Source organism: Triticum urartu, chromosome 1A, assembly GCF_056163025.1.
Source record: "Triticum urartu cultivar PI428250 chromosome 1A, HENAU_Tu73, whole genome shotgun sequence".
Classification (NCBI taxonomy): Eukaryota; Viridiplantae; Streptophyta; class Magnoliopsida; order Poales; family Poaceae; genus Triticum; species Triticum urartu.
The window spans coordinates 80,079,657-80,151,745 of NC_141873.1; positions in this window are offsets into that span (position 1 = coordinate 80,079,657).

Genomic DNA, 72,089 nt, shown 5'->3' on the forward strand with positions numbered 1-72,089 from the left:
ATGCCTCAGCCATAGGGTCTATCATGTATGCCAAGCTGTGTACCAGACCTGATGTAAACCTTGCCGTGAGTTTGGTAGGAAGGTACCAAAGTAATCCCAGCATGGAGCACTGGACAGCGGTCAAGAACATCCTAAAGTACCTGAAAAGGACTAAGGATATGTTTCTCGTATATGGAGGTGACGAGGAGCTCGTCGTAAAGGGTTACGTCGACGCTATCTTCGACACAGATCTGGATGACTCTAAGTCACAAACCGGATACGTGTATATTTTGAATGGTGGGGCAGTAAGCTGGTGCAGTTGCAAGCAGAGCGTCGTCGTGGGATCTACATGTGAAGCGGAGTACATGGCAGCCTCGGAGGCAGTGCATGAAGCAATCTGGATGAAGGAGTTCATCACCGACCTAGGAGTCATACCCAATGCGTCGGGGCCGATCACTCTCTTCTGTCACAACACTGGAGCTATTGCCCTTGCCAAGGAGCTCAGGTTTCACAAGAAGACCAGGCACGTCAAGCGTCGCTTCAACTCCATTCGTGAAAATGTTCAAGATGGAGACATAGATATTTGCAAAGTACATACGGATCTGAATGTCGCAGATCCGTTGACTAAACCTCTTCCACGAGCAAAACATGATCAACACCAGAACTCTATGGGTGTTCGATTCATCACAATGTAACTAGATTATTGACTCTAGTGCAAGTGGGAGACTGTTGGAAATATGCCCTAGAGGCAATAATAAAATGATTATTATTATATTTCCTCGTTCATGATAATTGTCTATTATTCATGCTATAATTGTGTTATCCGGAAATCATAATACATGTGTGAATACATAGACCATAACATGTCCCTAGTGAGCCTCTAGTTAACTAGCTCGTTGATCAATAGATAGTCATGGTTTCCTGACTATGGACATTGGATGTCATTGATAATGGGATCACATCATTAGGAGAATGATGTGATGGACAAGACCCAATCCTAAGCATAGCACAAGATCGTGTAGTTCGTTTGCTAGAGATTTTCCAATGTCAAGTATCATTTCCTTAGACCATGAGATCGTGTAACTCCCGAATGCCGTCGAAGTGCTTTGGGTGTACCAAACGTCACAACATAACTGGGTGACTATAAAGGTATACTACAGGTATCCCCCAAAGTATCTGTTGGGTTGACATGGATCGAGACTGGAATTTGTCACTCCGTATGACAGAGAGGTATCTCTGGGCCCACTCGGTAATGCATCATCACAATGAGCTCAATGTGACCAAGTGTTTGGTCACGGGATCATGCATTATGGTACAAGTAAAGTGACTTGCCAGTAACGAGATTGAACAAGGTATTGGGATACCGACGATCGAATCTCAGGCAAGTAACGTACCGATTGACAAAGGGAATTGAATACGGGATTGATTGAATCCTCGACATCGTGGTTCATCCGATGAGATCATCGTGGAACATGTGGGAGCCAACATGGGTATCCAGATCCTACTATTGGTTACTGACCAGAGAGTCGTCTTGGTCATGTCTGCGTGTCTCCCGAACCCGTAGGGTCTACACACTTAAGGTTCGGTGACGCTAGGGTTGTAGAGATATTAGTATGCGGTAACCCGAAAGTTGTTCGGAGCCCCGGATGAGATCCCGGACGTCACGAGGAGTTCTGGAATGGTCCGGAGGTGAAGATTTATATATAGAAAGTCCAATTTCGGCCACCGGGAAAGTTTCAGGGGTAATCGGTATTGTACCGGGACCACCGGAAGGGTCTCGGGGTCCACCGGGTGGGGCCACCTATCCCAGAGGACCCCATGGGCTGAAGTGGGAGGGGAACCAGCCCCTGGTGGGCTGGTGCGCCCCCCATGGGTCTCCCCCTGCACCTAGGGCTGGAAACCTTAGGGGTGGGGGCGCCCCACCTGACTTGGGGGGCAAGTCCCCCCCTTAGTCGTCGCCCCCTTGGAGATTGGATCTCCTAGGGCCCGCGCCCCCCTAGGGTCCCTATATATAGTGGGGGGAGGGAGGGAAGCCGCACCCAAGTCCCTGGCGCCTCCCTCTCCCCTCGTAACACCTATCCCTCTCATTGGAGCTTGGCGAAGCCCTGCTGAGATCACCGCTGCTTCCACCACCACGCCGTCGTGCTGCTGGATCTCCATCAACCTCTCCTTCCCCTTGCTGGATCAAGAAGGAGGAGACGTCTTCCCCAACCGTACGTGTGTTGAACACGGAGGTGCCGTCCGTTCGGCGCTCGGTCATCGGTGATTTGGATCATGACGAGTACGACTCCATCAACCCCGTTCTCTTGAACGCTTCCGCTCGCGATCTACAAGGGTATGTAGATGCACTCCCCTCTCCCTCGTTGCTAGATGACTCCATAGATTGATCTTGGTGGTGCGTAGAAAATTTTAAAATTCTGCTACGTTCCCCAACAGCTGGCGGGTGTCAGTTTCTCCAACTTTAGTTGAACCGAGTGTGGCTACGCCCGGTCCTTTCGAAGGTTAAAATAGAACCAACTTGAGAAACTATCTTTGTGGTTTTGATGCGTAGGTAATAACGGTTCTTGCTCAGCCCGTAGCAGCCACGTAAAACTTGCAACAACAAAGTAGAGGACGTCTAACTTGTTTTTGCAGGGCATGTTGTGATGTGATATGGTCAAGACGTGATGAGATATAAGTTGTTGTATGAGATGATCAAGTTTTGTTGAAGTTATCGGCAACTGGAATACGCCTTATGGTTGTCTCTCTATTGCATAAGATGCAAGCGCCAAATAATTGCTTTACTTTATCGCTATGCGATAGCAATAGTTGCAAGAGCAATAGTTGGCGAGACAACCATGTGACGACATAGTGATATAGATCAAGATGATGGAGATCATGGTGTCATGCCGGTGACAATGGAGAGCATGCCGATGCTTTGGAGATAGGGATCAAAGGCACAAGATGATGATGGCCATATCATGTCACATATTTTGATTGCATGAGATGTTTATCTTTTATACATCTTACTTTGCTTAGTTATGACGGTAGCATTATAAGATGATCTCTCACTAAATTTCAAGATAAAAGTGTTCTCCCTGAGTATGCACCGTTGCCAAAGTTCGTCGTGTCCAGACACCACGTGATGATCGGGTGTGATAAGCTCTGCGTCCATCTACAACGGGTGCAAGCCAGTTTTGCACACGCAGAATACTCAGGTTAAGCTTGACGAGCCTAGCATATGCAGATATGGCCTCGGAACACTGAGACCAAAAGGTCGAGCGTGAATCATATAGTAGATATGATCAACATAGTGATGTTCACCATTGAAAACTACTCCATTTCACGTGATGATCGGTTATGGTTTAGTTGATTTGGATCACGTGATCACTTAGAAGATTAGAGGGATGTCTTTCTAAGTGGGAGTTCTTAAGTAATATGATTAATTGAACTTAAATTTATCATGAACTTAGTCCTGGTAGTATTAGCATATCTATGTTGTAGATCAATAGCTCGCGTTTACCTCCCCTCTTTTATTTTTGATATGTTCCTAGAGAAAACTAAGTTGAAAGATGTTTGTAGCAATGATGCGGATTGGATCCGTGATCTGAGGTTTATCCTCATTGCTGCACAGAAGAATTATGTCCTTGACACCGCTAGGTGACAAACCTATTGCAGGAGCAGATGCAGATGTTATGAACGTTTGGCTAGCTCAATATGATGACTACTTGATAGTTTAGTGCACCATGCTTAACAACTTAGAATCAGGACTTCAAAGACGTTTTGAATTTCATGGATCATATGGATGTTCCAGGAGTTGAAGTTAATATTTCAAGGAAATACCCGAGTTGAGAGATATGAAGGCTCCAACAAGTTCTATAGCTAAAAGATGGAGGAGAATAGCTCAAACAGTGAGCATGTGTTCAGATTGTCTGGGTACTACAATCGCTTGAATCAAGTGGGAGTTAATCTTCCAAATAAAATAGTGATTGACATAATTCTCTAGTCACCATCACCAAGTTAGTAGAACTTCGTGATGAACTATAGTATGCAAGGGATGATGAAAACGATTCCTGAGCTTTTCATGATGATGAAATCGATGAAGGTAGAAATCAAGAAAGAGCATCAAGTGTTGATGATTAACAAGACCACTAGTTTCAAGAAAAGGGCAAAGGGAAAGAAAGGGAACTTCAAGAAGAACGGCAAGCAAGTTGCTGCTCAAGTGAAGAAGCCCAAGTCTGGTCCTAAGCCTGAGACTAAGTTCTTCTACTGCAAAGGGGCTGGTCACTGGAAGCGGAACTGCTCCAAGTATTTGGCGGATAAGAAGGATGGCAAAGTGAACAAAGGTATTTTTGATATACAGATTATTGATGTGTATTTTACTAGTGTTCGTAGCAACCCCTCGGTATTTGATACTGGTTCAGTTGCTAAGAGTAGTAACTCGAAATGGGAGTTGCAGAATGAACAGAGACTAGTTAAGGGTGAAGTGACGATGTGTGTTGGAAGTGGTTCCAAGATTGATATGATCATCATCGCACACTCACTATACTTTCGGGATTAGTGTTGAACCTAAATAAGTGTTATTTGGTGTTTGCGTTGAGCATGAATATGATTTGATCATGTTTATTGCAATACGGTTATTCATTTAAGTAAGAGAATAAATTGTTGTTCTGTTTACATGAATAAAACCTTCTATGGTCATACACCCAATGAAAATGGTTTGTTGGATCTCGATCGTGGTGATACACATTCTCATAATATTGAATCCAAAAGATGCAAAGTTAATCATGATAGTGCAACTTATTTGTGGCACTGCCGTTTAAGTCATATTGGTGTAAAGCGCATGAAGAAAATCCATGCTAATGGGCTTTTGGAATCACTTGATTATGAATCAGTTGATGCTTGCGAACCATGCCTCATGGGCAAGATGACTAAGACTCCGTTCTCCGGAACAATGGAGCGAACAACAGATTTGTTGGAAATCATACATACTGATGTATGTGGTCCGATGAATATTGAGGCTCGTGGCAGGTATCATTATTTTCTGACCTTCACAGATGATTTGAGCAGGTATGAGTATATCTACTTAATGAAACACAAGTCTGAAACATTTGAAAAGTTCAAAGAATTTCAGAGTGAAGTGGAGAATCATCGTAACAAATATAAAAGTTTCTACGATATGATCGTAGAAGTATAATATTTGAGTTACGAGTTTGGCCTTCAGTTAAAACAATGTGAAATAGTTTCACTACTCACGCCACCTGGAACACCACAGTGTAATGGTGTGTCCGAACGTCATAACCATACTTTATTAGATATGGTGCGATCTATGATGTCTCTTACCGATCTACCACTATCGTTTTGGGGTTATGCATTAGAGACAACTGTATTCACGTTAAATAGGGCACCATCTAAATCTGTTGAGATGACACCGTATGAACTATGGTTTGGCAAGAAACCTAGGCTGTCGTTTCTTAAAGTTTGAGGTTGCAATGCTTATGTGAAAAGGTTTCAACCTGATAAGCTCAAACCCAAATCGGAGAAGTGCGTCTTCATAGGATACCCAAAAGAAAATGTTGGGTACACCTTCTATCACAGATCCGAAGGCAAGATATTCATTGCTGAGAATGGATCCTTTCTAGAGAAGGAGTTTCTCTCGAAAGAAGTGAGTGGGAGGAAAGTAGAACTTGATGAGGTAACTGTACCTGCTCCCTTATTGGAAAGTAGTTCATCACAGAAATCTGTTCCTGTGACTACTACACCAATTAGTGAGGAAGCTAATGATGATGATCATGTAACTTCAGATCAAGTTACTACCAAACCTCGTAGGTAAACCAGAGTGAGATTCGCACCAGAGTGGTACGGTAATCCTGTTCTGGAGGTCATGTTACTTGACCATGATGAGCCTACGGACTATGAGGAAGCGATGATGAGCCCAGATTCCGCGAAATGGCTTGAGGCCATAAAATCTGAGATGAGATCCATGTATGAGGACAAAGTATGGACTTTGATTGACTTGCCCAATGATCGGCGAGCCATTGAGATTAAATGGATCTTCAAGAGGAAGATGGACGCTGATAGTAGTGTTACTATCTATAAAGCTAGAATTGTCACAAAAAGGTTTCCGACAAGTTCAAGGTGTTGACTACGATGAGAGTTTCTCACTCGTATCTATGCTTAAGTCTGTCCGAATCATGTTAGCAATTGCCGCATTTTATGAAATCTGGCAAATGGATAAACAAAACTACATTCTTTAATGGATTTATTAAAGAAGAGTTGTATATGATGCAACCAGAAGGTTTTGTCAATACTAAAGGTACTAACATAATATGCAAGCTCTAGCGATCCATCTATGGACTGGTGCAAGCATCTCGGAGTTGGAATATACGCTTTGATAAGTTGATCAAAGCATATAGTTTTATACAGACTTGCGGTGAAGCCTGTATTTACAAGAAAGTGAGTGGGAGCACTACATCATTTCTGATCAGTATATGTGAATGACATATTGTTGATCGGAGATAATGTAGAATTATTCTGCAAAGCATAAAGGAATGTTTGAAAGGAGTTTTTTCAAAGAAAGACCTCAGTGAAGCTGCTTACATATTGAGCATCAAGATCTATAGAGACAGATCAAGACGCTTGATAAGTTTTTCAATGAGTACATACCTTGACAAGATTTTGAAGTAGTTCAAAATGGAATAGTCAAAGAAAGAGTTCTTGCCTGTGTTACAAGGTGTGAAACTCAGTAAGACTCAAAACTCGACCACGACAGAAGATAGAGAGAGAATGAAAGTCATTCCCTATGCCTCAGCCATAGGTTCTATAAAGTATGCCATGCTGTGTACCATACCTATTGTATACCCAGCCCTGTGTTTGGCAAGGGAGTACAATAGTGATCTAGGAGTAGATCACTGGACATTGGTCAAAATTATCCTTAGTGGAATAAGGATATGTTTCTCGATTATGGAGGTGACAAAAGGTTCGTCGTAAAGGGTTACGTCGATGCAAGTTTTGACACTGATCTAGATGACTCAAAGTCTCAATCTAGATACATATTGAAAGTGGGAGCAATTAGCTAGAGTAGCTCCGTGCTGAGCATTGTTGACATAGAAATTTGCAAAATACATACGGATCTGAATGTGGCAGACCTGTTGACTAAACTTCCCTCACAAGCAAAACATGATCACACCTTAGTACTCTTTGGGTATTAATCACATAGGGATGTGAACTAGATTATTGACTCTAGTAAACCCTTTGGGTGTTGGTCACATGACGATGTGAACTATGAGTGTTAATCACATGGTGATGTGAACTATTGATGTTAAATCACATGGGAATGTGAACTAGATTATTGACTCTAGTGCAAGTGTGAGACTGAAGGAAATATGCCCTAGAGGCAATAATAAAGTTATTATTTATTTCCTTATATCATGATAAATGTTTATTATTCATGCTAGAATTGTATTAACCGGAAACATAATACATGTGTGAATACATAGACAAACAGTATGTCACTAGTATGCCTCTACTTGACTAGCTCGTTGAATCAAAGATGGTTAAGTTTCCTAGCCATAGACATGAGTTGTCATTTGATTAACGGAATCACATCATTAGAGAATGATGTGATTGCCTTGACCCATTCCGTTAGCATAGCACTTGATCGTTTAGTTTGTTGATATTGCTTTCTTCATGACTTATACATGTTCCTATGACTATGAGATTATGCAACTCCCGTTTACCGGAGGAACACTTTGTGTGCTACCAAACGTCACAACGTAACTGGGTGATTATAAAGGTGCTCTACAGGTGTCTCCGAAGGTACTTGTTGGGTTGGCATATTTTGAGATTAGGATTTGTCACTCCGATTGTCGGAGAGGTATCTCTGGGCCCACTTGGTAATGCACATCACTATAAGCCTTGCAAGCATTGCAACTAATGAGTTAGTTGCGGGATGATGTGTTACGGAACGAGTAAAGAGACTTGCCGGTAACGAGATTGAACTAGGTATTGAGATACCGACGGTCGAATCTCGAGCAAGTAACATACCGATGACAAAGGGAACAACGTATGTTGTTATGCGGTTTGACTGATAAAGATCTTCGTAGAATATGTAGGAGCCAATATGAGCATCCAGGTTCCGCTATTGGTTATTGACCGGAGACATGTCTCGGTCGTGTCTACATAGTTCTCGAACCCGTAGGGTCCGCACGCTTAAAGTTCGATGACGGTTATATTATGAGTTTATGTGTTTTGATGTACCGAAGGAGTTCGGAGTCCCGGATGAGATCAGGGACATGACGAGGAGTCTCGAAATGGTTGAGACGTAAAGATCGATATATTGGACAACTATATTCTGACATCGGAAAGGTTCCGAGTGATTTGGGTATTTTCGGGAGTACCGGGGAGTTACGGGAATTCGTATTGAGCCTTAATGGGCCATACGGGAAAGGAGAGAAAGGCCTCAAAGGGTGGCCGCACCCCTCCCCATGGGCTAGTCCTAATTGGACTAGGGAGGGGGGGCGCCCCCTTCCTTCCTTCTCCTTTTCCCTTCCCTTTCCTTCCCTCCTACTCCTACTACTTGGAAGGGCTCCTAGTTCTACTAGGAAAGGGGGAATCCTACACCCGGTGGGAGTAGGACTCCCCTAGGGTGCGCCATAGAGAGGGCCGGCCATCCTCCTCCTCCACTCCTTTATATATGGGGGCAGGGGGCACCCCAAAGACACAACAATTGATCTCTTGATCTCTTAGCCGTGTGCGGTGCCCCCTTCCACCATAATCCACCTCGATCATATCGTAGCGGTGCTTAGGCGAAGCCCTGCGACGGTAGAACATCATCATCGTCACCACAGCGTCGTGCTGACGGAACTCTCCCGTGAAACTCTACTGGATTGGAGTTCGGGGGACGTCATCGAGCTGAACGTGTGCTGAACTCGGAGGTGCCGTGCGTTCGGTACTTCGATCGGTCGGATCGTGAAGACGTACGACTACATCAACCGCGTTGTGCTAACGCTTCCGCTTTCGGTCTACGAGGGTACGTAGACAACACTCTCCCCTCTCGTTGTTATGCATCAACATGATCTTGCGTGTGCGTAGGAATTTTTTTGAAATTACTACGTTCCCCAACAAGATATGATGAGCTTGTGTATATATGAATCTTTTGAGTTGCTGATTGTGAATGTTGGCTATGGATATGAACGTGTCCTGTGAACCTGTGTTTGATATGAATGTTTACCTTTTCTTTTGTATTTGTGTGTGAACTTGTTAGTATGCCTATTGTGGGGTATAAAACACAGGTCTCTTATAAAAGTAATGCTCTGTCCAATTTATGTTTTCCCTTCTAACCACATTATATATATTTATATTATTACTATTATCATATATTTAATAGAGACTTATATATACATTATATAAACATCCCAACTTATAAAAGTAAATGTTTAATGGAAGTTGGCAAGGAAAATCCTGGTTGTTTTTGACTCACAGGCAAGGAAAATCCTGGTGATTGCGTACAAAAGCTTGCGAAGATTTTAAGGACCAATTTAATAATAATGCGCTCATTTTTATTTTGAGCAATAACTCACTGATTTATTAATTATATATATATATAATGTGCCTCTCCGGTTTATTCTTTGATATTAATTGCTCCTTCTAACATAACATTATACTCCCTCTGTCCGAAAATACTTGTCATAAAAATGGACAAAACGGGATGTATCTAAAACTAAAATACATCTAGATACATCCCTTTTATCCATTTTGATGACAAGTATTTCCGGACGGAGGGAGTATATATAATGAGTCCATCTAATACGTGTATTTCAAGGAAGTGCAAATGGGCTGGGATTTCTTAGAAAATATAAATGGGCCTGATTGACGCGAAATTATTTGTTCACCCAGCCCAGCAAATGGACTGTACATTCTAGAAAACATGGGTTAAATATATGCCACATTTTTGCAGGCTAACATGTGGTCCAATAGGTCTAAACCTACGCAGGGCATTGTCAACTTGGTTAACAAATGATTGTGTCATCCACAGCCATTGGATTTATATCCAACGGCCGGCATGCACCTTCAATCTATCGTCTTCTTCCTCCAGCATCGCCGGGACCGCCTAGTCCGGCCTCCGGCGGCTAGCGGCTCTGCTTAGCACGCATGGCTGCGAAGCGGTACCCCACCGCCGGCCAGGCTATCCCTCCACCCCTCGACACCTCCTGTTATTCTCCACAGACTATAGCCCCACGCCGCAACAGAACCAGCTATAACCCTTCTCCTCCTCTCAATCTGCGACTCCACTGCCTCGTTTTCCCATCACCGAGTAGTTCCCGTCCGGGGCCTCGCCGTCGTCCACCGCCTCGCTGCGTTCGGTGCAACGTGGTCAACAAACGAGAGAGATCGGAAGAGGACTTTATGTGAAGAGCCTGACGGCTCGGACCCACGAGGTCCATGGTCGCACGCAAGGAAAGTTCCTCCTTATTAAGCTGAAAAAAATGTTTCCTCCACCTAACAGCTGGGACCCACCGGCTGTATCTTCGCACGGAAGGAAGTGCCTCCTTGTTTTGCGAAAAAAATTATTCATCCCGTTGACAGCTGGGACCCGTCAGATATGGTGACTGACTTGTGGGCCTACTAAGCGGACATGTACGCACGACTTTGTCAACTTAATCAACAAATGATTCTAGCAGCTGGACCGTTGGATGTTAATCCAATAGCCGTGCTCCTTCTTCAACCTCTGTTCTTGCTCCTGTCTCCCGTGGGCGGCACCGCGGCTATGCTGTCGCGCACCCGAACCAGTGAAGTTTCCCACTCCTCTCCATCTGCGACTCCACTGAAGCTTAATAAACAGTAACATCTTCGGTTTTAGCCTAGTTTTATGTAGATTAACCGGGCAATTCTCTTCTTCTTAATTAATCGACGAGGCAATTCTTTTGCCTCCGTTTCGAACAAAATAAATAGTAACGTCTAACTGAGCCAGTTAGTTAGATGCGTACACTTGGTGTAGTAGGATCTTTATTTAGTTTGATGCATACACTTGTTCTTTTTTGGTAGCCCTTTTGTAATGATGGTTGATGTTTCGTTTGGAAGAGAGAGCTGCGTCTTCACTCTTCTGGCCTGCTTACTGCTTCTGTTGCACCCCCAGCCCAGGTTGCTGTTGCTATTTTCAATGTACAATCAGTAGTATATTTTTTCTGTTGGTTGAATAAATGTGTTGTTAGAACGACAAACACAATGTTTTGGAAGTCGTTTCACGGTTCGATCCTTTAGTGCCCCGTACCGTACGTAGCGCATACTATTTATCGTACGGAACACATTTTTTCTGAAACTCGGAACACATTTTCCACTTGTTGATAACATGCAGCCCACTGATGAAGGCCCAATAGAGAAGCCCATAATTAACTGGAAGGGAGGCTCTCACATGAATTCGGCCCAGGTACATGCTCATGGTCCCCTAAACATAAATAAGTAAATAAATAAATAAATAAAGCTAAATGCTCATGCACCAGTTCTTTGGGAAAATAGGTAGCCCAGTATTTCTTTTCAAAGAATACCCAAGCTAGGCCTATTTGTTTTCTCCGAATTACTGGGCTGCAAATCTTTCAAGACGAGGAGGGATGCATTCCGGCCTGGCTTAAGAGTATGGTCAATGTCTGTTAAAAGTAATATCAAAAGGGGTTGAAAATTCCAAAAAAATTATAGCAAATGGGATATAAGTTTCTTTTTTTGTTTTTGTTCTTCACTGATATCTTATACGTATTTCGTTGGATTTAACATGACATAGTACTAATTTATTTTTAAATTTGTTTTAGTATGGATATTAATTTTTGGATTAAGAATATTTCGTTCCCTAGCAAAAATTTGTGAATTTTCAAAATTTCCCACATATTTAGTTAATTTTTTGACCCTGGTACTGACCAGAAAATGGCCAGCAATTCTAAAAATGGAAAACGGGCTGCAATAAATTCCATATGAATTATAAAATGAGTAAAAATTATAAAAATAATAGCAAATGGGATGTACATGCCACAGATTTCGAGGCTGACTTGTTTACGCAAGGCTTTGTCAGTGAACACACGATTCTAGCAGCAGTTAGTGTTGGATGTCCATCCAACGGCCGACGTGCTTCTTCAATCTTTGATCTTCCTGCTCCAGCCGCCTAAACTAGCGCCGGCGGGACTGCCTGCTCTCTCCTCTTGTGACCCACTGTGATGCCGCGCAGGCTTCCCCGACCCACCCTACTCCCTCCGCTGGCCTGGCCGCACGCAATCAACTGTCTCCTTATTACCCGAAAAAAATGATTCCTCCCACTGACATCTAGGGCGCACCGTTTGGGAGGCTGACCCGTGGGCCTACTAAGTTGACGCATACGCAGGGCTTGTCAACTTAGTCAACAAACGATTCTAGCAGCAGTAACCATTGGATTTGAATCGAACGGTCCTGCTGCTTCTTCAATCGCTGCTCTTCTTGCACCAGCCGCCCAAACCAGCGCCGGGAGACCGCCTGCTCCTGCCTCTAGTGGTCGGCTGTGCTGCCGATGAGGCCTCATCGCCCCCTACTACTCCCACACCGCTAGCCAGGTCCTACGGCGACGGCAGCCTCACACCACAGCCGAACCAGTGAACCCTCGTACTCCTCTCCGTGTGGGCATCCACTACCGCGTCTTCCCCGGCTTCGCGGCGTCCCCTTCCTAGGCCTCGCCGTCGTCCACCGCCTTGGTGCTCTCGGCACGGCGTGGTCAACGTGGTCAACGATATTCCATCGGAAGAGTACTGTACGTGGAGAGGCTGACAGCTGGATCCACGGCCACAGCCCAGTTTTTTTTGTGATTTGTCAAGTAAGTCGCTTTGTCAGGCCTATTGGGCTGCAAATCTTTCAAGACGAGGAGAGCTTTCATTCGGCTGGCCGAGAAAATGGCCCATCAGTAATGAGAAATGGGATGTACATTTTTAAAACACATCAAATCGGCAATTAGTTTCAAATATCTTTTTTTCATTTCCAGATTTGAAATTACGTTAATTTTTATGCATGGAGAATTAGTTGGATTTTATATTGATATATATTTATTTTTAAAATCAGTTTGAATGTGAGTCAAAATTTCGGGATTAAAAACAGTTCGAACCGCACCGAAATATGCAAAATTTCGTATAATTTTTTAACCATGGCCACAATATGGGCTGTAATGCTAACAAAAAGAATATGGGCTCCAAAAAACCCTTAATAATTAGAAATAATGGCAGATGGGCTGTATGCTGTTTTCTACAGATTTGAGGCTTTCCTATAAAAAAGGTTGACGCACAAGCAGTGACTGTTGGATGGCCATCCAACAGCCGCCGTGCTTCTTCAATCTCTGCTCTTCCTGCTCCAGCCGCTCAAACAGGCGCCAGCGGGACTACCTGCTCCCTCCTCCCCGCGGCCGGCTCTGCTGCCGCACAGGCCTCACCGCCCCATCGTACTCCCATCGCTGGCCTAGCCATCCCTCTACTCACCCACACCTGCTGTTATTCTCCGGCGACGGCAGACGAACCAGTAAACCCTCGTACAGTCGTACTCCCCTCCGCATGGGAAACAACTGCCGAGTCTTCCCTGCCTCCGTGTCGTTCCCTTCCTAGGCCTCATCGTCGTCCACCGCCCTGGTGCTCTCGGCGCGGCTTGGTCAACATGGTCAACGACCGACATACATCTGAAGTGGACTTTACGTGGAGAGGCCGACAACTGGGTCCACGGCCGCACGCTGGGAAATGCCTCCTTATTACGCGCAAAATAATGATTCCTCCACCTGACATCAGGGACCCACCGAAAGGGCCTCTGTATTTCGCGAATAAAACGTTACCGCCACTGACAGCTCGGACCCACCAGCTATATCTTCGCACGCAAGGAAGTGCCTCCTTATTACGCACAAAAAAATGAATACTCCCCCTGTTAGCTGGGACCCAGTATAGTGGCAGGCTAACTTGTGGGCCTACTAAGTTGACGAGGACGGAGGGCTTTGTCAACTTAATCAATATGCACGATTCTAGCTCCAGTGACCGTACGATGTCCATCGAACGGCCGTAGTGCTTCTGCAACCTCTGGTCTTCTTGCTCTAGCCGCCCAAACCAGTGCTGGTTGTGCCTTGTGCTCCTGCCTCCCGTGGCCGATTGCGATGCGGCAGAGGCCTCACCGCCGGCTAATACTCCCACCGCTAGCCAGGCCATCCCTCTACTCACCCACACCCCCTGTTATTCTGCGGCGACGGCAGCCTCACACCGCAGCGAACCAGTGAACCCTCATACTCCTCTACGCGTGGGCATCCACTGCAGCGTCTTCCCCGGCTCCGTGTCATCCCCTTCCTAGGCCTCGCCGTCGTCCACCGCCCTGGTGCTCTCGGCGCGGCGTGGTCAACGTGGTCAAGAAACGGCTTCCATCGGATGTGGACTGTACGTGGAGAGGCTGACAGCTGGGTCCACGGCCGCAGCAAGGAAGTGCCTCCTTATTACGTGCAAAATAATTATTCCTCCACCTGACAGTGGGGACCCACCGGACGGGCCACCGTATTTCGCCCCCCTGACTGATGGGACCCACCTGCTACATCTTCGCACGCAAGGAAGTGCCTGACAGTCGGGACCGACCTGGTCGAAGCGTACGTAGCGTTGTCATTCTGGTCGCGAACGTGTCCGTACATATCTACTGGTGGATGTAGACGCGTGCACGTGTTGTAGTAGAGGCGGCCAGTGTGCAAGAAAGAAAATACGGCCACGTATGTGTACATACGGGCGGGGTCTCGAACGCCTACTCGCGCATACGTACGGCCAGCGCTCGTGTACATGGCTGGGTCGGAACGGAGAAACAACGTCGTCGTCGTGTTCATAGGGAGGCAACGGAATGTGTCGTGTTCATGGGGAGGCAAAGGAATGCGTCGTGTTCATGGGGAGGCAACAGAATGCGTCGTGTTCATCGGGAGGGCTTGGACGGAACAGGCGATGGAAACGAGGCCTGGCGTACCGCAGAACGGAGGAAACGGCCTTGTGTTCAACCGGCCACGTTTGAAATGGGATCCTGTTCATCGGGAGGGGTCTGGCGTACCGCAAAACCGAGGAAACAGACCTCCTACGGTTGAAACGGGGGTCCTGTTGATCGGGAGGGGTGTGGCGTACCGCAAAACGGACGAAACGGACTTATGTTGGAGTGCTACGGTCGAAACGGGGGTCCTATTCATCGAGAGGGGTGTGGCGTACCGCAAAACGGGACTCCACGGGATACTGTTCATCTCCACCGTCGACCCCCTCCAGCCTCCACGAGCTACTTTTCATCCACCGTCAACCTCCTCCAGCCTCCACCTGCGAGTGTTCATCCACGGGCTCGTGTTCATCCAGTCTCCACCGTGCGCTACTCCACTGGATACTGTTCAACCAGCCCTCTCCATGGGCTCCTATTCAACCACCCCTCCACGGGCTACTGTTCATCTTGCCCTCCACCGTCTACTGTTCATCCTCCCTCCACGGGGTGGTCCTGTTCATCCAGCCCTCCACGGGGTCCTGTTCATCCAGCCCCAACCGACTCGACCGATCAGGGTCCTATTCATCCAGAGGCAACACCACGGGGTCCTGTTCATCCACCCACATCAGGAACTGTTCATCCAAACCCCCGCGCAACACTCACTGTTCATCCAGAGGCAGGATCGATCGGCTTCAGTTAGCAGCAGTAGCGAAGGAATCGCTCGATCGGGTTCAGTTAATAGCCATCAATCAATCGCTCTGGTTCAGTAACGCGTAGCCTGCAGTGCAATCGCTCGGGTTCAGTTAGAGCCAACGCCTCGCACACACACGCGTACGTGTATGGGAGAAGCGCGCATCGCTCGACCCTCGATCTCCCACCGTAACCAGGAACTCCCCGAAATTTTCCTCGCCCTCACTTCTACCACGGTTTTTTCCATCATGGACGGCCCAAAGAATGTCATGCAGCTGCGTCTCCGGCCCGCCCAGGACGAAAAGCCCATTTTCTGTCATGATTTTTTGTCATAGAAGTAGGAGCCCACCACATCTATGATGATACCGGGTTTTGTCACAATTATCGTCATAGAAGTGTCATATGTATGACAGAAGAAAAAAATTCGTTCGGCCCAAAATGTCACGGATGTGTCTTTTTTTGTAGTGTCATGAATTTTGCAAATTGCGTATGGACGAAAATCGGTCTATCAGACACCCATACTCTATTGAATTCTAGCATGTGCATGTGTTTATTTCATATTATCGATCCATAGAGTGAGAGCGGTTTGAAATACAGGCAATGGATGCTTTTGCAATTCATATATAAACATTAATTAGTGCACTCCATTTTGTTCGTGTGAAGCACTTTATACATCTGTCACTTGCATGGATACATTCCAAATTGCTAGCTACGAAATAGAACATGTCGAATTCAACATAAAGGGGGTTTCGAAGATTCGAATTCATAGGAAGTGCATTCATCTATTTGAACCCGAGATAATGGCATTTGTAAATCAGATGTAAAAGGGAGCATCAATCTTTGTTGTGCGTTTGAACATGCTATATATATTCATACGCATGTCTAACTTTTTTTTGTAACCAAGGAGATTATATCTGGAACCATGCATGAACTGAGGTAAGTTGCATATTTTTCAATATATACTCGTGTACAATGTGTACTCAAATGTACCCCCTCCATTCCAAAATAATCGTAGCTTTAGGATTTTCAAGAGTAAATATTTGTGAAGTTTGACAAATCCTAAAAGTTCAATTCAATAGAACCGAAAACAATAATGCTTCTGCTCCCAAATATTGAACGAAGCGCCAAATAGGCCTCTGGTCACCCGAAACCGCGCGAGACTAATGTTTGGTGGTAGGAAATTATTGTCCTAACTCTGGCCCGTGTAGCCTATGGGCCCGATGTCCAAAGGTCTAAACCGGGGTAGGTTTGTAACTTCACCATGACACCAGTCTCAACCGCCTCCGAGAAGCATTCATATGCCGTGGGCACCTAAACACCCATGCGCTCGGCTGAAATCTATCCCACCCACAATTGGGTCACCTGAGATTACTGTCCTACCCCCAACCCGCAATATGTCCGAAATTTTAGATGGGGGCAAAGTTTGTAACTTTTCCCCAAATTTCAAACAAGCACGGCCGAAACCGAAACATTGTCCCCCCTTAGTTCCCCGCCTCCCTCAGTTTCCCCATTCATACTCCGTGGGCGCCAAAATGCCCTCTCCACCAGCCGCGAAACCCCAGCCTCCTCCGTCCTCCACCCCATAGTGCCCAATCCATCACCGCCCTCCTCCATCACGCCGGAGCCGGTACCCCAACATCGTCGTCCAATGCAACCGCAACACCCTCAAGGACTTAGCAGCTGAAGCCGAGGTAGAGTTGCCTCCACGACACCGACGCCGACGTGCGCTATACCAGAACCACACCGACCACGCCGTCCTGCACCTCACTATTGCCGCTCCACTGTTGCAACCGTCCACCACACCGGAGCTGTTCCTGCTACACCATCATTCGCCACCTGGGATCTGGTTCCCCGCAGCCGACAGATGGCCACCGCACCACACTCAACAACTTGGCCATGGGTTCATCCAAGGCTCCACCGTCCTCCACAACTTCTCGTTTCCAGCGAACCACAAGAAGATCATTGGAAAAAGAGAAGGAGGACACAACACTGCCAGCAGAAAGAGGTACTCCTCTTCCCTTATTCGTGCAAACCTTACGTCTCTGCTCACACCGTATTCATCCCACGAAAGAAACTAGTTGAGCGCTTCTTACTGCATCTTCTTCGTGATAATAAATGCAAAAGATTTCCTCCCTTTACTATTTCACCTTTGCTAGAGGTCAGTAGCATGCCTGAATTTCAATTCAGGGTTAGTGGAATTGCAATTAAAAGAAGCATCACCCGCTTAGGCGTGCGGAGCACCTAGTCCGTCTGTTTGCCGGGGAAGCAGCGCATCGGTGTCTATCATAGGCATGTGGGGCGCAGGAGCTGCTTGCGCCCGATCTGGAGGTCGGCGGGGCTTGAATGGATGGCCGGGGGGCGGTGCCAAGCACGGTGGTGCGGTGAGGTCGAGGGGAGGGCGCAGGCAGGGGACTGGGCCGGTGGTCGCTGGCATTTCGGGGAAGATCGTCAACACTGACTGGCTAGAGGTTGATGAAGGCGATCTGTCCGTTCTTTGTACATCGGATGGTGCAGGAAAAATGGACTGACCTATTTGTTTTCAGTCGACTGGTACTTTCATAGAATCCTATAGTAATTTAGTGTGCCATGCATGTTGTAGAGCTATCATATGTCTCTCGTCATTTATTTCTCACCGACCTGCTATCTGCTACCTTTACACTGTACTATTTGTGCACACACTTCACCCATACTCACACTATTGTTTTTTATGCATGGGTATTTCAGACTCTGACACAGTGTTGATGAATGCAGAAAAGAAAAGACAGAAGTCACTCCAGTGTAATTCTAAGATAAGCACTAAGCATTTCAGTGCTCTAAAGGGTGTAGTGTCAGTAGTTGAAGACAGTAAACGTAGCTCTGCAGTTGATGATCTCAATTTCCACACACAACCATCCCAGGTGCTTGCTTTAACTTCGCGATGTCCAATGTGGTTGCATGTTGCATATGGTGTCTAGCTTGTGTTGCTTCCAATTTGGTTAAATTGCATCTGCTTACTTTACACATTATACCTTTGATAATGACATGCCTTCCTATTTTTGATACATACTACATATGTCTAATAACCATGTTCGTACATCAAAGTAATGATCTTTTGTATCCCTCGTCAATCACTTATGATGAGACAGTCACCCCGGTGGGTTACTGTGAGACGCCATACTCGTTTAAAGAGTGTAGTGTCATCCTCCCCACACGATTTTCAAGAAACAGCAAGGCTAAATGAAGATAGTCAACGTAGCTCTCTAGTTGATGACCGCAATTCCCCCACACCACCATCACAAGTGCTTGCTCTAACTTCGCAGTGTGATATGTGGTTGCATGTTGCATACGGTGTCTAGCTTGTAATTATTCTTATTAGGGTAAATTACATCTGCTTAGTTTACACATTATACCTGTGAATATGACATGCCTTCCTATTTTTGGTACACACTACATCTATGTGTTAACCTTGTTCTTACATGAAACTACCTCTCTTCTGTATCCTACATCAATCACTTACGATAAGTCACCTTTATTCATTGCATATTGCATATTATTTCTAGCCTGTTGCCATGTATTGCTTCTAATTTGCTCAAGTACATTTGTTAGGGCACCCTTTTAATTTGGCAGAGTGATATTGGTTTCATCGTTCATATGGTTTCTAGCTTGCATTGATTCTAACAAGTTCAAGCACCTTGTGCGTAGTTTACACTTTATACATCATACATGTTAATATGTCACGCCGTCCTGTTTTTCATACATATTCCATCCTCCTATCATGCGGCTTCCTTACATGAAAGTAGTGTTCGTCAGTATCATGCATCAATGAGTTTTGAAGAGAAAATTTTATTCCTTATTCTTGTGGGTTTGACTTGACAAGGCAAAATCGAGAAAGAGGAAGGAAAAGAGTAAGGAAGGCGATGATGGTGGTCCTCTACAGCAACGTAAACGGAGCATCTGTACCGATTCTCCTTGTACTGATAGTGCATTACAAGGTCCAAGTCTCCGCTCCCCTACTCCACCATCCAAGGTGCTTGCTCTAACTTGGCAGTGTGATATCTGGTTCCATGTTGCATATGATGTCTAGCTTGTATTGCTCCTAATGAGTGTAAACTGCATCTGCTTATCTTACACATGATACGTGTGAATATGACACTCTTTCCTATTTTGGTACATACTATATCTGTCTATCACACCATGATCTCACATGAAACTACTCTTCTTGTGTATCCTGCATCAGTCACTTATGATGGGACACTTTTAAGTTGGCAGTGTGATATTGGTTTGCATCTTGAATATGATTTCTAGCATGTATTGCTTCTAGTTTGATGAACGCCACCTATGACGAGACAGTTTTAACTTGGCAGAGTGATATTGATTGCACCTTTCATATGGTGTCTAGTTTGCAGTGCTTCTAATTTGTTGAAGTTCCTTCTGCTTAGTTACCACATCATAGGTGTGATTATGTCAAGCCATCCATTTTTCGTACATATTCCATCCTCGTATCATGACTTTGCCTTTCATCAGAGTAGTATTCGTCAGTATCATGCATGAATGAGTTCTAAAGAGCGAATTATATTCCTTTTTCTTGTTTGACCTCACAATGCAAAATCAATAAGGCTGAAGGAAATTGGCAAGGCATTGGATGATGGTGGTCCTTCCGAGCAACTGAAACGGAGGTTCTCTATAGATTCTACTCCGCCATCCTCCCAACAAGATTCGCAAGACAACGCAAGGCTAGACAATCAACGTAGCTGTGTAGATGATGAGCACATCTCCCCTACTCCACCATCAATGGTGCTTGCTCTAACTTGGCACTATTATATTTGGTTGCATGTTGCGTATGATGTCTAGCTTGTACTATTGTTTCTAACTTTGTTGAATTGCATCTGCTTACTTTACACATAATGCCTGTGAATATGACATATGTTCCTGTTTCTATAACATACTGTATCTGATCAGATGATGTTCGTACATCAGACTACTGTTCTCGCATATCCCGCATCAGTCACTTATGATAAGGCACCTTTAAGTCGCCACTATGATATTGGTTGTGTCTTGCATATGATTTCTGGCATGTACTTCTTCTAATTTGTTGAAATGCCATACAGTTTGAACTTGGCAGAGTGATATTGGTGGCATCTTTCATATGGTGTCTAGCTTGCAGTGCTTCTAATTGTTGAAATGCCTTCTGCTTAGTTACCACATCATAGGTGTGAATATGTCACACCATCCTGTTTTTCATACATATTCCATCCTCGCATCATGTGTTTGCCTTTCATCCGAGTCGTGTTCGTCAGTATCATGCATGAATGAGTTAGAGCGAATTTTATTCCTTTTTCTTATCGGTTTTACTTCACAATGAAAAATCATTACAACTGAAGGAAATTAGTCTGGTAGTGGATGATGGTGGTCCTTCGGAGCAACTCAAACATGGGGTCTCTACAGATTCTACTCCGCCATCCTCCCAACAAGATTCGCAGGACAACACAAGGCTGGACAGTCAACGTAGCTGTGTAGATGATGAGCACATCTCCCCTACTCCACCATCACAGGTGCTTGCTCTAACTTAGCACTATTATATGTGGTTGCATGTTGCGTATGATGTCTAGGTTGTATTGCTTCTAACTTTGTTGAATTGCATCTGCTTACTTTACACATAATGCCTGTGAATATGACACGTGCTCCTGTTTCTAGAACATACGTGTACATGATGAGCACATCTCCCCTACTCCACCATCACAGGTGCTTGCTCTAACTTGGAACTGTTATATGTGGTTGCGTTTTCTGTATGATGTCTAGTTTGTATTTCTTCTAATTATGTTGAATTGCATCTGCGTAGCTTACAACTTATACCTGCAACGATCACTTATCCATAAGACACATTTAACTTGGGACTGTGATGTAGGTTGCATCTTGCATTGTCTTGTAGCTTGTACTGCTTCTAATTTCTTGAAATGGCACTTAGAACAAGACACTTTTTACTTGATAGAGTGATATTGGTTGCATGTTCATATGGTGCCCAGCTTTCATTTCTTCTAATTTTGTTGAAATGCCTTCCGCTTACTGTTTTTTCATACATATTCCATCCTCCTATCGTATGTGTGAATATGAAACGCTGTCTTTTTTTTGTATATATTCCATCCTCCTATCCTACGCTTGCCTTACATCAAAGTAGTGTTCGTCTGTATCATGCATCAACCAGTTGTGCACAGCTAATTTTATTCATCTTCTTGTGGTTTTGACTTCATAAGGCAATATTAGAAAATAGGAAGGAAAAGAGTAAGTTAGGGCATATTGGTGGTCCTGCGCACCGACGCAAACAAAGACTCTCTAGATTTTCCACTGCTACTGCTAATGAAGTTGAAGTCCCAAGTCTACATGATGAGTTCATCTCCCATACTCCACCATTGCAGGTGCTTGCTCTAAGTTGACAGTGTGATAATTGGTTTCATGTTGCATATGTTGTCTAGCCTGTATTTCTTCTATTTTGATTAAATTGCACCTGCTGAGTTTATGCATTATACATGTGCATATGACATGGCGTTCTGTGTCTAGAATACACTACATCTATCTATCATACCATGTTCTTAGATCAAAGTACTGCTGTTGTGTACCCTGCATCAATCATCATGATTGGATGCTTTTAACATGGCAGTTTGATAGTGGTTGCATCTTGCATTGATTTCTATGTTGTATTGCTTCTACTTTTTCGAATTGCCACTTATGACAAGACACTTTTAACTTGGCAGAGTAATATTGGTTGCACCTTTCATATGGTGTCTAGCTTGCATTACTTCTATTTTCTTGAAAATCCTTCTGCTTAGTTTACCGTAGCTATGAATATGTCATGCCGTCCTATTTTTCTTACATATTCCATCCTCATACGGTTGTCTTACATCAAAGTATTGCTTGTCTATATCATGCATCAATGAGTTTTGAAGAGCGATTTTATTCTTTTGTGTTGTGGGTACGGCTTGACATGGCAAAGTCAAAAAAGAGCAAGGAAAATAATATAGTATGGATTGGTGTAACTCGTCGGGAGAAACGGAAAAGGATCTATCGTCCAGATTCTGCCGGTACTTATAGTGCAGTAGAAGGTCCAAGTCCACCGGCTAATTCTACAAACACAGTATCACTTGCTCCACCAGCTGCATCATCTGCTTCAACTGTACCAGCATCTTAACGAGTTACTCGTTCGTTTGCTCCGGAACTGACCAGTTCCCAAGCTGCCTTCACACCTAACACTACTTCTGAAGCACTACTGACACAACAGGACTTGGCAAGATCAGATGAACCTCATGAGCATCAACACCAAGACGGTACCTGACCGAGTCAAGTTGCAGTTGCCTGCTCCTTTATATGTACTCTCATAGTTTGATGTACACTAACACTTTCCATATTCGTTGTTGAACTAGCACCACAGCACAAGCGGAAACAGACATCAGGGATAATGCTTGATAGATTAACAAAATCTAAAGGAGGAAGAATGGAGATCCATTTTGAGGCAGGTTTAAAAAGGCCACGTGATGCTACAAAGTCAGCCAAGTTAGTATCAAAGGCAGCCGTTGCCGTTAGGTGTCATGCACGTATCCTCCTAACGTGGATCCAGTACAGGAATGAGAAAGACAATACCCACTTTAACACCTTCCTTGACCATTTATCCGTAAGTAATGTTATTCATCACAATTAGTAATATTGTCTTTCTCTGTCCCATACTTTCTAGCTTCCTCCTAATAAGACTGACATTCTTTCTTCAATAGATGAGGTTCAAGTTGGATCCGAAAGATGATGCAACTAAACAAGCATGCACTCATGATTTTCAGTCTGCTCTACGATAGTATCGGTACCACCTTAGAAAATCTCACTTTGAAGGCAGTGCTAATAATGAAATCGCCCAAACATCTCCAGTGGAATATATTACAGATGAAGACTGGACAACCCTCGTTAAACACTGGTCTGATCCAAAGTATCAGGTAGGCTATATGTATTTGATCAGACCACATATTGAACTTGTATTTATGTATGTGCCTTACAAGTGTATCTTCTTCTAGGCTACCTGTTTAAAGAACAAGACCAACCATTCTAAAGTGAAATTCCAACAGACAATAGGATCTCGTAGCTATATTGCACACTGCGAGGCTCTTGTAAATAGCTGCTACTTCCTTCTTTTTTCTATGCCATATTATCATATCTATATTGACTTGTTCCAAATACAGAGGAAAGCCTGTGCGGACCAAAAAGAACCTGAACCGAATGCAGTGCAAATCTTCAAGGATTGCCACACCAGCAAGATAAAGGGCATGAGCACACCAGTTCAAGCCGCTATTGTAAGTCCTTACTCCTCCTGCCTTTGAACTAATTGGTACTGTGATGTGTTCATTTAACTACTTGGTTTGCAGCCAATGTCAGTTACTCTGTTCACTTTTATACACAGTCGTCTTAACGTATCATTTCACCTTACATGGTTTAAACAAGATGAAGGATATTTGTCAGTGTCAAAACCGGCGGATCTCGGGTAGGGGGTCCCGAACTGTGCGTCTAGGCCGGATGGTAACAGGAGGCAGGGGACACGATGTTTTACCCAGGTTCGGGCCCTCTTGATGGAGGTAAAACCCTACGTCCTGCTTGATTAATATTGATGATATGGGTAGTACAAGAGTAGATCTACCACGAGATCAGAGAGGCTAAACCATAGAAGCTAGCCTATGGTATGATTGTATGTTGTGATTGTTGTCCTACGGACTAAGAACCCTTCGGTTTATATAGACACCGGAGAGGGTTAGGGTTACACAAGGTCGGTTACAAAGGAGGAGATATCCATATCCGTATTGCCTAGCTTGCCTTCCACGCCAAGTAGAGTCCCATCCGGACACGAGACGAAGTCTTTAATCTTGTATCTTCATAGTCCAACAGTCCGGCCAAAGGATATAGTCCGGCTGTCCGGAGACCCCTTAATCCAAGACTTCCTCAATATTCTTTTGGTCTTGATCTGTAATCTAGTTGTTATGTTCATGTGCACACACAATGATAAAATAGCCTGTTTGTTTTATATCTGTTTGCCCATGATATGAAAGATGTCATACTATGCTCATCCTACTTTAAACCATGTCACTTTATCCTTAGATGTCAACGAATGTGAGGAAATAGACAATACAGTAGGCATGCTACATGGACATATGTTCCCAAAGTGATTTTATAATGTAGTTGGCACTACAATACATGCTAATGTATTACAGTAGTTCACCAAAATAAATTATGTATAAACGTGTAACCTACTTTGTTTGTTTTTGTCTCATTAGTAACTTATTTGGTACACTAATCTACAAGTTCAAACTTTCAGGAAGCTATGGAACAAATGATTGAACAGCCACAACCACCTGAAGGTGACGAGGCTACCACTTGCAAAATGTCACCTCTTGCTGCAGTGCGTCAGTATCTCTCCACTAACAGTGCAAAAAGCACCTTCCTGCATAATTCTGGGTTGGTTGTCACGGTAACCTCATCCAAATCCCCTACCGAACAAAAGCTTCCTGCTAGACAGAGTGATATATCTGTGCTCCAGACACAAGTCCAATCCCTAACGGACGTCGTTTTGGAAACAAGAATAGTGGTTGACAAATGTCGTCAAGATATGAATGGTTTTGAAACCAGACTATCAGACATTCGCTTCGTTGTTCAAGAGCAATGGCGGAAAAAGGTGAAGATCGTGCTGCTCCATCAGATTCTATAGCCTGAAACATTAGCACTCAGGTCAAATGATCTGTGCTTCTATACATCTTATGGTGCTTTTATCTGCAAGGACTATAAACTTTATGCCAACAGGCCTTTTGTTGTATGGTTGGAATTTATTTTGTTGTGATACAACATTTATGATGCTACCAAAGGCTAAAGTAATTACGATGCTATTTTTGTATAGTATAGGTTTATCTTAGTAATGCATTCGGCCAAAAGCTTCGTAGGAGCCCAACATGCCAACATTCGTCGAGCCCATTCCAATTGGGCTAAAAACAATTCTGGTCCGAAATTTGCATGTAGCCCACTAAAAATATCTGGGCCTAAATCAACATAAGCTTTCATATTTTTCTGGTAGACCTGTGCCCATAGTGGGCCTTTAACAGGCCTAAACATAATTTGGGCCCTTAGTAACAATCTTGAGCCCATAAAAAACATGGGCCTTTAATAGACCGAAAGTGAGATTGGGCCCTGATTGTGCCAAATAACCCACCGGTCTTAGTAGGCCGATATGGTGGCCCATTTATGATGCGGATCTTTCACAGGCCGAAATTCGGACGGGCCGTAAATGCGCCGACCTAATACACGGGCCTTTAACAGGCCGGAAGTTCGGTCGGGGTAGATTATCGTCATTTTTATATGGGTCGTTAATGGGCCCGATATGACGTTGGGCCACATATGGCGCATGGATTTCGTCCGACGTTAACAGGCCGAAAATCGCAACAGGCCGAAAGTGGCCCAAATCTATAGTGGGCCTCTAATAGGCCGAATGTCAGACATGGCCGAATATGACCCAAATCCTTCACGGTCGTTTATGGGCCGAAAGTTTCAATGGTGTGTAAATGGGCCCAAATGAAGCAGGACCTTTAACAGGCCGGAAATACATCGGGCCGTAATTCGGCCCATATACTTAGCGGACTATTAACGAGCCAGAAGTGACCATGGGCCGTGATGATGACAAGTTTAGGACAGGCCATTGATGGGCCGATTTGACACTAGCCGTACGAGCCTTAATTGAGAATGTTGGACCTTTAGCTGGGCCGACCCATTATGGTCTGCAAAATCTTGTGGGCCTTTAGCTGGGTTGGCCCATTGTGGTCCGCTAAATCTTGTGGGCCTTTAGATGGGCCGGCCCATTATGGTCTGCAAAAGCTTGTGGGCCTTTAGCTGGGCCGGCCCATTATGGCCCGCTAAATCTTGTAGGCCTTTAGTTGGGCCGGCCCATTTAAACTTTATGGGCCACTTTTGGGCCCATCCACGTGTCGACCTATCATAGGCCCATCTCGACCGTTGGATGAGTGACACCTGTGCCAACGCGGAGCTGACGCTTGGTTCCGTGAGCCGATGAGAATTTTACACGTGTAAAATCCGCATTGGTCGTGCCTGTTAGCGGGTTATCAGATCCAAAACCGGACCTGTCGGTGTCAAAACCGACGGATCTCGGGTAGTGGGTCCCGAATTGTGCGTCTAGGCTGGATGGTAACAGGAGGTAGGGAACACGATGTTTTACCCAGGTTTGGGCCCTCTTGATGGAGGTAAAACCCTACGTCCTGCTTGATTAATATTGATGATATGGGTAGTACAAGAGTAGATCTACCACGAGATCAAGGAGGCTAAACCCTAGAAGCTAGCCTACGGTATGATTGTTGTATATGGAGTTGATTGCCTACGGACTACAACCCTCCGGTTTATATAGACACCAGATAGGGTCAGGGTTACATAGAGTCGGTTACAATGGTAGGAGATCTTGAATATCCGCATCGCCAAGCTTGCCTTCCACGCCAAGGAAAGTCCCATCCGGTCACGGGACAAAGTCTTCAATCTTGTATCTTCATAGTCCAGGAGTCCGGCTGAAGGTATAGTCTGGTTACCCGAACACCCCCTAATCCAGGACTCCCTCAGTAGCCCCTGAACCAGGCTTCAATGACGACGAGTCCGGCGCGCAAATTGTCTTCGGCATTGCAAGGCGGGTTCCTCCTCCAAGTCCTTCATAGAAGATTGTAAACACCAAGAGTAGTGTCCGGCTCTGCAAAATAAGCTTCCACATATTGCCATAGAGAGAATACTATTAACACAAATCAAATCTGCTGACGTATTCCGCAGTGCGTCATCACACTACAGCCAAGTCCTTTACTCGAATCATTTTCACTTTTCCACCTCAGCGTGTTTTGCAAGCGGTTTCCTTGGCATGTCTTGTCAAAGCAGAGATCATGTACCCCCCTTTTACGGGATTCTCATCAATACGGACGTGGGTAACCCAACCGCGCCACTTATCACGGCGCTGGGGAGGCAAGCAAGTTTTACTAGGTAGGTGGGGGCGCACAACCGCATCCGCCCATATAAGGGGACAAGGATCCACCTTTTTACCTACGCCTTCTTCCTCCTTTGCCTATCCATCTCCTGCGCACCCGAGCTCCAGCGCCCAAGCCCGCACTTCCCACCTCAACCTTCTCCAGCAATGTCCAGAGCGGGAGGCAAGTGGATGGTCTCCTCCGCCACGGAGGGCCAAGTCAAGGAGCTAAGGAAGGCCGGATACCTGTCCAAGGACATCGCGCACCGGCTTCCCGAAAAGGGGCAGCTTCTCCCCACCCCAAGGCCCCATGAGAGGGTAGTATTTCTCCCCCACTTCTTCCGCGGACTGGGTTTTCCACTCCACCCATTTGTCCGGGGGCTCATGTTCTACTACGGCCTGGATTTCCACGATCTGGCCCCGAACTTCATCCTCAACATCTCGGCGTTTATCGTCGTGTGCGAGGCTTTTCTCCGCGTCCACCCTCATTTCAGCCTCTAGCTCAAGACCTTCAACGTCAAGCCCAAGGTGGTGTGCGGCAGCTAGGCGGAGTGCGGAGGCGCCATGGCGGGCAAGACGGCCAACGTCCTATGGTTCGAGGGCTCTTTCGTGGAGACCCTAAAGGGATGGCAATCCGGGGGGTTTTATATCACCGAGCCGCGCGATCCGAAATGGACCGCAGCCCCCGAGTTATGATCTGGACCCCCCCACGCGACTTATGTCCTGGAAAGAGACGGGCCTGTCGTGGGGTGACGAAAAAGAGGTGACCGGATTGCAAACATGCATCCAGTCCCTGGTGAACAAGCCAATCCGGCTTGTTAATGTAATCCAGGTTATGCTCGTCCGCCGGACCCTCCCGTGCCAACAATGGGATTTTAATCTATGGGAGTTCGAGCCGGCGCAGCATCAAACCCTCAGCAGGCTCTTCGACACGACGTACGAACATGCCTGGAAGATGCTATTCAAGGGCGCCGAGGCTCCCGCATCCGCTTCCGAGGACCGCGGATACAGCTCGCAGCGTCACGCTAGCGAGGTAAGCCATCTACACCTTTTACATGATGTTAAGCTTTTTTCATAGTTTGACTCTATGCGGGATCTAAACTTCCTTACCTTTGACAGGCTTGGCGGGCGATATCTGGACCGATTAACTGTCCGGCTCCGCTGCCCGAAGACCCAGCCCCAGCTCTACTAGTGAAGCTGCTGGTTCCGGCGCCTTATGTGGTGCCGGAGAAGAAGGCCAAGAAGAAGAAGACCATGGGGACTCGAAAGAGTGCCCGCAACGTGGTGGTGTCGGACTCGTCATCTGACGAGTCCGAGACGCCCTCCTCCCGCGAAAATGAGGAGGAGGGAGAAGAAAACTCTCCCCCCCCAGCAGAGGGGGAGAGAAGAGGAAGGCCGCCCCAACAGGGGAGGCCGAGGGGTCTAGGAAAAGGAAGACCCCTCCACCGGACTACGTCGCCAACGCCGAAGAGGGCAAAGAGGAGTGGCCAAACAGGGCCAAGCGTCCGGCGAAATCGTAAGTTTGGATATCAGAGTAACTCATGATGTTCCTTTGTTGCACAGCTTTCCCTAATGTCGAATGTAATTATGCAGTCCGCCCTGGGCCGAATTCGACAAATTGTCGGGCGGCTCCCTGGACTCATCGGACATGAACTCAGTTCCGCCCGCTATCTCCCCCCGCACCGCAGACGACGCCGAAGTGGCGTCGCGACAAGCTCCGGGGTAGGAGGAGGTGGTCCCGGAGGAGCCGCAAGGCAACCTCCCGGACTCCAGGAGTGAAGGGGATAAGGCTCCCCAGGGCTCTAAGTCCAGCTTTGTGCCGGACACCACGCCGGAATCAGTTCCGGACCGCGGTAGGCGAACTCCTTCCAAGAGGAGCAAGCCTTCTGAGCCGGCGGCCTCCGTCCATCCGGAGGTGCCGGACAATCTGCTGGAGGTGCTTGACGATGCCTCCATCGACGAGGGGCACCGTACTATTATGAGTACGGTGATCTAGAAGGTTCAGTCCGCCAAGAGCGGACTAACTGAAGCTTGCGCTAGCCTTCTAACAGGCTTCGAGGTAAGTAAAAATATGTAAAAATATTACCGCATAGACAGTAGCCCCTGATGCTCTGTTTAGCGTTCGGAAAGAAAAGCCGAATAGAGGATCTATTAAATTTTGCAGGAGTTTAAAAAAGAGTCAGTATGCGTATGCAGGCTTCGCTGCTATCCACCGCCGCACTGACTGCAGAGGTGGGTGTCCTGAAGCAGGACCTCGAGCGGACCGAGCAAGAGCTCAGCCTTGCCAAGCGGCGGCTCGAGGAGGAAGAAGGTAATAAATACCTTACAGAAAAAGTGCCTATAAAAAGGCTTGATTGCAAAAAGAGTAACAGGATTGTACTGCTTATTGTAGGGGCCACGACTGAGGTGGCGACCCTTAAGCAGGCGTTGTCTGAGGCCGAAAAGAAAACGGCCGCGGAGCACACCGAGCGAGACAGACTTGGGGCTCGGGTCGGCGAGGTGCAGCAAGAGCTTCAGGCTCTCATGAAAAAACATGAGAGGCTGCCAAGTCTGCCAAGGCCGAAGCCCAAAAGGCCCTCCAAGAGTTGCAGGAGATGAGGAAGATAGCAGCAGGTAAGGCATTCTTTATGCAAAGAAGAAATATAAAAGTGAACTACCTGTTACTTACCCGAATCCAGAGCTCTCCAGGGGCATTCGCAGATCTTCCCCGCAGCGTATCCGACGCCGCCGCATTCTACCGAGCTGAAGAGGGTAGTTCGATGGAGAAGGTGTTCTGGTCTCAGTATTCTAAGGCCAGACACCCTGTGGCCTTGAGCGACCAGCTGAAACAGCTGGTCGAGCTCCACAAGGCGGCCGCGCAGGCCATGAAGGGCTTCATAGTTCGGCTGTGGCCCGGAGAGGCCCTGCTTGGGAGCTACTTCGGGCTGGTGCGGCGGCTGGTGGAGGCCTGTCCGAGGCTCGAGGTCATCAAGCGCTCCGTCTGCATCGAAGGTGCCCGTCGGGCCCTTGCCCGTGCAAAGGTGCACTAGGGTAAGCTTGACGGTGAGAAGCTTGTGAGGGACGGGCCGCCGCCGGGGAAGGAGCATCGCAAGCCCGAGAACTACTACAAGGATGTTCTTGCAGGTGCCCGCCTTGTGGCGGATGAATGTACCAAGGATGTGATTTTTGAATGAACTCGCTCATGTTTATCTTGTGCGTTGAAAACTTGTTCATATGCGCTAAGCAATGCTTATTGAATTTAAAATATTACTTTTTGTGCGGCCATTTATCAAAAATTGAGAGATGGCCAGTCGTCGGCTTTTGCCCCATTGCCACTAGTGCTGGGGTGTTCGGGATAAACCTGAGCGCTCTTTTTCCCATAGTTGGGTCCTTCGAGGGAGGCGCTCACCACAACGAACCAGGCAATCAGACTATAATGCTTGAACACTCTCACTTAGCCATAGAACTCTATAATTTTAAATTTCGGCGAAGCCCCTAGTTCGGAAGACCGAGTTCGGGGCGCTATCCACGCCTTGGCCGGACGAAGCCAGCTCCTCACTCGAAGCGGCATAAGCCTTTAGGGACTCGAAACACCTCTCGAACAGCGACCGGTCTCTCGCCACGTCATGACAGTCAGTTTTAGCTTTCTCCACCAAGGTGCTTAACCTAGCTGAACCAGGGCACAATCGCAGTGGTTCTCCTAGTGCTACCTTAGCCGATAGAGCGGACGTAAGGCACCAAAACATAGGAGCCGGGCAAACCCAACTATTGACCCAAATCATGATTCGGAGCCGATGCATATAGTGCTATAAGTTCGGGGTGCCGCACTTGTGAAAGTGTACGGACTTCTCACACCATTATGAGGGGTACTGAAGCCCCTGGCGTGTTTGCCGTACCATGGTGTATGGGTGCAATCATGTCATTTAATAAACATAAATGTGAAAAGAAGATAATGCAAAAAATAGACAAGAAGCTAAGCATTGTTTATAGAGAGGCTATTTATCAAAGCCGAACGATACAAATAGTGCGGTAAGCAAAAGATATTGGACTATTTAGTATGTCCTGACCAGGGGCAGGCCGCGGAATTGTATTTAAAATAGATATACCGCTCGTAACAGAGACCACCTGGGAGTTCCATAATGCGGCATGGCTTGTCTGCCTCCCTGGAGCTTGCATCATTTGTGCGGCAGTCGAATTGCCGAATAGGTCGTCCGAAGTATGGAGTCCTGAAAGTAAGAAAAAATTAAAAAAAGAATCCGGCAGCCCCTAGTACGTTTTAAGCCGTATTTTGGGCGTGCCGTTATTGTGCCCCTTCCCCTGTGCCCATGGTATTTCAAGGGCGTAGTTATGTACGCGAGGTACTGGTTTTGCTATGTCGCGAGAGCTGGGGTTGGGGCCGCATTGCTACGCTTGCTCAGAGTGTGCCAGGCGGTCCTGCTGTGGGTTACTCCGGGCGCGCTTGGCAATGTCTGGCTTTTTAATGGCCGGACTGGAGAATTGCCTGAGAAGGCTACTTTGTACCTCCACTGCGAGAGCCGCCATGTGCTCCTCCGTACGGAGGGAGCGTTCAGTGTTTCCGTTGACCGTGATTACTCCTCGAGGGCCTGGCATCTTGAGCTTGAGATATGCGTAGTGCGGCACCGCATTGAACTTTGTGAATGCGGTTCGTCCAAGCAGGGCGTGATAGCCACTGCGAAACGGGACTATATCGAAGATTAACTCTTCGCTTCGGAAATTGTCCGGGGATCCGAAGACCACGTCAAGTGTTACTGAGCCTGTACAGTTGGCATCTACACCTAGTATAACGCCTTTAAAGGTCGTTCTTGTGGGCTTAATCCTTGAGGGATCTATGCCCATTTTCTGCACTGTATCCTGATAAAGCAGGTTCAGGCTACTGCCGCCGTCCATGAGGACTCTTGTGAGATGTAATCCGTCGATAATTGGGTCGAGAACCAATGCGGCGAAGCCGCCATGACGGATGCTAGTGGGATGGTCCCTTCGGTCAAAAGTGATTGGGCAGGAGGACCATGGGTTGAACTTTGGGGCGACTGGCTCCATCGCGTATACGTCCCGTAGCGCACTCTTCTGCTCCCGCTTGGGAATGTGGGTTGCGTATATCATGTTCACCGTCCGCACTTGTGGGGGAAAGCCCTTCTGTCCATTGTTGTTCGGCGGCTTGGGCTCCTCGTCGTCGCTGTGCAGCCCCTTGTCTCTGTTTTCGGCCCTTAACTTGCCTGCCTGCTTGAACACCCAACAATCCCTGTTAGTGTGATTGGCTGGCCTTTCGGGGGTGCTATGTATCTGGCACAAGCGATCGAGTATTCGGTCCAAACTGGACGGGCCCTGAGTATTCTTTTTGAATGGCTTTTTCCGCTGACCGGATTTATAGCCTCTAAATCCGGCATTGACTGCCGTGTCTTCATTGCTGTCGCTGCTAACGCGGCGTTTTTGCTTTTTCCGACATGTCCTGCCACTTTTGTCCTTGGTATCCGAATTACCAGGGTTCTTTGATAAGTTGTTACTGCGAGCTAGCCAGCTGTCTTCTCCCGCGCAAAAGCGGGTCATGAGTGTCGTGAGGGCTGCCATAGATTTCGGCTTTTCCTGTCCCAGGTGCCGGGCAAGCCATTCGTCGCGGATGTTATGCTTGAAGGCTGCTAGGGCCTCTGCGTCCGGACAGTCGACTATCTGGTTTGTCTTTGTTAGGAACCGTGTCCTGAATTGTCTGGCCGATTCCTCTGGCTGCTGAATTATGTGGCTTAAGTCGTCGGCATCCGGTGGTCGCACGTAAGTGCCCTGGAAGTTGTCGAGGAATGCGGCTTCCAGGTCCTCCCAAGAACCGATTGAGTCTGCTGGCAAGCTGTTAAGCCAATGTCGGGCCGGTCCTTTAAGTTTGAGCGGGAGGTATTTGATGGTGTGTAGATCATCGCCGCGTGCCATGTGGATGTGAAGGAGATAATCCTCGATCCATACCGCCGGATCTGTTGTGCCATCGTATGATTCGATGTTTATGGGTTTGAAACCCTCTTGGATTTTATGATCCATTACTTCATTCGTGAAGCATAGCGGGTGTGCGACGCCTCTGTACTGGGCTATATCACGATGCAGCTCAGAAGAGCTATGTCTGTTGTGTTCGGCCCAGCCGGATTTGTTGTATCCGGAGTGAAGATCATTGTAACATGCCGTAGGGCGCCTGCGTGATCCGTAGATCGATCTTGTTTGTCTTGCCTTATCCTCCAGTATGTCTCACAGGTCTGGCGCATTTTCCCGTGCTTTAGTTGAGCGGCGTCGGGGCATGGCTTGGGTGGAGGGCCGAGAGGCCTCTCTGTCGCAGCCGCGAGGTGGCCGGTCTGCCATGTTATGCGCTGGTGATGTAGGTGCTTCCTCCTCTGATCGGGGTAGCGGCCTGCGCTTTGTGTAACTCTTGGAGGGGCGTTCGAGTTCATACTCTTCGGCCGCAAGGACTTCAGTCCATCTGTCAGCTAGCAAATCTTGGGCAGCTCTAAGCTGTTGCTGCTTTTTCTTGAGGCTGCTTGCCGTGGCTAAAAGCCTGCGTTTAAAACGCTCTTGTTCGGCGGGGTCTGATGGTATGACGAATTCGTCATCATCGAGTCTTGCCTCGTCTTCAGAGGGAGGCGTATAGTTATCATCCTCGACCTCTCGGTCTGCTGCTCTCTCATGAGGGATGGCTTCTCCATCTTCCTGTGCCGAATCTTGCTGAGGTGGGTGTTCTTCGGCGCTATCCGGGGTAGTATTATCTCCCGTGCCGGAATCACCGTTTTTGCTTTGGCGGGATTTAGAGCGGCGCCGCTGACGCCGGCGCTTTGGCTGTTTCTTGGGGGCGTCATCCCCCACTGTTCCATCGCCATCTCCATCTTTTGGAGTATCCACCATATATATGTCATATGACGAGGTGGCCTTCCAGCGCCCTACAGGTGCTGGTTCCTGTTCGTCTCCTACATCGTCGTCCATGCTGTTGATGTCTTCGGAGCCGAAGTCAAGCATGTCGGTTAGATCGTCGACAGTGGGTACAAAGCGGGCGGTGGGTGGGCTTTGAATTTCCTCATTGTCCGTATCCCACCCTCGCTGACCGTAGTCCGGCCAGGGCTCTCCTGATAAAGATAGAGACTTAAGAGAATTCAGGATGTCGCCAAAAGGTGAATGCTGAAAGATGTCTGCGGCGGTGAACTCCATTATTGGCACCCAATCGGATTCGATTGGCAGGGGCGTGGGGGGTTCGGAGTCCGGGGAGGAGTCCGGATCCTCGGAGTCACGGGTCGTGCAGAGTGCGGGGCTAGCGTTCGGCTCGATCGCTTTTGGGATCGCAGCCCCCGAGGTGACGTCCAACCACTCATCCTCGATTGGCGCAATAGGTTCCGAGTTAGGGGTCGGAACCGATGCATGTGCGGCCTCCAGGACACTGTCCGGGGGCAGAGCTAGATCATGCCCCTCGAGATAGTGCGGCGCGCTTGGCCGTGGATCGAACCCGTCGAAGATTAAGTCTCCGCGGATGTCAGCCGTGTAGTTTAAGCTTCCAAACCTGACTTGATGGCCAGGGGCGTAGCTTTCGATCTGCTCCAGGTGGCCGAGCGAATTGGCCCGCAGAGCGAAGCCGCCGAAGACGGGGATCTGTCCGGGGAGAAAAGTCTCACCCTGGACCGCATCGTTGTTGATGATCAAAGGAGCCATCGGGACTAAAGGCGACGACACAGAGGAACTCTCAATGAAAGCACCAATGTCGGTGTCAAAACCGGCGGATCTCGGGTAGTGGGTCCCGAACTGTGCGTCTAGGCCGGATGGTAACAGGAGGCAGGGAACACGATGTTTTACCCAGGTTCGGGCCCTCTTGATGGAGGTAAAACCCTACGTCCTGCTTGATTAATATTGATGATATGGGTAGTACAAGAGTATATCTACCACGAGATCAAGGAGGCTAAACCCTAGAAGCTAGCCTACGGTATGATTGTTTTATATGGAGTTGATTGCCTACGGACTACAACCCTCCGGTTTATATAGACACCGGATAGGGTTAGGGTTACATAGAGACGGTTACAATGGTAGGAGATCTTGAATATCCGCATCGCCAAGATTGCCTTCCACGCCAAGGAAAGTCCCATCCGGTCACGGGACGAAGTCTTCAATCTTGTATCTTCATAGTCCAGGAGTCCGGTTGAAGGTATAGTCCAGTTACCCGAACACCCCCTAATCGAGGACTCCCTCAGGACCCGATAGCTTAACGGCGTCCCGTTACGGTGGATGCCACATGCCGGTCACCCTTGACGAAAGCACTTCTATGCCGCACGATTTATCGTCATGGAAGTGGACACTTTCGTGATGATAATTTTGGTAATGTCATGGAACACTTCTATGATAGCATAGGTATGAATATCTTCATTCTGTCATAAATTTGTCATGGATGTAGATGCATGACAGAAAATGTGACCTACTGTGACAAACACGTATCATCACAGAAGTGTATTTTTTGTAGTGGGTCTGCTCGGCGGGGCTTTGTTTTTGGCTGATCTCGACGCCCTAACGGTAACTACCTTTCACACCAGCCCTCTTCAATATATGTATAACTCCCGTTTCTGTTGCCTTTCGGATGTCTCAGGTCGCAGACATGTCTTCTCAGGCCGATGAAACTCCATCCACCATACTGTACACCATAAGCGGCTAGAAGGTGGACGTGGGAAAGGCGATGATAGTGAAGCCGAAGGAACAATTATTCCAAAGCCAACCGATGCCCCCTGGCGTCCTCAAGGTTTCTGTGGACACTGTCAAAGCGGGCTATGAGAATTTGGCTCTTCTACTTCTTGAGGTTGCGTTGGTTTTTCCCTTGAAGAGCAAAGGGTGATGCAGCAAAGTAGACATAAGTATTTCCCTCAGTTAGAGAACCAAGGTATCAATCCAGTAGGAGACAACACACAAATCACCAATACCTGCACAAACGATCAAACAACTTGCACCCAACGCGATAAAGGGGTTGTCAATCCCTTCACGGTCACTTGCAAAAGTGAGATCTGACGGAGATAGATAAAACTATTTTTGGGTTTTTTGGTTTATAAACCGGAAAGTAAAAGATTGCAAAATAGTAGATCAGAAACTTATATGATGGAAAATAGACCCGGGGCCATAGGTTTCACTAGAGGCTTCTCTCAAGATAGCAAATAATATGGTGGGCGAACAAATATTTAAAACATCACAGATGAAGCACTTCTCAAGGACAATACCACTTTCTCATGACAGTATCTAAACAGTAGCACAACACCAATAGAGATGACAAAGCTCAGTCATATGGATGAAATCCGTGGGCGAGTACCAACCTTTTGTCAGGAGGCTTAATGTGTAGAGCATACAGATCAAGCACTTCTCCGGAACCATCTGTTGTTATCTACTGTGGTTGCCATGCTTACTATACACTCCTCAATTAGTTTAGTGTTTCCAACATCTTCTTGTGAAGTTCCACTAAAATATATGGTATTTTCAAAGAAGATCCCTGTTTGCACAAGTAGAGATAATTACATATTACATTAAGATTGGCAAAAATAATTGCTCGTTCCAGCCATAGCAATAAATTAAGATGCAAAACTATATCATTACTTGTGTCATCACAGTTCAAGTGCTTCATTACAACACCGAGAGTTGAATTTTGTTTTTCTTCCGCTTGTTCTTCCCCTTCATCACTTGGTTCAATAACAGACAAGCTTCGCCTTCAATGTAAGATTTGGCATGTCAATTAGGAAGCACAAGTATAGTACTAAACAAAGACATTAATTTTCAAATGAAAGTGGCAAAATATAGGCCAATAGTTGTGAAATATCCTTATCTTACCTCAATGGGATATTACGATGCACATACAGATTGGAAGTATTGTCTCCATTTGCGCAGTTCACTAAAATCAAGGAACATCACCGTACAAGTAGCACAACATATGAAAGCACACTACACAATCATGTGAAAGAAGGCTAGTAGTGACCTCTCATGACATAGAATTTAAACAACTCACAAGAAGAAGATCTGAACCAAATTTGCCAACACGGATAGGAAGTAAGATCTCCTCTTGTGCAGTTCCACTAAGATCAAGCAATCAAGCAACGTTGTCAGTGTGACATTTTGGTTGAACTGCATAAAACACTCCTAAAACAAAAGTGTTTCGTGCAGTGGAACAGAAGGTCACAATAGCAACGAGGTGAAGTAGATAACCCTGTTTACAGAGAGGTGCAAAGGAAACAACTAGTGGTCAATAACGGTGGATGACATAGAAGCCAACAAAAAGAAGCATCTAACATATCTAAATGGAAAAGAAAGCAAGACATCAACATTTCTCAAACGGCGGCATTGATTCATATTAATAGAGGGATTATATTAACAATAAAATTCGTTAAACATGTAATTTTCTTTTAACTATGGCATTGCATCAATTTTCCAGCGGCATTATTAGAGGGTGTTTGTTTACAGGGACTTTTTGGTGTAGGACTAAAAAAGTCCCTTTCAGTCCCATCTAAACCGAACTGGAGGGACTTTTAGGGACTAAAAGTGGGCATTCGGGACTAAAGAAAGAAGACCCCGAGGGAGAGTCTTTTTGGGACTTTTTCCAACAGTTGCCCCTGCCCTGCATCGCACCATATCTCTATTTGTTCATTACTAGGGTTAACATGGTCTTTTAGCATGTCATTTAATAACATCTAGTCCATGTTTAGTCCCTGGAACCAAGAAGTTAGGGACTAGGGACTTTTTAGTTGGGACTAAAAAAAAGTCCTAGGACTTCTTAACCAAACAGGGCCTTAGATTAACAATAGCTAAAGAGTTGCACGGGACAGTGGATGCACCAGAACCATGTGCATCTACTGATGTATGAAGGGGTGATGCATAGTCTGTTGCAACAAAGAATAAACAACCAAGGACCATATTTGTGTTGCTCCCAGTTTTGTTATCTTTAGACACCTTTCCCTATGTGAGCGCAACAAATCTATTGTTGCTCAAACTATACAGCCTTGTCCCCCAAAACAAAAAGATTAGTTCGTTACAGATGTGCGTACTGTGTTTGTCATTGTTTTCCCTTTTCGACCAACGTAGGTGCTGGATAGCCAGTCTGTACTAGTACTCCCCCTTCCTTTCCTCTTTGAACCATGTCCTAGATTCATACTATACAACTTTCCCCACAACTTTCCCCCTTTCCTCTTTGAACCACATCCTAGATTCATGCGATACAACTTTCACCACTACTTTCCCACTTCCTTTCCTTTTTGAACCACGTCCTAGATTCATGCTATACAACTTTCCCCACTACTTTCCCCTATTCCTTTCCTCTTTGAACCACATCCTAGACTCATGCTATACAACTTTCCCCACTACTTTCCTGTTTGATCCAACACCTAGATTCAAGTGCAGAAGCGGAAAAAGCCCACATGCAGCTAGAGCAATGCATGTGGAATAAGTAAATTATACCTTAAGGTTCTTGGGGTGTGGTTCGATTGGTGACCGGAGGCCATTCTGCCCACACTATGTACGATGGCGGGGAAGAAGGGGTCGAAGGCCCTCCCGCGCCGCTGGGTGAAAGAGAACAGCTGCGCCGGTAGGGGACTCCTTCCCTCGCCAATGGCGACAGTGTTAAGCCTCCTTCCCCTCCCGGCGGACGGATCATGCTGGCTCTTTGACTAGCAGTGATGGGAGAGAGAGAGGCCAACGAAGTCTTGTTTAGATCTGGAGAGGGTGAGAGAGTGTGAAGAGAGCAACTACAAGTGCCGAGGCTCTAGCGTGTATATATATAGTAGAGAGAGTGTGAAGAATGCAAACCCTATAAAACAAGCACCGAGGCTGCAGCGTATATAGATGGAGTGGTTTTCTTTTTCTCTCCATAAAAATCGTTTTAAATTGTGCATGAAACGAAACTCTTTATTTAACATAGTGAAGAAAAATACTAGGGGCAATGCTAATACATGAAGAAAATTTAACGCTCAAAGGAGTGAACTCACAATTAACAATGCACACCTTCCAGTCATGCTTACTAACGTTCATGTGTGGTACACGACCCTCCGAAGTGAACAACAACTGAACCACACATGGTCAAAATAGCGGAAAGGTGGGCTGCACCATCCTCCAGTTTTAAATATTTTGGGCACTTGTATTCGGCCTAAGTCAGTGTGCCACCGTATGTACTAAGGGTTACAACGGGTGCTAAGAAACAAGGGCGTATTGAGAGTAATTGCTAAGTTCACTTTGGTCACTATATACGTGATGAGGTGATTGTACGGTCACTGCGAGATCGTATAGCTCCGTATCCATCCATTTTGACCAGTCAAAGAATCCTCCTGGCACCACCCCAGATCACTTTCTGTCTCTGTCATGCGGGGCCTACCTATCATTGGGTGGAAGAAAGAAGTCGAACAAAAACAAAATTATGCTCAAGTGCGGTTATCAAACCCAAGACCTCAGGTTTGATGAGCGAACAGGCTAACCAGCTACACCACCCTCATGCTATGATTAACGAGAGGAAAATAAGCTTTTATACATTCCTGCATTCGTGTGACAAGCATGGCATGTTTTTTTTTGCGTGGGAGTCATTGGGATTTAAATCATAATCGTGTCATGTGGCTTTGGTGGTAAGGTCTTTTGGGATTTAAAGCAGTGTTGGTACTACAGAAATAATGCAGCCTTAGTCACCTTACCTCTCCCCACGTAGTATGTTGGGTCCCACCAGTCAGAGGGTGAAACAAACAAATTAATAAGAAAAATAAAAGCGCCAGTGGTGTATCTTACCTCACACATCTCGCTACTCCTCGTGAACACAGTCCAATTTATCCCTTTGTTCGCTCATGTACTATTTTAAGTGAATCCTTATTCTAACATGCACACAATACGCATGCATGCACTCGCACACTAGCACGCAACGGGCACACACACACACTAGTTAGCACACAACACGCACACACCGGCGACCGGCGACGAAGTTGAGGCCGCAGGGTCGTACTTTGGCAACCGCACGAGAATCGTGCGCACAAGGCGAGTAGAGTGACCTAGTGTGGGTTTCATCATAAGTTGATGGCCATGTCATCTAATGTAGATGGAGTTCATATGCGTTGCGCCACAAGCAGCAAGGGCTGGGACTTGGCGTAGTGGTAGAGCAATGGGTCGATGACCTCAGGTGGAAGGGTCAACAACGGGAACGGCGGACAACAGGTGAAGTACTACACGAACTTGTGGTAATAGAGGCCAACGTGCGACTTGAGTCTGTGCATGTGTGTGCATGCATAGCAAGCTGCGCGCTGCATGTGTGTGCCGCTACTAAAGGTAGAAAACTATATTTGCCACTAGTTAATCACAATTGGAGGTTTTTGTGGTCAAAATGGATGAATGCAGAGCTATACGATCTCGCAGTGACCGTATAATCACCTCATCACGTATATAGTGACCGTATCGACCGTATTCTTGAGTACAGTGACCAAAGTGAACTTATAAGATAAGTTCAATGACCAACAGTGCATTTTACTCTTTTAATTATTTAGTTTGTACACTTTGCTCTCTTCCAATAATTTTGGGCACTTGTATTCGACCTAAGTCAGTGTGCCACCGTATCTCGTACTACTCCCGCCGTCTAGGTGTAAGTCACGTTAGAAGGTGTAGTGGGACCAAGGTGCAAGCAGATTGGAGGAGGAGAAACTTGACCGATCCTTCCTCCAATCAAAGCCCTGATTTCTGTCTCTAAACGCAACAATTAATCACAACAACTAAGAGATGCCGTTTTAGCTACCATGCAGGTCCACGTATTAACTCGCATACAAGCCGACTTTGATTTCTTGACTGATCAACGCGTAGTTGCGCTCCATGCATTGGGTTTTCGGGGGGGATAACATGGCAGAGTAAGGAGCGTTTGGTTACATTTCCTAGGCTGGTCATAGTGGTGAGTAACTTGGACTAGTAACATGCATATGTTACTAGTCTATGTTACTACCTTCATAGTGGGTAGTAACGTGTGGATGGTAACATGCAAGTCTTCATTAATTGAGATATAGACTCATTTTACCTCGGGGTGTGTTATGTTACATCAACATATTATGTTACCACAAGCATCTCTTTCCTCATTAACTCCATGCCACGTCAACAATTTTTTCTTGGGATGTGCTATGTTACTAGTACCTAAGTTACTCCCACTATGGCTAGCCCAGCTAGCCAGCTTTCGCTTTGCCAACCTTGCCTGGTCAAACGGTTTAGTTCTTTTTCTTACTAGCCTTGCCCCTGAAAAGCGTTGTCATGAGTGGGTCACTGATTTTTCCGTGCGTGAAGTTTTCCGTCGGAAGCGAGCCGATCTTGCTCTCCCGAGCTAGCAAGGTTTTTCTAGCCCACCGAAGCTAGCTAGCCCACAAAAGCTAACATATTTTAACAGTTCCAAACACCTAACCTTGCATGGCTAGGCTATAAACTGTTCTTGCTAAGGATCCAGATGCTCCCTAAGTAACAACGCTCGCTAGCAACGAGGCCAGGAGGGGATTTAGATGTGAAGTTAATGGACGATGCCTAACCATTTTGGGAATATCTGATTTTCGTAAGATGACTTAACACCTAGACGGAGGGAGTACTACTCCTCAGTCCAGGTTTGATGGAATATTTATCACCTCTTCTCTTCTTGTACGTACTCCAATTGTATCTCACTTCCTGTGGCTTCACACTCGTAGGATATTCCTATTCTATGAACCTGTGTGTGTGTGTGTGTGTGTTTAACAACATGTGTGTGTTAGAGAGAGCAACACATCGACCTACTCCTACAGAGAGATGGTGTATAGTGTACAATTTAGCCGCGAGAGTTGGTGCATCCTCTCATTTCCAAGCGTCTGGTCGGGACAGGCGGACAGCTGCCACGCCCGCTCCTGGCCAGCCTGGCCCACCCAAAGCCCCTCCATCGCCCGCGCGTGCTTCCAGCCCGAAACGGTCAGTGCTGATCCAAAGAATCAGTGCCGCATTCATGCCCGGGCAGAGCAGACGTGACTTCTCATTGGCGCCTGCGTTGAAGGGAGAAGCGGATTCAAGAGTGATGGTTGCTTCGTCTGTCTAACTTACTGCTGGGTCTATGTGATTTGATGGCTCATTGGTCATTATTAGAGAGGTGGTACGATTGCTGGATGTCCCACGCTTTCGGCGAAAGGAGGTACTACTAGATTACAATTTTCTCCATTCTTACAGCGGAGGAGTGCGAAAGCAGTGAAAACACGCAGGCTTAATGATTACATGGCCCGCCTCACACTATCGCCATATTTTCTAGACACGTGTGACACCTAACTCTTTACATAGTACTAGTATAGTACGTACTATAATTTCTCAGCGAGCTAAATTTGTACAATGCTAAGAAGCTTCCAGCTTCTGTTTCATGTATCTTGCGTCCAAGGTTGCCCGTTGCAACATTTCATCAAATATGAAGGAGACTAACATGCATGCTATTGCATCTCAATGATTGATAGATCATAGCCAATATGTACTCCCTCTGTTCCAAAATAAGTGTCAGAACTTTATGCAAACTTTAGCACAACGTGTACTACTACTAAAGTTGACACTTATTTTGGAACAGAGACAACTAAATAAGAAAATGATCCATGCAGTCCCTAGCCCAGCAACCGTAAACCCTAACCAAGCTTTAATTTGCTGGCAGCGTTGGAGCTTCCGAAGAAATGAAGTTTGCAACCCTTTGACCATCGGATCATTTTGTGCAGTTTCACCAAAATCGAGATGAGCATCCCTGTGGCAAAGAAATTGTAGAAGCGTGATTAGAATAAGATTACTGGGACTAGTTGATGAGACATAAACTCATCACAAATACAGTACGTAGAATCCAGTAGAGGTATGTGCGGGGCAAAGAAGTAGAGAAATATCCACATGGAGTGATGTGGGCAGCTGGAGCAGTGGTGCAACCCAGTTGTAAAGGAAGTTGTACCTGAGGGATGTCGGACGTAGCTCAACCTAGAGGAGGGCTGCGGGAGGCGGCAACTCCCCATGTCGCGGCAGTGAGCAAGGGACGAAGGCAACCTCACCGGCTTTGTGAGAGAGAACGGCAGGGATCCCTGATCAGGACGTGCCGACAGTGGGTTTTTGCCGTCGGGATGGCGACGGCGACCGCACCTACACTAAGCATCCACCCCTTCCCCCGGCGAACGTGATCTGCCCGGATGTTAGAGATGTGGCCACAGTCGTTTTGTGCGGGAGAGTGTGAATAGAGCAACCCTAGCAAGCAACCGTGTAGGCTCGTCCTGGCTATGTATATAGTGGAGCGGTTTCCTTTTCTTTCCATACTAGCAAGATTCTCATGTGTTGCATAGAACATCAAGATGCATTTATATGAGTAGTTTATCTTGTGAGAGAAAATGATGAACCAGGCAAGGCCTTATTTGCAAATGTGGATAGGGGTGTGGGTATCTTTTTGCAAAGTTGCCATAGTTTCCTTCCTATCCGTCAAATATAAATCGGCCGGCCTATATTGCAGGATGGCAGGCACACCAACATCACCAACTCTTTTTTCTATAAGAGTAGAGATGAACCTATTTATATTGTGTACGTGCCACTGCAGAAAAAAAACTTTATTTACAAATGACGTGGCACCGTTCATGCGTGGTTCCTGACCCTCCATTATTTAAAAGTGAGTAACTACTACTAGAAACGTCAAATTATCATGTGGGCTGCATCATCTTACAGAAAATGAGCTCCACCGTGTCACATGTGTGGTTGGGGAAGACGCAAAAGACACAAAGAGTGCTACTACTACACTACGTCCGTGGGTGCGTGCCGGGGTACTGACCCACGAGCACCTATGGGACCGGCGGACCGAGTCCCTTTCGGTTCGGCGGGGGCGAGGGTCGCACGAAGAGCGGATCGAGGTGAAGCACACGAGCGGTTTACCCAGGTTCGGGCCGCACGGATGCGTAAAACCCTACTCCTGCTTTGTGGTTTGTATTGAGTTCTTGCTCGGGAGCACGGAGTGCTACAGTACACCCCAGCAGCTAACGAGACCGAGCGTGAGTGTTCCCTTTCCTCTCAACCGAACCCCCTCTACGTTGCGCATGGGCCTCCTTTTATATGCTCAAGGGGTCACCAACAGGTGGCAACGTAGACAAGGGTAAAAACGGAAAAAGTGCTGCGGTTGGTACAGCTACCTGCTACAGTGTATCATACCTAACCCTGACGGCAGGGGACAAGGGCATTAAATGCCTGTCTGCGTCGCCTAAACAGTGCAAAAGGGATCGTCAGGGACGCCACCGCTCGCCACGATGGCAATCTTGTCAGCGCCGCTTGCCACCGCGCGCCGCTGGCTGCACAGCCTCCCGCCACGTATGCCTGGAAGGGTCCCAGAGCGACACGTTGGTGGATGTGCTGGAGCGCGGGCACAGAGTGGTGGCTTGCCGCGGCAAGCGCCTTGCCGCGGTCGTTGTCTTGTCGCGTCCGGGAGCTTGTCGCTCACCGGGCCTTGCCAGGACGCGTGGCGCGTCGCGGCAAGTTCTTTGAGATGCCTTGGTTGGCCTTCCCGGCAAACTCCTCTTGCCAGGGTCTTGAGATGCCTTGGTTGGCCTTCCCGGCAAGCTCCTCTTGCCGGGGTCTTGTCTCCTTGGCTTGGATACTTTGTCCTTGAATGGCTCCAAAGGAACCACGGAGGACCTTGGCGGTCACCCGGCAAGCCTTGCCGCGGGATGCTGCGACTGCCCGTGCACAAGTTCGGGATACTAGGGTACCCCTACTCTAGTACACCGACCGGAGCCCCCGGGCCTGGGTCATACACGGTGCCGAGCGCTGTTGGGCCAGGCCCACAGAAGGGCACGGGCACACGCGGCCTGGGTTACACCGTATCTCTCTCCGTATCCACCGCGCCCTCCCCGAACGGCACGCGGTGAATACGGCATCGTGGGAGAGATCGTGGGTGGTTTCTTTATTCGAAAAGGCGGAACGTCCGCCCCCTCCCTCTTTATAAGTAGGGGAAACAGGAGTAGTTCGCCCATTCGCCGGTTGCTACTCCAATCTCGGAAATCTCTGCCGCTCCCTCATCTTCCCAAGGCTGAAAGAGAGCAGCGCCCCGCCCCCCATCGCCACCAGCACCACCAACGCCGTCGACCTCCTCCACCAGTTCCGCCATGGCTCCGAGGGCCGACAAGGGGAAGGCTGTGAAGTCGACCGAGGCGCAGCGGCTTGCGGCGCTGCGAAAGGAGCGGGCAATCTTTCCTCCCAAGCTCGCCGCGAGTGAGCTGAGGGAGAACTTCTACCTCTTCTGGTCGACGGAGACGCGAGCGCATCCGCGCACGAAGGTACTTCCAGCCGCCGCTTGGAAACGGCTCCAAATGGATACCCTTTCTTCGCCTTGTTCTTCTACTGCGGGCTCTGCCCGCCCTTCTCTGAGTTTTCCTGCGATATCATGAACACCTACGGGTTCCACCTCCTTGACTTCACCCCCAATGCTGTTCTGACCATGGCAGTTTTCGCACATCTCTGCGAAAACTTTGTCGGAGTCCATCCCAATGTAGCCCTTTTTCGCCACTTCTTTATGCCCCGAGTAGAGAGAGGAGAGCCTTTATCCGGCGGAATCGCCTGGATCTCGATGGCCGGCAAGAAGGACACTTATCTGGAGGGAGAGTTCCGCGGCAAGTGGGAGGAATGGAGAGCAGACTGGTGCTGGATTGCCGAGGAGAACCCGCAGCCATTTACCGCCCGGCGCCAAGCCCCAGTAGCACGCGGCAGCGATTGGAGTGACGTGGCCCCGGAAGATGATAGGCTGAAGATTGCCGTTACCCGGATCCAATGCCTCAGGCTTGCCGGGATTACTGTAGGCGCTGTTGGCGCAGATTTTCTTCGCTGCCGCATCGCCCCCCTGCAGGAACGTGGGAGACCCGCCTGGGAATTCAAGAATTCGGCGGATATCATGAGGCTGCGGCCGGGCCTCAACTTAAACTTCACTGTCCTGGAGCTTAACGCGATGCTCCAGGAGCTGTTCAAGTATGACCCTCAACATCCCGAAGTGTTCAGGTTGCCGAGGGGTGTCGTTCCGCTATGCAACAATTCCGCGCTCGACCGCATCCATGCAATGATGCCGCTGTGCGATTCGCATGGAATTGTCCCAACTTGGCAAGAGCCTGCAGACGACGTCGTGCAGCAGTTCTTTGACGGCTTGGTAGAAGTGCCGGTCCGCTCCGACGAGAAGAAAAGCCTCACCCGCGACACCACCGATGCGGAGATGACACGCATCGCCACTAGGCTGGAAGAGGCGGCGGCAGCCGCAGCCGCGGGCGAATTTGGATTCACCGTGGAGGAGGCAGATGCACCAGAGGCGGCAAGCCGTGGCGAGCGAGAGGAGCTCGTCGGCGAGAAAGAGCTTGCCGGGTGTGACGTCGAGTCGAGCAAGCCCGCCGAAGATACGAGCGGCTCACTGGAGATCAACTCCTCTTCCTCCTCATCTTCAGGCAGCTCGCCGCAAGCAGAACCTCCATCTCCGCCAAGAAGGCATCTCCGTAAGGCGAGTCAACAGTCGCCGCGCCGCGTGACACGCTCCACCGCGGCAAGCACTGTTGCCGCGGGAGCACCTCACGCTGCGGCGGCAACTGGAGCGGGATCCACGCGGACCACCGCTTCTGCTCCTGCCGCTCCTCACGCCGCGGCGGCAGCCGGAGCGGGGTCGTCTCAGACCACCGCCACTGTTCCCGCCAAGCGGCCAAGGGAAACTACTCCTCCGCCTCCTCGCGCCGGACGTGAGCCGGACTTCGACTTCTCCGCGTTCAGCTCCGACGAGGAAGAAGAAGAGTAAGATTCTCTTGTTGTACTTGTAGTTCTTCAATCCTTGTTGTTTTGTCTTGTATCTCATTCGCTTTACTCTGAACATGTTCCTCTTTAGGACTCTGGCTCAGAGAGCAGCGAAGAGAGCCAAGGTCCCGATGATTATCATCGAGGACGAACCTACTGCGACAGCAGGGGGTGCGTCCGAGACAACCTTGCCGGACCCGACAACTTTTCTCCAGAGCAGCCCCCAGCGTAAGTATAGGGTTCGCTTTCCGCTGTGAGGCGCGCATGGATACTCTGTATTTGCTGATATCTGACTGTTGGTTTGTGTAGGACCAGAGCAGCCTCACCAGGAGTGCCTGAAAGCCGCCCCCGAAATGCCAAGGGAGAGTCCTCCGGCAAGGGAAAGTTCTCCGGCAAGGGAGAAGTCTCCGGCAAGGGGGAGTTCTCCGGCAAGGGATAGCACTAGCGGCCCCCCGGCGGCGGAGACCATGACTACAGAACCCAGTACAGGTACTCCTCTCGCTTCAAAACTTCCCTTGGGTTCTTGTTCTTTTGATCTTCTTGGGTATTTGCTTGACTCTTCTCCCTTTCCCGGCCGTCAGACCCATCTGCTGCGGAGCCGATGGAGACCGAGGTTGCCGCCTATGACGCCGCTGCCACCGAAGAAGCAGCCGGTGCTGACGATCCTGCAGGCGTAGAGGCCGCCAAAGCTGCCGCCGCAGAAGCAGGCGGGGGGTCTGGCGATCGCACTGACGGCCCTGAGGCCGCAGGAGCGCCAGGCTCTACGTCGACCGCCGACCCGTCCGCCGCTGCCGCAGCGCCAGGCTCCGAAGAGCCCCAGCCAGGTGTCTACTTGAAGGCCGGCGATGCCGTCTTCATCAACCTCCCCTGGGCGTCAAGCTCCAGGGCGCCGGTCGAGGGAGAGAGCTTCGACGGAGAGGTGCTCGCCTCCGCTGGGCTGACGCTGGTTGACGCGCCGAGCAGCAGCAGCGGCGAGCCTGAGGAGGAGCGGCTGCTGCGGAAGCTGTTGTCGCTCTACCGCGCGCGGCAAGCCAAGCTGGAATCCCGCGAGGCGCTTGTCGCGAAGGCAGGAGCGGACATCGAGAAGCGCGCGGAGGAGCTCCGGGGTCTCAACCAGGAAGCTCGCCGGTCCCTAGCAGAGGAGCGGGAGAAACTCGCCGAGGAGTAGAAGGCCTTCTTCCTCGAGAAGGTCGAAGTTGAAGAGCAACAGCGGCTTGCCGCTGAGAAGCTGTCTGCACAGGAGGGCGAGCTGGCGCAGCGGAAAGTAAACCTCGACAGCCACGAGGAGGAGCTTGCCGCGCGTGAGCAAAAATTCGGCGGAGCCCTTAAGCAAGCAGAGGACGCTGCCGCAGTTGCCAAGGCCGCCAAGAAGGAGCTGGAGACGAAGGTGGCGCAGCTGGAGGCCGATCTCAAAGCGAGTGGCGAAGAGCTTAGCGCCACCAAGGACTCCAACGCAGATCTTGAGTTGAAGCTGACCACTTTGACCAAGACGCTGGACGGCGCCAGGGAGCAGGAGATGGCCTTGAAGGAGGAGATCAAGGCCGACAAGGCGCTGCTGGCGAGTGCTGCCGCCGCCAAGACTGCTTTTAGGGAGAATGTGGAGCACTGGACGGAGGGTCTCGTGAATGTTGCCGCAGACATTGACAGGGAGCTGGCGCAGCTGGGGATGGAGGATCTCGGGTATCCCTCCGACGAGAACCTCCAACCCAGCGCCAAGCTCATCTTGTTCTTCAAAGGCGTGGCGACGGCCCTCCAGCGACTCCGGGAGAGGATCCCAAAGCAGCTGGCCGACGAGTCGCTCAATATCTGCGCGGGAGCTCTTCAAAAGGTGTTGGTGAAGGTGGCCTTCCGCAACCCGGGCCTCAACCTCACCAACGTCCTCAAGACCCTGCCGCCGGATGCTGATCTGGGGGCTCTCAAGACCCTTGTCGCACCCATCGTGGACAAGGTGAGTGGGATCAAGAGGATTGAGGGCGATCGCGTAGACTAGGCCGCCCGTTTTCTTCTCTTCTTGTCGCTGCTGGTCATGTTACGAGAACAATCTGTTAGAGCTGCGACAAGCTACCTTGTAATATAACTCTATTCCGAGTAATGATTGCAATGTTATTCCCTTTACTTGATTCCTCCCTTTGTATGTTTTTGCCCTACGCTTTTAGGGAACTTGCCGGTGCAGGCACCTTAGCCGTGAGCGCTGAGTGTGGGACGTCAGCAGCCTACTGGCGGTGCCGTTACCGACAAGAAACCTTGTCGCAACTAGTCGCAGCTCACTTAAGTTGTTGAGCGGACTCGAAACAAAGTAAGGGCGCAACTAGCTACGAGTTGGTTCCTCCGCGCACAGGTTTTCCATACAAAGTGCAGTCATTCAAGGGAGATAACTTAAAAATTTTAAAAATCTGATTGCTCAAACTTTGGCAACTTATCTTTTCTGTTGTTTGCTTCCCGGTAAGGCAAAACTTTCTTGAACGACGCCTGGTCCATACCATTATCTTCTCCTTTCCCCCAGGCAAACTTGTGGGCGAGGGAAACTTCCTTTCCTTAAGAAAAAAGAAAGAAGAGAAAATAAAGATATGGAGCCTTACGACTCGTTATTGCTTACCGGGGGGTAGGTGCTGCACAAAGTGTCAGATCACATATGCAAAATATAGAAAGCATGAAATTGACAAGATGTGCAGGGCACGTGAGCTTTACTTATGAACGGGGTCTGCGCCCGGCTTTGTACAAAGGATTACATGCAACAGCGGCAAGACTTGTACAAAAGGTGGTTGCCGGAACAGGTTCCGGCAACCGCGCCTTACGGGTAAAACTTACGAAGATGCTCAATGTTCCAGGAATTGCTCACCAGAATGCTATCTTCGGTCTCAAGGTGGACAGCGCCAGGCCTAGTGACTCGTTTCACCCGGTAAGGGCCTTCCCACTTCGGCGTCAACTTGTTGGAATTCTTGGCGGATTGAACACGCCGAAGAACAAGGTCGCCTTCCTCGAGACTTCTGGCGTTAACTTTGCGGCTATGGTAGCGGCGCAAAGCTTGCTGGTAGCGAGCAGCTCGCACAGCAGCCTGAAGACGGTCTTCCTCAAGGAGTAGCGCGTCATCTTGTCGCAGCTGCTCTTGCTCAAGCTCATCATAAGCGAGCACTCGAGGTGACCCGTATACGAGTTCCATGGGGAGAACTGCCTCTGCTCCATAGACTAGAGCGAAAGGTGTCTGGCCAGTGGCTCGATTTGGCGTCGTCCTGATCGACCAAAGAACCACCGGCAGCTCCTCAATCAAGTTTCTTCCGCACTTGTGCAGCCTGTCGAAAGTCCTGGTCTTGAGCCCACGCAGCACTTCAGCATTTTCCCTCTCTGCTTGACCGTTGCTTCTCGGGTGAGCAACAGAAGCGAAGCAGACCTTGGCGCCAAGATCTTGGACGTACTGCATGAAGGTGCGGCTCGTGAATTGCGTACCATTGTCGGTGATTATCCTGTTAGGGATCCCGAAGCGGCAAACAATCGACCTGAAGAACTTGACTGCTGACTGTGCTGTCACCTTCCTCACTGGTTCCACTTCCGGCCACTTTGTGAACTTGTCGATTGCAACGTACAAGTACTCAAAGCCCCCGATTGCTCAGGGAAAGGGGCCGAGGATGTCGAGCCCCCAGACCGAAAATGGCCAGGATAAAGGGATCGTCTAGAGAGCTTGAGCTGGTTGGTGTATCTGCTTGGAATGGAACTGGCACGCTTCACACTTGGTTACTTGTGCAGTTGCATCGTGGAGGGCTGTCGGCCAAAAGAATCCTTGCCGGAATGCTTTGCCGGCAAGTGCTCTTACGCCAATGTGGTGACCACATATGCCTCCATGTATCTCTGCCAACAGCATTTGTCCGTCTTCCCGGTGAATACACTTCAATTTCACACCATTGAGTCTTCTTCTGTACAATGTGTTGCCGACAAACTGGTACATACTTGACTGCCGGGCTACTCTTTCCGCTTCTTCTTGCTCTTTGGGAAGTTCTCCTATCTGAAGGAAACGGACAATCTGCTGTGCCCATGCTGGAGCTTGTGGCTCGACAACAAGGACTAAAGGCAAATCTGCTGCTGCGGGAACATCCGCTTCTACGGCGAGAACCTGCGGCTCTGCCGGATCTTAACGTTCCCCGGCAAGCTTGCCGGAGCAAAACTTGTCGGGAGCTTCTGCTTCAATGGAACAAACCCTAGGGCTTGCCGGAGCAGACTGCTCCTCAGCGCTCTTGGCGTTGATCTTGGGGACCTTCTTGGCGGCGGCTTCGGGAAGCTCTGCCGGAAAATAGTCACCAGAAATCAACTTCCTCTTCTTGCTCTGTCCAGTTGATGGCGTTACAGACGGTTGAGTCAGCTTGAGCACAATGATCCCTGGTTCCACAGGTAACTTAAGCGCGGCGCACTTTGATAGGCCATCGGCAATGGCGTTCTGAGCTCTTGGAACATGCTCCATCTGTAGGCCGTCAAAGTGCTCTTCTAGCTTTCTCACTTCGTCGACGTAGGCTTCCATCAACGGACTCTGATAGTTCTTGTTCACTTGGCGGACGACAAGCTGCGAGTCACCCCTGACAATGAGCTTCTTGATCCCAAGGTCTGCCGCGATCCTGAGACCGGCAAGCAAGCCTTCATACTTTGCAGTATTGTTTGTTGCTTGCTCCTTGGGAAAGTGCATCTGGACTACGTACTTGAGGTGCTCTCCGGTGGGTGCGACAAGCAGCACGCCAGCGCCGGCGCCTTGCAGCGAAAAGGCACCATCAAAGTACATCAGCCACTCTTTGCTTGCTTCCTCGACGGGGATGCTCGTTTCTGGAATTTCTTCATCTGGTGTTGGCGTCCATTCTGCTCTGAATTCTGCCAATGCTCTGCTTTGGATAGTTGAAGTACTCTCAAACTTGAGGCCAAAGCTTGACAGTTCTAGTGCCCACTCAACAATCCTGCCTGTCGCTTCTGGATTCTGTAGTATCCTCTTCAGCGGAAAGCGAGTGACAACTGTGATCTCATGTGCTTGGAAGTAATGGCGCAGCTTTCTCGAGGCCATGAGAAGGCCGAAAAGCAATTTCTGCATGCTAGAGTACCTTGACCTAGCCCCCTGCAGAAGGGAACTGACAAAGTAAACTGGGCGTTGTACCATTCTCTTTTGTATCTCCTCGCGCGTCTGCGCAGATCCTTCCTTGTCGAGACCAGAGCTTGTCGGGGAAGCCCCCTGCTTGTCGCTGGATGCACCTGCCGTGGTTGCTAGCTCGTCATCTACCTCCCTCTCTGCTACTAACGCAGCACTAACCACTTGATTGGTTGCTGCTATATACAGCAGCAACTTCTCTTGTGGCTTAGGTGCGACAAGTGTTGGAGCGGAGGACAGCTATCTCTTCAAGTCTTGTAGCGCAGCCTCCGCTTCCGGAGTCCATTTCATTGGACCTGCCTTTTTCAATATTTTGAAAAACGGCAGGACGCGCTCAGCAGACCTAGAGATAAACCTGCTGAGAGCAGCCACGCAACCGACAAGTCTTCGCACATCCTTGACGCGCTTTGGTGCTTCAATCTGCTCAATGGCCTTGATCTTGTCGGGATTGGCTTCGATTCCCCGCTGAGACACGAAGAACCCGAGAAGCTTGCCGGAGGGGACTCCAAACACACACTTCTCGGGGTTGAGCTTGAGGCTGATCTTGCGCAGATTTGCAAAGGTCTCGTCTAAATCTTGAATCAGAGTTGCCTTGTCCTTGCTCTTGACCACTATGTCATCCATGTAGGCTTCCACATTTCTGTGTATTTGTGGCTCAAGAGCGACATGGACTACCCTTGCAAATGTTGAACCAGCATTTTTTAAACCAAAAGGCATCCGTACGAAACAGTACGTGCCACATGGAGTAATGAATGCGGTCTTTTCCTCATCCTCTTCTGCCATGAAGATCTGATGGTATCCTGAGTATGCGTCAAGAAATGAAAGCAAGTCACATCCGGCCGTGGAGTCAACAATCTGGTCAATGCGCGGCAAAGGAAATGGGTCTTTGGGACAAGCTTTGTTAACATCGGTAAAGTCGATACAAAGTCTCCATTTCCCGTTTGCCTTGCGCACGACTACAGGATTGGCGAACCATGTAGGATGGAGCACTCCTCTGACAAGGCCTGCTGCTTCCAACTTCTTGATCTCTTCTTCGATGAATTCCTGGCGCTCTACTGCTTGCTTCCTGACCTTCTATTTGACGGGCCGCGCATGAGGACAAACGGCAAGATGGTGCTCAATTACTTTCCTGGGAACACCGGGGATGTCAGACGGTTGCCACGCAAACACGTCGACGTTCGCCCGCAGGAAAGCAATGAGCGCGCTTTCCTATTTAGGGTCGAGAGTGGCACTGATGGTGAAGGTACCACCAGTGCCGTCCTCCTTGGCGGACACCTTCTTGGTCTTTGGCGGAGCTGCCATTGTCTTCTTACACTTGCTGGTGGAGCTCGATGGTGCGTCCTCGACGGCAGCGCAGCACTCCGAAGAGGTGCGCTTGCCGGAGTGGGCATCAGAACTCTTGCCGGACTTGGTCTTCTTCTTCCCCCCGGGAGCTTCAACGGCAGGTGACTTGCGATCAGTTGCGGCTGCCGCTTCCCGGTAGATCTTGTCGGCGCAGATAAGAGCATCCTTCTTGTCGCCACGGACAGAGATGACGCTTATCGGGCCTGGCATCTTCAGCATGTTGTATGCGTAGTGAGAGGCTGTCATGAACTTGGCGAGTGCTGGACGGCCGAGTATCCCATTGTAAGGCAATGGAAAATCGGCAATGTCAAAAGTGACCCTCTCAGTCCTGAAGTTCACCTCGCTGCCAAATGTTACTGGCAACGTGACCTTCCCCTTCGGCTTGCTCCTTCCCGGGTTGATTCCTTGGAATGTGCCGGTCTCTTCAAGCTCGCTGTCAGGGATCTGGAGTTTCTGGAGTACAGCGGAGGAGATCAGGTTCAAGCCGGCCCCGCCGTCAACTAGCATCTTAGTGACCTTGAGGTTGCGGATAGTTGGTGAAACCAACATCGGCAAGCACCCGACCGCAGTTGTGCGATCAGGGTGGTCCTCAATATCAAAGATGATAGGCGTGCTGGACCATTTCAGAAGCTTGGGTGATTCGACAGGTGGTTCCGCCACATTGACTTCCCGCACCCACTGCTTGAGTTGGCGGTGCGAAGTATGCAGGGAAGCACCGCCGTCAGCGCACAAGACCTCTGTGGCTTTCTGGAACTCCTGCTCACTAGTCTCGACATCATCCATGTCTTCGTCGTCGTCATCTTCATCCTTGTCGCGGCCGCGGGGAGGTCTGTCTCCTTGCCGCTGCTTGGCCTTGCCGCGGCGTCCTCCTCGGCCGGCGCGCTTCTTGCCGAATTCTCCAGCGCCTCCTTGGGCCCTCTCCTTGTCGCGTCGCTCGTATTCAGCCTTTTGCTGCTGGACAAGCTGCTCGACCTTCTTGCAGCTCTGGAGGTCATGGCCCTTGGTGCGGTGGATCTTGCAGTACTGCTTGTCGGTGCCATCCTGCTTGTCGGCGACCGCCACAGCCTGGAAGTTGGTGCATGCGGCAATCTCCTTGCCGGAGCTACCAGCTTTGGCTTTCTTGGCGCCACCTTCGTTGCCGAACTGCTCAACGTCTAGCACATCTTTGCCTTTCTTCTTCCTGTTGTTCCGCCGCCGGTTTTTCTTTGCCGGGGCAGCATCCTCGCTGTCAGATCCTCCTGCTCCTGTATTCTCTCCGGGGAGTTTCCTCCCTTCCTCAGCACGTGCACACTTGTCGGCCAGGGCATACAGCTCACTGACGTCTCTGATCTTGCACATCGCCATCTCCTCCCGCATCCTGCGGTTACGCACGTTCTGATGGAACGCGCTGATGACCGCGACAGGGTGGACATCTGGGATGTTGTGCTGTACATGGCTGAATCTCTGAATGTACTTGCGCAGGGGCTCTCCTTCCTTCTGGGCGAGCAGATGAAGGTCACTCTCCTGGCCATGAGGTTTGTGGACGCCTATAAAGGCGCCGACAAACTGATGGCATAGGTCTGCCCAGGAGGATATGGAGTAGTCCGGCAAGTGCATGAGCCAGGACCTGATGTTGGGCTTGAGCACCAACGGGAAGTACTTGGCAAGGATCTTGTCATCCCGCCCCCAGCTCCGATGGATGCGACTTGCCGTCGTACTTCTCTGGTACGTCTGGCTTGAAATTCTTCATGCTGGGCCACTGGACATGCCGCAGCTCACGAGTAAACGCCGGGCAACCTACCACGTACGGCAAGTCGCCTGGTTCCCCTGGCGCATGCATGTCGACAGAGGGCCCAGCGCGCTGGTCTGATTGATGTCGCGCTTCTCTTCGGCGCTCGATGTGAGTACGAGCGTCTTCTTGCTGTCATTCATGAAGAACTTGGCGCTGGTCGTGACGAGCTCGTGGATCTGATGACGCGGTGGAGTCGCTGTCGAGGTGGATCCGGCGAGTCGGCGATCTTGGCCTTCGGGGCGGAGAGTGCACAGTGGTCGCACCCCCACCGGTCTTGTCTCCACCGGCTCGTGCCTGGCTGACTTGCCGCGGCTGCGACGTGCTCGGCTACCGTTGAGTGTCGCCGTTGGCGAAGCCGATGAGACTCTGAATGGTGGCCCTCCAGTCGTCGATCTTGTCTGCCGTCGGAGGGTAGTCCAGGAGCAGTTGAGCTCGCGCCAAAGCTTCTGCTGTAGTGGCGGGTGGCGGTGGTGAACGGTGCGAGGAACGGGATATGCTCGGACTTCTAACTATGTTAGAAGGAGCAGTATCCCGTCCAGGCGACCGTGCCTCGCTCGCGCCAGCATTTTGGCGTGCATGCTGGTCTTGAGCACTCCGAGATCCACCAGCTCGACCTTGGTCCAGCAAGGGCATGGTACCGTGAGTACCATGACGCTGCCAGTCCCGCGCCTCCTGAGATGGGCGCGGTGCATGTACGGACGCCGAGGTCTTGGAGTGCGCCCGGTCGTTGTGGGAGCCGGCTATGCCGCCGATGGGCAGCGCAGCCTTGTCCTTGGACCTAGCAGCACCGTGAGCTCCCTCGTCGCCGCCTGTTCTTCCGCCGGCGTCTGCCCCATCAGCCATTTGATCCGGCGATGGTGGGTTCGGCGCGGACGGAGCAGCCGCCTCCGAAGCCTTCTTCTTCGGCGGCATGTCGATGAAGATGATGAAGATCTAGCTCGCGTGAACGCCGGATCTGGTTCACACAACCTTGACGCCCCTACCTGGCGCGCCAAAGATGCTGGGGTACTGACCCACGAGAACCTATGGGACCGGCGGACCGAGTCCCTTTCGGTTCGGCGGGGGCGAGGGTCGCACGAAGAGCGGATCGAGGCGAAGCACACGAGCGGTTTACCCAGGTTCGGGCCGCACGGATGCGTAAAACCCTACTCCTGCTTTGTGGTTTGTATTGAGTTCTTGCTCGGGAGCACGGACTGCTACAGTACACCCCAGCAGCTAACGAGACCGAGCATGAGTGTTCCCTTTCCTCTCAACCGAACCCCCTCTACGTTGCGCATGGGCCTCCTTTTATATGCTCAAGGGCTCACCGACAGGTGGCAACGTAGACAAGGGTAAAAACGGAAAAAGTGCTGCGGTTGGTACAGCTACCTGCTACAGTGTATCATACCTAACCCTGACGGCAGGGGACAAGGGCATTAAATGCCCGTCTGCGTCGCCTAAACAGTGCAAAAGGGACCGTCAGGGACGCCACCGCTTGCCACGATGGCAATCTTGTCAGCGCCACTTGCCACCGCGCGCCGCTGGCTGCACAGCCTCCCGCCACGTACGCCTGGAAGGGTCCCAGAGCGACACGTTGGTGGATGTGCTGGAGCGCGGGCACAGAGTGGTGGCTTGCCGCGGCAAGCGCCTTGCCGCGGTCGTTTTCTTGTCGCGTCCGGGAGCTTGTCGCTCACCGGGCCTTGCTGGGACGCGTGGCGCGTCGCGGCAAGTTCCTTGAGATGCCTTGGTTGGCCTTCCCGGCAAACTCTTCTTGCCTGGGTCTTGAGATGCCTTGGTTGGCCTTCCCGGCAAGCTCCTCTTGCCGGGGTCTTGTCTCCTTGGCTTGGATAATTTGTCCTTGAAGGCTCCAAAGGAACCACGGAGGACCTTGGCGGTCACCCGGCAAGCCTTGCCGCGGGATGCTGCAACTTCCCGTGCACAAGTTCGGGATAATAGGGTACCCCTACTCTAGTACACCGACAGTGCGTGCACCTCTTCTCTTCGAGCGTGGTTATTAAAAGTATAGCCCACTACTGTACTACCACATGGTTATTATATATGGGCAAAGAGTATAGGCAGTAATAATGATTAATAAGCCGTGAAATCACGAGGCCCACCTTTCTCTATGTTTGATCGACGAAGCAATGATATGTCTCCAACCTATCTATAATTTTTGATTGTTCCATGCTATTATATTATCAACCTTGGATGTTTTATATGCATTTATATGCAATTTTATAAGATTTTTGGGACGAACCTACTAACCTAGAGCCTAGTGCCAGTTTCTATTTTTCCTTGTTTTAGAGTATCACAAAAAATGAAAATCAAATGGAGTCCAATTGACCTGAAACTTCACAGAACTTATTTTTGGAACGGAAGCAATCCAGGAGACTTGGAGTAGACGTCAGGGAAGCTTCGAGGGAGGCATGAGGCAGGGAGGCACACCCTACCCCCTGGGCGCGCCCCCACCCTCGTGGGCCCCTCGTGGCTCCCCTAACCGACTTCTTTCGCCTATATATATCCATATACCCTAAAAACTTCGAAGGGCAGAATACATCGGGAGTTCCGCCGCCAGAAGCCTCCGTAGCCACCGAAAACCAATCTAGACCCCTTCCGGCACCCTGTCAGAGGGGCGAATCCCTCTCTGGTGGCTATCTTCATCATCCCGGTGCTCTCGATGACGAGGAGGGAGTAGTTCTCCCTCGGGGTTGAGGGTATGTACCAGTAGCTATGTGTTTGATCTCTCTCTCTCTCTCTCGTGTTCTTGAGGTGGCATGATCTTGATGTATCGTGAGCTTTGCTATTATAGTTGGATATTATGATGTTTCTCCCCCTCTACTCTCCTGTAATGGATTGATTTTTCCCTTTAAAGTTATCTTATCGGATTGAGTCTTTAAGGATTTGAGAACACTTGATGTATGTCTTGCACGTGCTTATCTGTGGTGACAATGGGATATCATGTGATCCACTTGTATGTTTTGGTGATCAACTTGCGGGTTCCGCTCGTGAACTTATGCATAGGGGTTGGCACACGTTTTCGTCTTGACTCTCTGATAGAAACTTTGGGGCACTCTTTGAAGTTCTTTGTGTTGGTTGAATAGATGAATCTGAGATTGTGTGATGCATATCATATAATCATACCCACGGATATTTGAGGTGACATTGGAGTATCTAGGTGACATGAGGGTTTTGGTTGATTTGTGTCTTAAGGTGTTATTCTAGTATGAACTCTATGATAGATTGAACGGAAAGAATAGTTTCGTATTATTTTACTACGGACTCTTGAATAGATCGATCAGAAAGGATAACTTTGAGGTGGTTTCTTACCCTACCATAATCTCTTCGTTTGTTCTCCTCTATTAGTGACTTTGGAGTGACTCTTTGTTGCATGTTGAGGGATAGTTATATGATCCAATTATGGTATTATTGTTGAGAGGACTTGCACTAGTGAAAGTATGAACCCTAGGCATTGTTTCCTAGTATTGCAATACCGTTTATGCTTACTTTTATCATTAGTTACCTTGCTGTTTTTATATTTTCAGAGTACAAAAACCTTTATCTACCATCCATATTGCACTTGTATCACTATCTCTTCACCGAACTAGTGCACCTATACAATTTACCATTGTATTGGGTGTGTTGGGGACACAAGAGACTCTTTGTTATTTGGTTGCAGGGTTGTTTGAGAGTGACCATCTTCATCCAATGCCTCCCACAGATTGATAACCCTTAGGTCATCCAGTTGAGGGAAATTTGCTACTGTCCTACAAACCTCTGCACTTGGAGGCCCAACAACGTCTATAAGAAGAAGGTTGTGTAGTAGACATCAAGCTCTTTTCTGGCGCCGTTGCCGGGGAGGTTATTGCTTGAAGGTATATCTTTAGATCTTGCAATCGAATCTTTTTGTTTCTTCTTTTAGCACTAGTTTAGTTTATAAAAGAAGACTACAAAAAAATGGAATTGAGTTTGCCTCATACGCTTCATATTTTTAATATCTTTCATGAGAATGATGGAAAGGAAATTTGTGCTCAAGTGCTAGAAGAAGAAGTCTATAAAATGTTTGGCACTAAATCTTTGAATGATGAGCATGATTGCAATGTTGTTAGTATGAACTCCTTGAATATCCATAGTACTAATGATGATTGCACTAGTCATAATGAAAATGTCTCTTATTAGCATGTCAACTTTTGTGGAGTGCATAGAATTTGGAAGTACACACCAAATAGGGAAGATAGATTTTGCAAGAGGCATAAGTATTTAGAAACTAAATGGTTGCAAGAAAGGCTAGATGTTTGTGCTGACAATTTAAAATTTCTTCACCATACTTGTGAACTTTGCAATGAACATGGTCATTTAAATATCAAATGCAAATTGTTTCATGATCGAGTCGTGTCCAAAAATTGTGATGATTTGATTTCCCTTGCACATCATAGTGAACTTAGTTTGCTTTTGGGTTATGATGAAATGAAACGTATAACTAAGCATTTTCCAGAAAATAACCTTGATAAATTCCTCGATATTGATCTAGAAGAATTTTTTTATGTATTGTGCGGTGAATTGCATTGAAAATACTTATATTGCCAATTACATAAAGAAAAGTAAACAAATAGAAGATGAAGAGAATACTCACGAAAGGGAAGAGACTTCCCAATATTCTCCTATTATTTCTTATGATGAATCAGGTAATGAGGAGGAGCCTTCTATTCAACCAATCTCATTAACAAGGAGCTCAAAAAAGAGGGTTAAACCCACACATGATGTGAAGAAGAAAAAGAAAAGACGGAGAAGCAAAGGTAGAAAGGTATCCCTCCCAAATGATGTTGCTCCTACTACTCATTCTGATGATGATAATTGTTATACTATTGGTGCTATCCATACTAATAATGATGAGAGTGATTATGCTTATGATATGAAAAGGCCCAAGCTTGGGGATGCTATGTTTGATGAGAATGACAAGTTTGAAAATATATTTGCTGCAATTAATGTTTGTCCCAAGCTTGGGGATGCCATGTTTAATGAAGATGATATTTTTAGTCTACCAAGTTTTGATATGCAAATTTATAATGATGATAGTATGCCTCCTACTTATGATGATTATATTGAGGAAAGTGGGTTTGGAAGAGTGTCAACTTTAGGAAGTAATGATCCCACTATTTTGGAGGATGTTGAATCTTATTATGATAATTATGAAAGTGGATTTGGAGAGGTCATGACTTTATTTAGTAATGATTCCACTATCTTGGAAGAGGTTTCAATCGATTATGATGAAAACAAAGTTGCTACCTATGATGATTATTGTGATGACACTTATGCTATAAAAAGTAGTGATGATTATATTTATAAAACTTGTCATGATTATGATTACCCTTTTCCTGAATATTACTCTTTTAATATGGAAACAATTTATAGTATTCGAGTTTCTTATGATACTCCCACTATTCCGAATGAGAAGAATTTTGCTTATGTGGAGAGTAGTAATTTTTCTATGCTTGTAGATCATGAAAGCAATGCTTTATGTGATGGTTATATTGTTGAATTCGTTCATGATGCTACTGAAAATTACTATGATGGAGGAACATATGCTTGTAGGAATTGCAATAATATCAAGTTTCCTCTCTATGTGCTTAAAGTTTTGAAGTTATGCTTGTTTTGCCTTCCTATGCTAGTTGATTATGGTTCCCACAAGTTGTTTGCTCACAAAATACCTATGCATAGGAAGTGGGCTAGACTTAAATGTGCTAGTCATATTCTTCATGATGCTCTCTTTATATATCAATTCTTATCTTTTATGTGAGCATCATTGAAATCATCATACCTAGCTAGGGGCGTTAAACGATAGCGCTTGTTGGGAGGCAACCCAACTTTATTTTTGTTCCTTGATTTTTGCTCCTATTTAGTAATAAATAATTCATATAGCCTCTGTTTAGATGTGGTTTTATGTTTTAATTAGTGTTTGTGCCAAGTAAACCCTTTAGGATCTTCTTGGGTGATTGTTATTTGATCTTGCTGTAAAAAACAGAAAGTATGCGCTCACGAGAATAATTTTCATTTTTTACCAGAGAGTGATAAAATACCAATTCCAACTGCAGTAGATCAATATACAAATTTTCTAGGACTTCTTAACTTCTCAGGATTTTTCGAGTTACAGAAATATTCGAAACCTACAGATTACTACAGATTGTTCTGTTGTTGACAGATTCTGTTTTCTATGTGTTGTTTGCTTATTTTGATGAATCTATGTGTAGTATCGGAGGGTATGAACCATAGTGAAGTTGGAATACAGTATATATTACACCAATCTGAATTTAGAATGACTTCACAACAGTACCTAAGTGGTGATTTATTTTCTTATACTAACGGAGCTTACGAGTTTTCTGTTAAGTTTTGTGTTGTGAAGTTTTCAAGTTTTGGGTAAAGATTCGATTGACTATGGAATAAGGAGTGGCAAGAGCCTAAGCTTGGGTATGCCCAAGGCACCCCAAGGTAATATTCAAGGACAACCAAGAGCCTAAGCTTGGGTATGCCCAAGGCACCCCAAGGTAATATTCAAGGACAACCAAGAGCCTAAGCTTGGGGATGCCCCGGATGACATCCCCTCTTTCATCTTCATTCAGCGGTAACTTTACTTGGAGCTATATTTTTATTCACCGCATGATATGTGTTTTGCTTGGAGCGTCATTTATTTTTCTTTTTTTTTGATTGCTGTTTGTATAAAATACCAAGATATGAAATTCTTAAATGTTAGAGAGTCTTCATATAGTTGCATAATTATTCGACTACTCATTGATCTTCACTTCTATCTTTCGGAGTAGTTTGTTGTTGCTCTAGTGCTTCACTTATATCTTTTTAGAGCACAGTGGTGGTATTATTTTGTAGAAATAGATGAACTCTCATGCTTCACTTATATTATTTTGAGAGTCTTTAGAACTTCATGGTAGTGTGCTTTGGTTATGAAACTAGTCCTAATATGATAGGCATCCAAGTGGGGTATAATAAAAACTTTCATATAGAGTGCATTGAATACTATGAGAAGTTTGATACTTGATGATTGTTTTGAGATATGAGGATGGTAATATTAGAGTCATGCTGGTGAGTAGTTGTGAATTTGAGAAATACTTGTGTTGAAGTTTGTGATTCCCGTAGCATGCACGTATGTGAAACGTCATGTGATGAAGTCGGAGCATGATTTATTTATTGATCGCCTTCCTTATGAGTGGCGGTCGGGGACGAGTGATGGTATTTTCCTACCAATCTATCCCCCTAGGAGCATGCACGTAGTACTTTGTTTCGATAACTAATAGATTTTTGCAATAAGTGTGTGAGTTCTTTATGACTAATGTTGAGTCCATGGATTATACGCACTCTCACCCTTCCACCATTGCTAGCCTCTCTAGTACCGCACAACTTTCGCCGGTACCATAAACCCACCATATACCTTCCTCAAAACAGCCACAATACCTACCTATTATGGCATTTCCATAGCCATTCCGAGATATATTGCCATGCAACTTTCCACCGTTCCGTTTATTATGAGACGCTTCATCATTGTCATATTGCTTTGCATGATCACGTAGTTGACATCATATTCGTGGCAAAGCCACCATTCATAATTCTTCCATACATGTCACTCATGAGTCATTGCACATCCCGGTACACCGCCAGAGTCATTCATATAGAGTCATATTTTGTTCTAAGTATCGAGTTGTAATTCTTGAGTTGTAAGAAAATAAAAGTGTGATGGTCATCATTATTAGAGCATTGTCCCATGTGAGGAAAGGGTGATGGAGACTATGATTCCCCCACAAGCCGGGATGAGACTCCGGACGAAAAATAAAAAAAAGAGAAAAAAGAGGCCAAAAAAATAAAATAAAAAGAGAAGGCCCAAAAAAACAAAAAAAATGAGAGAAAAAGAGAGAAGGGGCAATGCTACTATCCTTTTACCACACTTGTGCTTCAAAGTAGCACCACAATCTTCATGATCGAGAGTCTCCTATGTTGTCACTTTCATATACTAGTGGGAATCTTTCATTATAGAACTTGGCTTGTATATTCCAATGATGGGCTTCCTCAAAATGCCCTAGGTCTTCGTGAGCAAGCGAGTTGGATGCACACCCACTTAGTTTCTTTTTGAGCTTTCATACAATTATAGCTCTAGTGCATCCGTTGCATGGCAATCCCTACTCACTCACATTGATATCTATTGATGGGAATCTCCATAGCCCGTTGATACGCCTAGTTGATGTGAGACTATCTTCTCCTTTTTGTCTTCTCCACAACCACCATTCTATTCCACCTATAGTGCTATGTCCGCGGCTCACGCTCATGTATTGCGTGAAGATTGAAAAAGTTTGAACATAAAAAGTATGAAACAATTGCTTGGCTTGTCATCGGGGTTGTGCATGATTTAAATATTTTGTGTGATGAAGATAGAGCATAGCCAGATTATATGATTTTGTAGGGATAGCTTTCTTTGGCCATGTTATTTTGAGAAGACAAGATTACTTCATTAGTATTGTTGAAGTATTATTATTCTTATGTCAATATTAAACTTTTGTCTTGAATCTTATGGATCTGAATATTCATGCCACAATAAAGAAGATTACATGGATAAATATGTTAGGTAGCATTCCACATCAAAAATTCTGTTTTTATCATTTACCTACTCGAGGACGAGCAGGAATTAAGCTTGGGGATGCTTGATATGTCTCCAACGTATCTATAATTTTTGATTGTTCCATGCTATTATATTATCAACCTTGGATGTTTTATATGCATTTATATGCTATTTTATGTGATTTTTGGGACTAACCTATTAACCTAAAGCCTAGTGCCAGTTTCTGTTTTTTCCTTGTTTTAGAGTATCGCAGAAAAGAAAAACCAAACGGAGTCCAATTGACCTGAAACTTCACATAACTTATTTTTTGAACGGAAGCAATCCAGGAGACTTGGAGTAGACATCAGGGAAGCTTCAAGGGAGGTACGAGGCAGGGAGGCGCGCCCCCACCCTCGTGGGCCCCTCGTGGCTCCCCTGACCGACTTCTTTCGCCTATATATATCCATATACCCAAGAGCAGAATAGATCAGGAGTTCTGCTGCCAGAAGCCTCCGTAGCCACCGAAAACCAATCTAGACCCGTTCCGGCACCCTACCGGAGAGGGGAATCACTCTCCGATGGCCATCTTCATCATCCCGGTGCTCTCCATGACGAGGAGAGAGTAGTTCTCCCTCGGGGCTGAGGGTATGTACCAGTAGCTATGTGTTTGATCTCTATCTCTCTCTCCCTCTCACTCTCTCTCTCTCTCGTGTTCTTGAGGTGGCATGATCTTGATGTATCGCGAGCTTTGCTATTATAGTTGGATATTATGATGTTTCTCCCCCTCTACTCTCTTGTAATGGATTGAGTTTTCCCTTTGAAGTTATCTTATCGGATTGAGTCTTTAAGGATTTGAGAACACTTGATGTATGTCTTGCACGTGCTTATCTGTGGTGACAATGGGATATCATGTGATCCACTTGATGTATGTTTTGGTGATCAACTTGCGGGTTCCGCTCGTGAACTTATGCATAGGGGTTGGCACACGTGTTTGTCTTGACTCTGCGGTAGAAACTTTGGCGCACTCTTTGAAATTCTTTGTGTTGGTTGAATAGATGAATCTGAGATTGTGTGATGCATATCGTATAATCATACCCACGAATATTTGAGGTGACATTGGAGTATCTAGGTGACATTAGGGTTTTGGTTTATTTGTGTCTTAAGGTGTTATTCTAGTACAAACTCTATGATAGATTGAACGGAAATAATAGCTTCGTGTTATTTTACTATGGACTCTTGAATAGATCGATCAGAAAGGATAACTTTGAGGTGGTTTCGTACCCTACCATAATTTCTTCGTTTGTTCTCCTCTATTAGTCACTTTGGAGTGACTCTTTGTTGCTTGTTGAGGGATAGTTATATGATCCAATTATGTTATTATTGTTGAGAGGACTTGCACTAGTGAAATTATGAACCCTAGGCATTGTTTCCTAGCATTGCAATACCATTTACGCTTACTTTTATCATTAGTTACCTTGCTGTTTTTATATTTTCAGATTACAAAAACCTTTATCTACCATCCATATTGCACTTGTATCACTATCTCTTCGCCGAACTAGTGCACCTATACAATTTATCATTGTATTGGGTGTGTTGGGGACACAGGAGACTCTTTGTTATTTGGTTGCAGGGTTGTTTGAGAGTGACCATCTTCATCCTACGCCTCCCACGGATTGATAAACCTTAGGTCATCCACTTGAGGGAAATTTGCTACTGTCCTACAAACCTCTGCACTTGGAGGCCCAACAACGTCTACAAGAAGAAGGTTGTGTAGTAGACATCAAGCAACCATCATTTCACTCCTCGTTGAATATCCATCCGCCGCTACCTCCGCGAATAAATCAAAATCCGCTTCTACCTCCATAGCATGGTTAATAATATAGCCATGTTAATCACGATGTAGAAATATCATTCACTGATACAATAGGGCTGGATCTAAGGCTGGTGATTTTATTTTTACTTTGTCTATTTCTCTTTTTGTCTCATTTACTCATTTTACATAGGAGTACATGTAGAGGATGGCTATTCCTTTCGATGGGACTTCTTCATGGGGTTTACGACTAAGCAGCTCCAAATTATGCCCGCTGCCCACCACTCTCAATCGTGCCATCTATGATAGGGAGTAGTCCCATTGCAACAATGTGGTCCACTAGGTCTAACACGTCCTGTAAGAAGAGACTGTCACGCAGAACAGACATCTTGTTGCTTTCTTCTTCATACAGTACATACCGCTGGTACGTACTACTAGTACTACTACTACTTGATACGTCTCCATCGTATCTATAATTTTTCATTGATCCATGCCAGTATTCTACAACTTTCATATATTTTGGCAACTTTTTATACTATTTTTGGGACTAACATATTGATCCAGTGCGCAGTGCGAGTTCCTGTTTGTTGCATGTTTGTTGTTTCATAGAATATCCATATCAAACAGAGTCCAAACGGGATAAAAACTGACGGAGATTTTTTTGGAATATATATGATTTTTGGGAAGAAAAATCCACGCGAGACGATGCCCGAGGGGGCCACGAGGTAGGCGGGCGTGCCCCTAACCCTCATGGCCACCCCGTAAGGCGGTTGATGCCCTTCTTTAACCGCAAGAAAGCTAATATCCGGATAGAGATCGTGTTAAAATTTCAGCCCAATCGGAGTTACGGATCTCCGGGAATATAAGAAACGGTGAAAGGGTAGAATCTGAGAACGCAGAAACAGAGAGAGACAGAGAGACAAATCCAATCTTGGAGGGGTTCTCGCCCTTCCCATGCCATGGAGGCCATGGACCAGAGGGGAAACCCTTCTCCCATCTATGGAGGAGGTCAAGGAAGAAGAAGGAGGGGGGCTCTCTCCCCCTCGCTTCTGGTGGCATCGGAGTGCTACCGGGGGCCATCATCATCACCGCAATCTTCACCAACAACTTCACCGCCATCATCACCAACTCTTCCCCCCTCTATGCAGCAGTGTAACCTCTCTCTTACCCGCTGTAATCTCTACTTAAACATGGTTCTCAATGCTATATATTATTTCCCAATGATGTATGGCTATCCTATGATGTTTGAGTAGATCCGTTTTGTCCTATGGGCTATTTGATGATCAAGATTGGTTTGAGTTACATGTTTTATTATTGGTGCTGTCCTATGGTGCTCTCCGTGTCGCACAAGTGTGAGGGATCCCTGCTGTAGGGTGTTGCAATACGTTCATGATTCGCTTATAGTGGGTTGCGTGAGTGACTGAAACACAAACCCGAGTAAGGGGGTTGTTGCGTATGGGATAAAGAGGACTTGATGCCTTATAATGCTATGGTTGGGTTTTACCTTAATGATCTTTAGTGTTTGCGGATGCTTGCTAGAGTTCCAATCATAAGTGCATATGCTCCAAGTAGAGAAGTCGCGAGGCTTAGACTTCAACCCAGGTCCCTCTGCTCCTCGTGCCGATGGCTCACGCGAAGCTGAACCCAATCTTGTTGGGCCCTTCTACAACCTGGAAGGTCTCATCACTCATATTATGGTTCAAGGGGCAGTCGTGGATCAACCTGCAGACGATGCTGAATCTGACGAAGCGCCTGCACCACCGAAGCCAAAGAAGCTGAAAAAGCCTAAAGCTTCAAAGCCTGCCCCTGCACCAAAAGTCTCACGGGCGAAGCCTCTGTCCACTGCACCTCCTGAACTCAGTGTGCAGTCTGAAGATTTGTCACGCATCTCCAAGCCCTCCAAAGTGAAGATGCCCTTGCAACCCACTGGCCAAGCACTGATCGCTGCTGCTATTCTGCGCAATGACGCCATTGATCTGTCCAGCGACGACGATCTTGGCGATGATGCTCTTGAGTAGTTGATCAAGAGCAAGCAAGCGGCAGAAATCTTCAATGACCTTCCTCTCTTTGATGTTGAAATCATCAACACATTCATTGATGAGTGGTTTGACAGCCCAAATGTCAGCTTTGATGATCTTCAGCTTCCCATTGGCCTCAGCGTCGCCTTCCACGGAGCCATTGCTGCTGAGCTGGCTCTATCTCGGAAGATTGTTGAACTGAAGCATAAAATAGATTATGAAAAGGCTCAGTTCAAGAAGCACATGGCCAAGCTCAACGTTGAAGACATTCAAAACTTCCAGACCATGATGCATGAGCTTAAGGAAGCATTCCGAACCAAACGCGAAGAAGCCAAAGGTTCTCGTGAGCGCATGAAGGATCTTGCTGCTAAATGTGTCCAAGGATACAATGAGGTTGAAAAGCACAAGGCCTTGGGGCGACCAGGAATCGACCCCAGAATGGCGGCCAAGAAGAAGAAGAAGCCAGCTGTGGCTGAACCCGAAGCACCAAGGCAGGAAGTACATCCAATTGTCTTCCCAGCCAGTATGACAGGCTCGAAGCCTAAGGTCCCCACACTGGCTTCAGAATTGAAGAAAACAAGGGCTGCTGAAGCTGAAGCCAGAAAGCGCAAAACCAAGGGCACCAATGATGATGCTCCTCCAACTAAGAAACGCAAAACCAAGAAGAGAGATCGGGCTGCTCCCACAGAGCCCCTTGAGGCCGAGCCCATCTCAGTGGCTCGTCCTGCATCTAAAAATCAAGAACACCAAGTGGTAATTCATGAGCCTGCTTCTCCAGAGGCTCCTGAAGCTGAAGACAATCCAGCTGTTGACCCCATGGCAGCTGAAGACATTGGTCCTCACGACAATGTTGAAGATGATGAAGTCCTTCCTCATATTGAGCACCCATTGGTATCATCGCCTGTGCTCACGCACAGCGAACTCATCAGCATTGGTCGTCCTCTGACGCCAACTGCTTAGGATGCATCGTGGGCTGATCACCCACAATGACAAGACACTCCAAGCTCTCCCCAACTGCAAGCTACCCCACCAGTGCAAGATGACGATGACTTTGAGGCCCAGTACACTCCATCTCCACAAGAGTCGCCAGCATTACGCAGGCTTCGCAAAGGACCAAGGCCCCAAGCCACTCGCACTATGCACGTGTCTGAGTCCGAAGCCAAAATAGCTGAAGATATTCCGGCTACATCAGCCGATGAAGAAGAAGCACCAAGAGTTAAAAGAGTTGCTACACCCCCGTCCCACCAGGATGTTGTTCTCGAGGAGAACGTGTCTGACCCTCCAGCTCTTGAAGTGGAGGTTAACAACCCTGAGGCAGCCACAAACATCACCGCTGGAGCCAATGATGTCGTCATGGCTGAAGCTAATACGGTGCCTGAAGCTACTGCGGTGCCAGAAGTCCAAGCCTCTGAAGCCACTACAGCACCCGAAGTCAATGCTGAAGCACCTGAGGTACAAGCACCTGAAACCAATGTGGCCCCTGAAGCCCCTGAAGACAATGCCAATGCTCCTATTTCCCCTCCAAGACCTCATACAATTGAGCTGGCATTTGATCATGGTTAGCCTGTTATGGTCCGCTGGCCCATTCTGGTTCCTCCACCTGCTGCGGGTCCACAATTTGAGTATCATGTCGAGCACATACCTCAAGTCCAAAAGCCCAAGCCAAGACTTCCACGATTCCCAAGCACTGCCACTTCACCTAGGGTCTTCAATGTGTATGGCTTCGTGGCACATAACACCTTCTTCAACAGCTCCAAGAACCCTTATACCAGACCTCGCATTTCATCAGATCAGTTCTGGAGCTATCAGCAGCGCAGCTACTATTCTTGCGTCCTATACAATCAAGAGCGCATATTTCCACATATGCGCCTCGACTCTGAAGCTATAGCTGGCCTGCCCTGTCTTGAAGAAGCGTTGGATTGCTTTAGAGATGCTGGACTATTGCAGTTTGTCACAGATAAGGAACACTGGAATGAAGAGCTTCTGCTACAGTTCTATGCAACTCTTCACATTCGAGGCTACAACAGGGATCCAAAAACTTGGGTCCTTGAGTGGATGACAGGCAATGTCCATCATGAAGCCAAATCTCTTGATATCATTGAGCTCACAGGCCTGCCCACTCCTGGTGAATACTATGAACCAGGTTGTCAACAACACCAGAATGCCTTGGAAAGAATCTTCTAGAAGCCAGAACCCAACATGAGTCAAATGCTGAGCATGATTGGCGGTGTCAAAACCGGCGGATCTCGGGTAGGGGGTCCCGAACTGTGCGTCAAGGCTGGATGGTAACAGGAGACAAGGGACACGAAGTTTTACCCAGGTTCGGGCCCTCTTGATGGAGGTAAAACCCTACGTCCTGCTTGATTAATATTGATGATATGGGTAGTACAAGAGTAGATCTACCACGAGATCGAGGAGGCTAAACCATAGAAGCTAGCCTATGGTATGATTGTTGATGTGTATGTTGTTCTACGGACTAAAACCCTCCGGTTTATATAGACACCGGATAGGGTTAGGGTTACATAGAGTCGGCTACAATGGTAGGAGATCTGCATATCCGTATCGCCAAGCTTGCCTTCCACGCCAAGGAAAGTCCCTCTCGGACACGGGACGAAGTCTTCAATCTTGTATCTTCATAGTCCAGGAGCCGGGTGAAGGTATAGTCCGACTATCCGAACACCCCCTAATCCAGGACACCCTCAGTAGCCCCTGAACCAGGCTTCAATGACGATGAGTCCGGCGCGCAGATTGTCTTCGGCATTGCAAGGCGGGTTCCTCCTCCAAGTACTTCATAGAAGATTTTGAACACAAAGATAGTGTCCGGCTCTGCAAAATAAGTTTCCACATATTGCCATAGAGAGAATAATATTTACACAAATCTAATCTGCTGACGTATTACGTAGTGTGACATCACACCACGGCCAAGCTTTTATTCGAACCGTTTTACTGTCCCATCTTAGCGCGTTATGCGAGGCAGTTTCCTTGGCACGTCTTGTTAAAGCAGAGATCGTGTCCCCTTATCCCGGGATTCTCATCAATACGGGCGTGGGTAACCCAACCGTGGCATCGATTACGGCGCTTGGAGATAAGCGAGTCTGACCAGGCTAGTGGGGACATGTAGTTGCGTCCACCCATATAAGGGGATAAAGATCCATCTTTTCACCTACGCCTTCTTCCTCCTTCTCCTATCCATTCTTGCGCACTCAAGCTCCAGCGCCCAAGTCCGCACTCTCCACCTCAACCTTCTCCAGCCATGTCCGGAGCAGGAGGCAAGTGGATGGTCTCCTCCGTCACGGAGGGACATATCAAAAAGCTGAGGAAGGCCGGATACCTGTCTAACGACATCGCGTACCGGCTCCCCGAAAAGGGGCAGCTCATCCCCACCCCTAGGCCCCATGAGAGGGTGGTTTTCCTCTCCCATTTCCTTCGTGGACTGGGCTTCCCTCTCCACCCATTCGTCCGGGGGCTCATGTTCTACTACGGCCTGGATTTCCACGATCTGCCCCCGAACTTCGTCCTCAACATCTTGGCGTTTATCGTCGTGTGCGAGGCCTTCCTCCGCATCTGCCCCCATTTCGGCCTATGGCTCAAGACTTTCAACGTCAAGCTAAAGGTGGTGCGCGGCAACCAGGCGGAGTGTGGAGGCGCCATGGTGGGCAAGATGGCCAACGTCCTATGCCTCGAGGGCTCCTTTGTGGAGACCCTGAAGGGGTGGCAATCGGGGTCGTTTTACATCACCGAGCCACGCAACGCCGAATGGGTCGCACCCCCTGAGTTTCGATCCGCACCCCCTACGCGGCTCACCTCCTGGAAGGAGACAGGCCTATCGTGGGTTAAGAAGGGAGAGCTGAACGAACTCCAAACATGCGTCCAAACCCTGGTGAACAAGAAGCTCAAACTTGTCAACGTAGTCCAGGTTATGCTCATCCGCTTGATCCTCCCGTGTCAACGACGGGCTTTCAACCTGTGGGAGTTCGACCCGGCGCGGCACCAAACTCTGAGAAGGCTCTTCGACACGACGTACGAAGATGCCTGGAAGGTGCTTTTCAAGGGCGCCGAGGCTCCTGCATCCGCTACCGAGGATCGTGGATTCAGTGCGCAG